The sequence below is a fragment of the Aythya ferina genome, assembly GCF_964211825.1.
Source record: "Aythya ferina genome assembly, chromosome: 3".
In the NCBI taxonomy this organism is placed as follows: Eukaryota; Metazoa; Chordata; class Aves; order Anseriformes; family Anatidae; genus Aythya; species Aythya ferina.
The window spans coordinates 115,930,301-116,002,389 of NC_140298.1; the positions used below are offsets into that span (position 1 = coordinate 115,930,301).

A 72,089-nucleotide genomic window follows, 5' to 3' on the forward strand; every position below is an offset into this window, starting at 1 on the left:
CATTTTCTCTGTGAGTAACAGTATTGGAAGTTTTACTGAAATCCAAGAAGATTACATCAGATGGTTTCCCTTGGTCACCTAGAACGATGACCTTGTCATAAAAGGAAATTAATAAATTAAGGAGGCCCTTTCCCTCGTAAACCTGTGTTGGCAGTGACCAATAACCATATTGTCCTTCAGTTGTTTTTCAATAACTCCCAGAATAATCTTCAAAATTTTAGGAGACACTGAAGTGAGACTGACAGGCCTGTAATTACCAGTGACTTCTTTCTTGGCCTTCTTGAAAACTGGAACAATATTTACCAGTTTCTAGTCAACTAGGACCTCTCCAGATTCCTAAGACCATTGAAAAATAATTGAGAGAGGTCCTCACACTGACATCAGTCAGATCTCTGAGTACCCTGGGATGAATCCCGTCAGGCCTCATAGTATTCTGTGAATCCAGCTGGAGCAGCAAATTCCAGCTGGAGCAGCAAATTCCACATAAGTTCAAGGCTGGCTGGGAGTCTGTTGTAGTCACAGTCCTCGAGCTGAGGGCACCTGGGTTCCTGGAGTCCATACATGGTGTTGAAGACACAGGCAAAGAAGGCATTTAACATCTCTGCTTTGCCTATGTCCCTGCCTGTGAGGTGACCATGTGAGATATGTTCATCTGATTCATGTCAGTATGAAACAATGCTAGGGCCGCATGGTATGATGAATGTGACCTTCTGTCTTACATACCCTTGTATAACCACAAGTGTAAGAAAAACAGAGTGGTTAATGTATATAATTCTTGGATCTTGCAAAGGAATGTTTTAGCAATTTGTGTCAATAGAGAGCTTGAAGGGAAATGTATTTGTAGGCTTTTCCTTGAAGTATCTGATATCTGGGGGGTTTCAGAATAACTGCTAACTATTATGACTATTGCATGGGACACTATGCAAGTTTCTGATATCTGGCCAGGAGATTAAGGAGACGGGGAGAGCTGAAGAACAACTAAAAGACAAAGCTTGCAGGGGACATTGCACAAGTCTCTGACATACGGCCAACTTGGACAAAGGAGAAGGACAAGAGGGAGGAAGACTATGAGCCTTCAGCACGAGAGACCCCCAGAGACCACCAGAGGGACCCCTGGAGACTGATACGCATGCTCCAGTAGGAGGGTTTGGATTCCAGAAACTAATTATAATAACCCTGTTTTTTTTTTTAGAAGTAGTAATTAATATGGATTAGCCTAGGAGCATAAAAATCAGCTGCTTGATGTAACTGGTGTGCGTCTTGGTGGAGCAGAGACTCCCGGCGCACCCAGCGCTGTTTGCTTACCTCTATTCCTTTAATAAATTGTAAAGTTCGATTATAGTCCTATTTTGAAGACTGAGCCATTTATTACAACCATCTTTATTAAATAATGAAACGATGTTTTCTCTGGTCTTCCTTTTGCAATTAACATATTCAAAAAAGCCCTTTTCGTTATCCCCCAAAGTACTGGCCAGCTTCAACTCTGAGCCTTGTCTGCATATATTTTCTCCCTACAACAATGAACAGCATCTCCGTAGTCCTCCAATGTCACCCGACCTCGCTTCCAGTGGCCATACAATTTCTTTTTCCTTCTAAGGTCCAGAAGAAGATCCATGCTTAGCCAATCTGATCTTCTGCCCCGCCTGCTTTACTTCTGTCATTTTAGTATTGCCTGTTCCTGTGCTCTTAAGAGGTAATACTTAAAAAAAGACCAGCATGATGGACCCCAATTTTTTCAAAAGCAGGTTTCCAGGGGACCTTGCTAACCAGTTCCCAGAGCACCCTAAAGTCTGCTCTCCCCAAATCCAGAGTTTAAGTTTTGGTGGAAGTTTTCATTCTATTACCAAGTACTTTAATCTCAACTACTTCATAGTCACTACAGCCAAGATGGCCACCAATCACCACTTCACTCATGAGACCCTGTATGTTCACAAACAACGGATCTAGGAGGGCAGGTTTCCTAGTCAGCTCCTTTAGTACCTGTACCAAAATACATCAGTGTATTTTAGGAAGCCCCAGACCTGTTTGCTTCAGCTCTGTGGTATTTTCAGTTAATCTCTGGCAAGCTGAATTCACCCATAAGGACAAGCGCAGCTGACCTAGAGGTATCTCTTAATTCCTTAAGGAATATTTCATATGTGTTGTCATTCTGGCTAGGTGGTCTACAGTAGATTCCTACAATGACATCTGATATAATTAATCGCATCTAACTTAAAAACATTAAGAAGATGAGTCTAAATCAGTGTTCTAGGCTCTTTTGACAAGTAATGGAGAAAGACTGGCACTTTCAACATAGAATTCTGGGCTGATATGAATTTCATTTAAATATTTCATTTTTTCCATACGTATCTTAAAATGTGCTTGGAAAACAACCTCCAACATGAATGTTTTCTCTGAAGATTTCTAAATCTAAAAACTAATCTTGCCAACAGTATCTTTTACTCTGGTTATACTATCTCAAGGAGTAGCATATTATTTTCTATATGGGTGGATTCTGATGATCAGATCTTTTATGTGACTAAGGTGCTTAGACTTTAAGTTTCTGTACTCCACAGGAGAAAAATGATAAAGACATGCAATATTTCCCCATTACTTCAGCTGTCGCTGAGGTTATGAAACAATGTTCTTTTGCAATACTTTCAGGTTTGTTCTTATAGGAATGCAGATTTCCAAGCTGGGTCTTGAGATAGCTACTTAGCCCAATATCTAATTAATGATGAAATATTTTCATTGGCATGTGGGGTGAAAACTGTGGGCTGATGTACATTCCAGAAAGGTGAACTTCTTATGAAATGTACATTTCTTAGGCAGAAACATACAGTTTGGCACATCTCTTTTTATCAGGAATTTGTCTTTCTTTTAAACACAACTGATCCCCCTTTTGTTTTTGTTGTTTTGTATATGGGTTATTTATCAAATAGTTATCTGACCACTTTCCTCAAAGAGTTGATGAAATTAGTTGAAATCAAAAAACAGTGATGTCCCAGCTTTGGCTGTTTGACATACTCAGACCATACAGACTTCCATGGAACAACAGAGAACCTTGGAAATCTATCCAAGTTGTATAAAGGGTAAAGGGTCATACTTTAAGCTTTAAAACTTTATGAATGTATTATAGTAATTTATACTTTTAATTTGAGAAAACCTTTGGAATTAGTCTCAACTCACACTTGATTGTAGCCTTTTTTTTTTTTTTTTTCAGAGGGAAACTTGAAAACTGACAGACCAAATGCTAACAAAAAATAAAAGTAAGCATAATGAATCCCGTTATCAATATCTACTGCAAATCAGGTCAAATTTTACCTGACATTACTGCAACATTTGGAAAAAAATTGTGCTCTGTTTACTCTTGAGGAAATCAATTTGTTCTTCAGGGTGCTCCAATTTTCAGTAACAATAACAGAATAGTGTAATTGTTTAGTCAGTGCCTTATGAGGATGTGTTTAGTACTTAGTTGTTAGAAAAAAAAAAAAAAAAAAAAGGTACTTCTTTTTTCATTGGCTAGCCCTACTGTTAAATGTGTCTCCAGCTAATGTTTAGTAACTACTTTGCTCTATCTTGTACCAATATTCAATCTTGACAATAATTAACCTGAAATAAATGCAGTCTTCTTTAATATCAGATCATATTTACTTTGACAGTTTTAATTTGCTTGTTAAACAAAAGTTAAACAGTTAAAATCATGACACAACTTACGTGAAGAGAAGAAATTATGTCACAATTTTCCATCTTTGGAAATGTCTGCAATTTCTCTGACTTGTAGTTTTCATTACCAGGAGAGGTTACAACACTCTGGGTTTGGCCAAGATGCAAACTGATCTCCCACAAAGATTTAGAGAAAGTCTGGAGTAGTAAGTACCATAAACCACATGGAGGTGTTTAATTTGACTCTGCAAATCAGAGGCTCCAAGAAGAGCTAGACTTGTTGTTGAGGGTTATCATACAAAGGTGCTGCTGAACATAGGCATACGCAGGGTCCAGCTTTCTTAAGAAAGCAAGCTTGGGTTATGTGGAGACCAATCACAGGCAAGAAGGATAGGAATATGGAGATAAGCAACATATAACTAGGATTTCAGTCTTGATAAGTGTATGAAAAGCATAAGGGTCTTCTTCATTTGCTAATTTCTCAAAAGGAGATGATATTTCTACTAGTTGGACTTGCCAGCTAGATCTGTTGAGCTTCACAATCACCATAAGTTGGTCAATAGCAGCAAAGTAAACCAGGCCTGAATGCCCCATTTCTTTATATTTTTATATTTTTCTTTATATATTTTTCTCCACTAATAAAAAGCCTATAACTTAAGAGATTTTAAAAATAAAACTTAGTATCATTGGTTCATCATCTTCATTCTTGCCCTGATCCAAAGCATGCAAGTTAGACTTAGAGCAGTTTTACTTAATGAAGTTGTGAATTAGCTGGAAAATAACATATTGTACTGTATGTAAAATGAGGAAAAGCATGCATAATGCTTCCTCTCATTTGTACATATTATATTTGTGATTGTCAAAAGCAGGATTAACTATCCCTCTTGGGTTGTGCATTCCAAAGTGCTTAATCTATTCTCCCCTTGAAACCACAGAGTAACGACATTCATACACAGGCATATGGAAGAAGAAAACCTACCCTTGTTTCTCATCTCTCATTAATTTCCTACTACTTTCCATTAGCACCCAAAATCATTGCACTTCTCATTACTGGAAAAATAATTCACCCATATAAAATGCTGCATAATGAAAGACAAGTAGGAGAAGGAAAAATATAAAAATAAAAAATGAGAGAGAGAGAGAGAGAGAGAGAGAGAGAGAGAGAAGCCTCCCTAAATTTCACTCTAAGTTTCAGAACACAAATGTAACAGTTAAATGTAGATTATTATTCTTCAGCTTCCTTGACGGTCAGAAATTCCTTCCATTAATCCCTGAAAATGCCTGAGACCTGATGAAAGATGTGAATGAAGAAGAAGTAAAGGACTAAAGCAGTGGTTGTCAGTGGATGTTTTTCAAGTTGAATATCTTCTCGTCTACTTTTCGGCACTTTACTAGGAATCAGAAGTTTCATATTCTACAGTCCCTATATGTCCAATAGAAAGGTAGAAAGAAGAGCTCCAATGGCCTCAAGAAGTGTTTTTCTTATTCTTTCTCTACAAGGATCTTTGAGTGACTGACAAAATAGTTATCTCAGCCTTAGAAGCAACAGTCACTAAACAAAAGAAATGTACAGGCTACAGCAAGAGTTTCAAGAACGAGAAAGTCTCAAGTCTATAATCATAATTTAAAAACCTTTATTTATTTATTTATTTATTCACTGAATGGACATATCTTAGCAAAAAAGAATGTAGTGAAACAAGTGGGAGTCTTTAATCCTAATTGATCTCCCCGCAAATGGTTCAAATCTAGGGTGGCCACTAACTTCGTGGAAGCTATCAATATGTTTGTGAGATATTTTTCCAGTTATTAAAATGCATGCTTCTTCTTTCGTATACATTTAGAGGTCTTACTCCCCTGAGATTTGCAATGTTTTTTGCCATCTGAATATGATATGCTGTCATAAACTAACTTTGCCATTACCAAATTTCCAGACTCCCTCTAACATGCAGTTAACAATTAACCTGTTAACATGCAATTAACAGTTAACCTGTTAACTTCTGAATGATATTGGTTTCTCTGTTCAGCCTGCAAATTCCATGAGGAAACTGCCTGAAAAGAGCTTTCTTGAAATCTATTGTGTGCTTTGCTGAATAATACCCCCTGTTCTATTTTACTTCTTCTACTTAACATCTAGACAGAAAGCAAGGGAGCCCTATAAATAGATAACGTCATCACACATTTTGGATCACTAAAGCTATTTAATAAGGCTCAGGTTTTCTCACCCAACTTTAGGCACTTAACTGAGAGGCTTAATTCAAGGCTATCATCACCTTATCTTTCCTCTGTAGACAGTGGAAAAAGATCAGTACCCCCAGGGGTGATTCTGGTCAGACTACAATATGATTCTCTTTCCTTCCGTAACTCTAGAGGACATCTATTGTGGTTTTAATCTCCATAGAGCTCAGACAGTTAAAATCAGGTGAGATGAATAGCAAGTGGATTAACAAGCAATAGATCTTGACTCCATTTTTGGTGAAACTAATTTAATAATGCTTAGAACCCTATATTTCATTAAAACGTTCCAAATACAAGGGAATTCAGATAAGTTAATCTATTTTTATCCTGACTCCATCCTCTTTATTCCTTCTCTCAGTACACTGTTACTATCACAGGGAATGTAACAGCATTGGCTCAGAAAAGTGTAGCTTAAACACATGGTTCTGGGCTTCATTCTTCTTAGATGCAATATTTGACATGATTAAGCTGTTGCCAAGTAAGCAGGTTTAGATCAATAGGTGTCTTACGGTCCTGTGATCCCACTTACCTTTAATGGCCTGAGAAGCTAGAATGAAACTCTAGTACAGTACTACAAAATATAAAAATGCACTTACTATCACTCTCTTAGAAAACAGATCCTCAGCACAAAATATTTATTTGACTTATTTCTTCATCGTTGCTTTCCACTTTTTTTTTTTAAGCACTGTAGCTTCTTTTTATGCAACTAAGAATGTTTTCAGACAAAATGTTTTAAAATAATATATATATATATAAACACGCATAAATGTTCCAAATCAGTTATGAGTGTTTCTGTGATATGGTGGCACAATGCTTTTGTGGAATGCAACACACCAATATTAGTTGCATTGTTGTGTGAAATGCAATGTTCACACTTTTGATTTTTCTGGTGATAATTCAAATTATCTCACTTTAACAGGGTCTTGATCTGTTAAAAACTACAGAAAAATGTGAATCAGATACTAGTTGTCCTGGTACAAAAGAATTTGATTTCATTTATGATATGGGAGATCAGAGTCTGGCTGAATCTTAGAATCACAATGGATTTTATCCTGTGTCATTGTCCAGAACAACTCAAACCATCTATGGGCAGATTTGTTTTGCTAAACTTGAGACTGTGAAAGTTTTTAAGTACACATATGTGTATAAAAACATACTTTTATTTTAGATCGGTATTCATATGTGACAATTTTTATTTATATTCTCTACACATTATGACTTTCCAGTTTATTAAACAAATAAAATAGTGTCTATGATAGTGTACTATAGCTATATTTTCTCACTTTGCAGACTAATTTGCATATCTATATATCAGCAGCAAGTTAACAGAACCAAAGACACAGAAATGGAGTGGACAAAAGACACCTTAAGAAGCTACAAACCAACAACCAGAAAAGCCTTTTAGCTGTAAGTCAGCAGACTTTTATGTCAAGCTTGGCTGATTAATTATTGCTTATAATTTGCATTAGGATTAATTAACTAATTAGAGAGGAATGTCTGAAGGCAAAGTTATGGCTCTGCTTGTCAAGCTGAGGACTTTAATTATTCTGATATTTTTAATTATAATCAGCTGCTGAATGAGTATTACATTGTCAGCTACTATAGCTGTAGCTGCAGCGGGTAGGGGAGCTGAAGGAATTGTGGGTATTTTACTAGCACTTCACCTAGAACCATGGAAAGGTAATGCCAACTATGCAAATATAATAGGAAAGCCTTCTGGCTTCAGTGCTCATTAAAAGCATGTACACAGCACTATGCAAACAGTAACAGTTCAGGGTTCCATATCATTTTAAGAGTAAGACAGCAATATTTCCTCAGGAACGTTCCTGAGCCTATAGTCCCTTCATACTTAAAACATTTTTTTTGTGAGCCTGAATTGTCTCATGGTCCCTAGGTGCACATAGATCTATGCATATTGCTTTAGGAAGCTAAATGTACAAGGGACAGTAGAGAAAGCACAGCCTAGAGCCAGGACAGGGAAAAAGGCATTTTCTTCCTACCTGTTTCTCCAGTATAAATTAGCCCAAGATGTCTGTGTTCCAATTAATGGAGGCTTTTCAGTGCTGCAAGGAGGGGAAGCCCTAACCATTGCAGAACAGGATCATTTCTGAGACACAACATATCTGATTTGTTTGCCAAGTCTTCTGTGATATCTTGGCTTAAGGGCTTGATCTCACGGCCCTGTCAGGAGTAAGTTTGTTCAGCAATTTAATGAGGCCACTCCTTTTCTAAGTCTTTTGATGATAACCATCACCGCAGTGTAAGGATGCTTCATTATCCTCAATAGATATAATCTCACAACCCCTGTGTCAATACTCACATTTTGAAAACGGAAAGTGGGGAATAGATTAACTAAGAGCTGGAGTGGACTTCAGTACAAATTCTCTGCTTGTTGCTTTGGTGAAACTTAAGCCTATGAATGTCAAAGGGTGGAATAAACATGTTTAGGTCCAAACTTTGACACTATTTTAGATATTTGGCCTGAGGTGGTTCAATATGTCTTAAATAACCACCTAAGATCTCTGTACCACTTCTTAAAAGAAAGATCTGGTCTGCCTAATGGTGATGCTTCCTTTTTATTGAACAGGCACTTTTACAGGGCAATCCAGCCTGAACCACTTCTGCCAAGAGTGTAAGGAGTCAGTACAAATTGTTGGGTGTTTTGGGATGCAACTTATCTAATCACCTTAAAGGAATTAAAATATTATTATTTTAATATTAATTTTAATATTTTTATATTTAACATTTTAATAATATTAATATTATTAATTTGGCTGTATATCGTAAGAAGGTAACTTGAAGGCTGACTGAAGCTGGTATTTAGGGTATTCTGCTTAAAAGGGACCACAGATCATACCAAAGTCTCCAAGAAACACATAGCTTTTACTTTAGACTTTATCAAGGACTGGTAAATCAATGTAGCTCTGAACTGTGTAGTGCTTCATATTTCTTTAGGCTAGGTCCTTACAGCTAGTCTTTTGTTTTAAATGGAATAGCACCACTTTCACACCATGTTCTAGATGACAGATCATATCCTGGCTATGCCCAATGTTTTAAGTAGCCATTGTTGTGCATAAGCCTAGATTACAAAGGCTATCTCTAAAGCAGATATTTCCAGATGTGTATGGGTAACTAAAGTAACCCAGAACTTTCAGTGCAGTAGGAAGGCATTTAAGCGTGTTTAAGATTAGTCAGTCCTGAAAAATAAGCTGTCACTGTCTACAGCTTAAGTGCTTTTGGAGTACAGCCTCATTTACGTAGAAGTGAAGATAACTGAGTTCCACACCAACTTTCTCTTTTCCAAGTGTTCTCAATGTGTTCTGTACAACATGCACAGAAATGTGCATGTTGTTCCCCAAGGGGTAATGAGGCCCACCTAAGCTCTAAATACAATGTGAAGTTGTAGATGTGCCTTCATAGACTACAGAGACAATTGCATCCCAAACCAAGGCAGTTTACTTAGATGAGGTGGATATAGGTGCATGTATAAACTGGATCAGGATTCACAAAATAGGCAGTTCTAGTGATCTGTTTAATTGTCCTAGTCAGTGGCAGTGGGATTTATCCGACTTTGACCAAGGACCTTCTTCTTAGAGGCAATGGAAAAATTTCCTTTTCATATTTCTAGTGTGATTCATATCATCCTACAAAAGATGCCTGAACAAGGCCAGTGGAATCACACCCAATGTCTATAACATGGAACAGATTAAAAAATACTTCCAAAGTATTAGTTATGATATTTTCTGAGCTGCACAAAAAATCTCTTACAAAACCTGCTATCTCTAATGAAGCTGTTAAAGAGAGCAGGTTCTTCTTCCTCTTACATGTATTTACTCTTTGAAGACAATCTGTAGATGAGACTTAGATAACCATCTCCTAGGAAGACTGAAGCTCAAGATCATAATTCCTCATCAATAGTCTAAACTCCGTTTATTTGTGAATTTTATTGTCAGGCATTGGAAACTACTTGAAGAGTGTAGTTTATCTAATGATTTAATTCCAAACTTTGTATTGCAGTAGAAAACAAAATATCATAGAAATCATGTAATAGATATCAAAATTTCATAAGTAGAATTGGATGCTGCACTACATAAGTCCTTCTGTGAGGTTACCCTGACAGGTCACCCAAGGTCACATTTAAGTTGGATATTTGTAAAGGAGTAAGGTCTTTAACCTAAGTCTCAGAATAAGGCACTCCTAAAGCCTCCTATATCACAGTTATTATTTTTGGACTATATTCCTCAAGTAAAAATTCTCAAGTTCCCAAGTGCTTGTAGGACATTTCCTTAGAAGTGAAACAGGAAATAAAAACTACTTCGGATGAACACTGCTCCCCAGATATATCCCCCCCCCCCCCCTCCAAATTTTGACTGTTTATTTTTATGTGACCCTGCATGTTAAGGAAGTGGTCACATGTGCCCGAATGCAGAAGCAAGAACACAAGAGGGAAACTATGAAAACCATGAACACTTCTCCAATATTTTTATAATGGGAGAAAATGTGAAACATTCCTACATATTTTCTAATTGAAAAAGAAAACACAATAACAACAACAACAACAACAATAAAAAAGAGATTAGTATGATTTTTTTTTTTCCATGCTCTTCTCTGAACATTGTGTAAAACTGTGCATGTGCAAGATCAAGATTCAACTCTGAAATGGAAAGATTTACATTTGAGAAATGAAAATATCACACTGGAAAGATATTTACCAAGGATATACCTCTAAAAAGCAGAATAAGTTATATTCCAAATGTATGCACTTGTTTAAAAAGTTAATGTTTTAAACTTTCTGCCTCCTAGCCAAGTATATTTAATCTAATTAGTGCTTTCCAGCCAAACATGGCCATAAGCAGGCCCAGAGTACATTGATGATTCAGAAGACATGGCTCACCTCAGGCCTTTTCTGCTCCTCAGTCTATCCTAAGATTTTGAATGTACCTTGCAAAATACTACTTAGTTTGATGACTTTGTCACTATTCCAATTTTATGTTCCTGCAAGGGAGCACAAAATATCCAGATATCTTCTCTTCACTTTTATATCAACTGTCTAACACCAGTGTGAGTGAACAGTGAATTAGGTGTGCTAGCACAGAGGCAATCCAAGACTTGCATTTTAATCATCCTCACTCAGCAGTGCTAAAGACACTGTCATGAACCTCAAAAGGCTATGTATATATCACTGTTTCTTGGGAACTAGATTCATGGAGTTCAAGTCTATACAAGGCTGTATCTCCTGGTTGCAGTGTGGAAATGTCCTGTGTAGAAGCACAGTATAGAAGAAAAATGTTGGTATGTGACTGAAGAAACTGTGACTGAAATAATAGAGTCTACCACAGATGGCTTTGCATGAGTTCGAGTTCTCATTTCTTTCTACACAACCTCACCCTACAAATGAACAAGATGGCAATATTCACTTTAACTAGCTCTTTCAAATCATAGTGACTCATCATATGAAAGCATATCACCTAATAGAGTATAAACTGTTCTCACTGGACCTAACCATAACAGTAGTAGCAATACAAAAATATTAAATTAAACAATTGCAAATGCCAGGTTCTGCACCTAAAAAAAAATAAAAACAACAGAACAGCCTATCAATCCAAAGAATATATATTAAGTCTTTTCAGTGTTTTCTGATGTGTACCAAGGAGAGGGAAGAAGATGAAAGGGGAAGAGTTAATGGTTTATAGTTTTACCTTTTCTTCTGCTAGGAAAAATCTTTTCATAAATGCACAAAAATACTTTACAAATTTAATAAAATATAGATGACCATATCAACTCTGTGATAATCAGGGACTTATTACCATCAGCTTTATGCCATTTTGGGTGAAGCTCAATCAATGTTGGGCTAGAGTTAGATATTAGAAAGAAATTCTTTACTCTGACAATGGTGAAGCACTGTCTGCCCAGAGATGCTGTGGATGCCCCATCCTTGGAAGTGTTCAAGGCCAGGTTAGATGGGTCCTTGAGCAACCTGGTCTGGTGGGAGGTGTCCCTGTCTATGGCAGGGGGGTTGGAATAGATGGTCTTTAAGGTCCCTTCCAACCCAAACCATTGTATGATTCTGTGATTTTATTATTATGTGATTCTATGATACCAAACATTTTTTGTTTTTCTTCCTATCTTGAAAGTACTCTATTTTGTCTTCTCCTATTTCTCTTTTGTTTTCAATAAGATATAAATATTTTTCAGTCCAGAAGCAGACAGTCACAGAACTTTGTATAATTATCAGTGATCTGTGTATCTACTTCATTTTAATTTTTCACGGCTATAGAACTCTCCTTTATTCTACCATTTTCTAGACTGTTTTTATAACCATTCTTTAGATTTGTTTGTGTCTTAGCTGAAACTGTTCTACACTTCCTTGATAGAAACTCTGATGTCTGAAACACCTAGCTAGGCATAGGACTGTAATGGATTTTGAATTTCTTAGGGAGTTTAAAAAGCTGCAAAGCATTCTTTAGTAAATTAAAAGGTTATATGGATATATTTGGATCAAATAAAGCATTTTACACCAACTTTTTTTTTGGGGGGGAGGGAGGGAAGGGTGGTGGGTCTTTTTATTTAAAAAGAAAAAAGGCACCTTTTCAGTTAAAAACTTTTTGGCATATTTTAAGAAAAATAATAATAAAAGAACCAGCTTCAATGTAAAAGCTACCTGAAACACAATTCACAACTTGAGAAGAAAGATTTCTATTGTCTACTGGGAAAAAAAAAATAAAATAAAATCTAGACATGGAATGTTTATGTATCCTCCAAGAATTGATAAAGACCTCCAAAATGATAAAGACCTCAGTAAACTCAAGTGGTCCTTGAGAAACCTCTGTTTGCAATTTGCAATTTATATAAGTTCTTATATAAATGAAAGAACTTCACCCTGACAGAGGAAAGAAACTACAGAATTATCCAGTGAATGCTCCTTGGTCTCCTTATCTGTTCCGATTGTTTGATGCCAAGAGGTGTATGTATATAGGCAGAAACGGATCCATTAATGTGTGGGTGAAAGTTAATGAATAGTCCAGAAGTTTAATGGTGAGACAGTGTGGTTATTGCAGGACTGGACAATGATTGGAGAAAAGCAAAAATAAGAAATCCAGAGGAATCCAGGGCTAAAAAAGACACAATTGGAAAGAGACTGATGTGGAAGTCAAGGGTATTGTTCCATAGGTGTCCTGAAGCCACCAAACAAACCTTCCCCAGGTCCTTACTCTTGAGTCACTAACATCAGCTAATCACCTTTGAGACACAATTATGCTTATTTTTCATTGCTAATGGGAGGATACTAATTGCAATATTCTCCTGACTCAGGTATGGTGCTGTCAAAAAAAATAATAATTAAAAAAATAATAAAATAAATAAGTAAAACAGAAAGACACGGGAAACCGACAGGTAATGCCATACTTGCAGTGATACTTTTCCATCACCTAACACTTTGACATTCTTACATCCCTAAAAAATAAAACCTACAAAATAAATCATTTCCTTTAGATATCTAGATAAATCCTTGCATCCAAAGTCACCAGGGGGTGTTTCTTAATGCCACATAAATAGATAGCCACAGGCTTGCCTGGATAATTATGCCTAAACTCTGCCCTAAAGGCAGCCATCCCTGGCATTGAAGAGCCACTGAAAGGAAAGAGCAAATTCTGTGTTTTGAATGCATATAAGTTGGAAATCTTTTCCTTAATGTTTGGAATTATCAGCTCTAAAAGGTAAAATGTGGATATAATTCAGTCTTATTCAAAGTCAAAAATAAGCTTCATTATTGTTATAGATACTGGCTGTACCAATGGACTTTTGGTATAAAAAAGAACCTATTCACATACCTTAGGCTGGACAATAAGTTAGATTTTGTGGTGTGCCAGCAAGGACCTTGGGATATTTTTCACCTTCTATTGTACTAAGAAAACATCAGGCAGACATTTGCTACACAAAAGATTTCCTGGGCAGGGGTATTGGGAGACCATCAGTCCCTCTTATCTGCAAAGTTGCATTCAATGTATTTTGATTTCTTTTAGAAAAGTGTAACTACAATCCAACTAAACAAGTGAGAATAAATTCTATGTGAATTTTGCCCTGCATTCTTAGAGAATAAATTTTTTCCCATAGGATGCCTGTGTAGGATACAGATTAGCATTAAAGACCTAAATTTATATTTTTCCTTCTTCAAGCATTTGATACAAAAGGAAACCCTTAAAAATTCTCATCTCTTATATTCTTTCCTAGATGAAAATTCCCCGCACTTTTGTCCATGTAAACACAGAATTAGTCTCCTGCAAGTTTAGGTGGTGGCAGTTCCTGAACACAGTCATATTTTGCAGATAACAGGATTAGCTTGGATGTGGGTAATAAGTTGGTGAATCTCCCCCTGGCCATTTCTCAACACTGTGAGAGCACTAATCCTTTATGCTTTGATGTCTTCTAGTTTTCCATCAGGTGCAGCTCGGCACTTTTGTCCTGGGGCAGTCAGCGCTCTTATAAGATCTCATAGTGTCCTCATTAGCTGCGCCTATTTACCCAGCCAGCCTGTTGAACCCAATTTATAGTTTATGTGATTAATTCCCAAAGTACAGTAAACCCTAGCTTTAAGGCTCTCTATTATATGACTGCATCTCATATAAGGGCAAACACTACTACTGCTCTTTTGTTATATGACTTCTCCATATATAAAACTGTAATAATTTTGCTCTCAACTACACATTAAACATCATTATATATACCTCCTTTCAGACGTACAGCCTATAAAAATGTTGCACATTGGTTCATAAAAAAAAATGCATGCACAAGAGTTCTTTTTGGTTCTTTTCTATTTTTATTCTTAAAATCTATGTCTTTAACATTTTGTATTACAATTATTGATATTGTTGAGTAAGTCTAACAAGGCACATAATTTAGACCTGTTTATCCATGGAATTGCAGGTTACAAAGGCTTAGCAGTCAAAGTAGCAGCCTATAACCACTGGCGCTTTTTTTTTTTTTTTAAACATGCAGGTTTTGTAGATAAAAGACTTATGTTGTGAATTTTTATGCAGTCATTTAAGTCAACTGATGACATCTGTCAGCTCTGCTGTATTTCCTCCTATTGGGATATGAACGATGAGAGTTGGATCTCTAGCAATTTGCATGCAAAAGAACATTGTATCTTTTTTTAAATGGATGATTATTTCCAGTTATCTCTCCTCAAGGGTTCACTGGCAGAGGCATCCTGCAGGTTTTTCTTTATTATTATTATTATTATTATCATTATTATTAATTATTATTATTATCATCATCATCATTATAATCATTGTTATTTATATTGTCCATCCTTCTAGTTTAAAAACAAACAAACAAACAAACAAAAACACAGCTCCTTGGAAGTCTCAGTTACACTGGGTGTGATTAGTTACACTGATCCCAATTACCAAAGCAAACCACAAAATCAGAGGAAAATCTCAGAGAATTTTGAGTAAGATGCTTAAGGTAGTGAGTAGAGAGGATCTCAGAAAAGCTTGGTTGAAAGAGGATCATTCAGTGTAACCACAGGTGACCAAAGCTGATCAGTTAAACAAAAAGACCAAACTTGCTATACAAAGACCACATTAGAATCAGCTGCAACACTTAAAAATAAAACAAAACAAAACAAAAAACTAGAAATCACAGAATGTCAAATTGTTAACCTTAAAGCACTTTAGAATACAGCTGTGGCCAATGAGTATCTCGTTTTGATTCGAAATGAGGTTTAGTCTGTTTTGTTTAGTAGCCTTAGTGCCATCTGACAAATGGTATGAGATACCAGCTAGCCACAAAATGCCCTACTTTACTGAAAACCTTAGGGAAAGTAGGCTCCAGATTTGTGGGCTTCCCTTAAGCTACTTAGTCAGTAAGTCTTGAACTTGACCTAGAATGATGAATCCCCTGAAAAGGCAACAGAATTATTTAAACTTTCTGATCTTTAGTCCCTTAGTATTTCCAGTGAGACATATCTACACTGATATCTGTCTACAAAAGTCTGGACTGGGACAACAAATATGCATAGAGTCACACATATTTATATGTATATACAACCTGATATCTAAAATGTAAGTATATATATTACTTTTATACATGTGCATATATATTTGCATAAAATTAAATGCAACAACAACAAAAAAAGTTTAATTTGTTTTATGTCTCATAAACCAAAGCAACAGAAAGGTTTCATGCAATATTCCTTCCCAATTGACCATGTCCACAAAAAAAGGCAAAGGGAATTCCCTTTCACTGAACATTTGGCCAAAGACATAGAGCTTTGGGCACAAAAAGTTTCTATAAGAATACTTGGTCATTGGCCTGGCATATTAGTAAGACAAACTTTTTTGACTTTTTCACTGAGCTACTGTACATAGTGATTTTCTCAGTATATATGCCTCCTTCTTTTTTTCCCGCTTCAGATTTCTTTTGGTGAAATTTAAGATTTGGGCAATTTTACTGAATGGTTATCTCAACAATGAATGTGTTGAATGTCCCAGCATCCCAGTCAGAGACAGAAGAACTAAGATTCCTAAGTATATCTAATGACTATGTAATAGGAAGCCAACAGGTCTTGGGCAGCTGTCTTGGATATGTCCATACACAATAGAACAATAGTGTGTGTTGAACATTTCAATTATTCTTCTTCACTGAGACTAATGTCCTAAAGTCATTGGACCCATTTATTTTATGTGTGCATTTATTTATCCACTGGAAAACCTGGAGAGGAACTGTTCTCAACAAATAAATAAATAAATAAACTTTTTAAATGTAGAAAAAATAATTTCATATATTTATGTATGTACACATAGATTGCATAAATATACTTACAGCATTTTATATATCTATATGTTTTTTACTATATAGGATAAGGCAACATACATTATTACAGAACAAACTCTTCTATTTAAATTTTGAAGAAGTAGGAAAGAAAAAAGAAAACAAACCTGGAATCAGATGTTAAAGTAAAATTATATGAGCTAGTTTTTATTGTCCTAATACCTTATGCTAAAAATTTTCTTTTTCCTTTGTTGTGTTGATTTTTTTTCTTTTTCTTTTTTTTTTTTTTTTATTGGACATAGGCAAGGAACTATAATACTTGAGCTGTTTCAATGTGTGGGAAGCTATTTTTGGAGATACAGAATAATTGCTATTCAGAAACTGTGAACACCAGCTGTTCTCAAGTTCAAAAGCTGACCTATCACAGCATTGCATAATAAGCATGTTTTCCTTCCTCCTCTAATGTTGAGTTTTGCATTGTCTACTCTAAAGGGTACACCATGTCTTTGAATATATTCAGCAAAATTAATAAGTCCAATAAAAGAAGAAGATAACCTTATCAGTATTTCCTTGTGTCGGATTGTAGACTGAGGAAATGAGCATTGTATGAACTTTTATAAAACTCTGTTTCTTCAAAAATATTGCTGAGTATATAATAGGAATGAAGAAAAGGGATTGCATATGTAATGGAAAAGTTCTGATTTGTATTCAAAATGCATGACAACAGATACTTTATAATATTTAGCAGTTCTTGTTATGAGTAGCACCTTGTCTCTCAATATCCTGTAAACAAATGGCCCACAAGCAAGCTTGCAATAACTTAATGATCCATAAATAAGAAAGATGCTGCAGCTTTTGAAAAAGTTTCAACTGAGATTTTCAAAAGTACAAGAAAAAAAATAAGGTTTTAAGCATGTGTTTAAGCTCTGTAAACAGCAATTTATGCCTATTATTGTTATTGTTTACTGTCAGCAAGTGTCCTGTTTGTTCTGGTGACATTTAAAAGTTCAGTTTGTGAAAATGATGTCAAAAAGTGCTCGGTGCTGGGGCCGGTCCTCTTTAATATCTTCATCGATGATCTGGACGAGGGCATCGAGTGCACCCTCAGTAAGTTTGCAGATGACACCAAGTTAGGTGCGTGTGTCGATCTGCTTGAGGGTAGGAATGCTCTGCAGGAGGATCTGGATAGGCTGCACCGATGGGCTGAGGTCAACTGCATGAAGTTCAACAAGGCCAAGTGCCGGGTCCTGCACCTGGGGTGCAATAACGCCAAGCAGAGCTACAGGCTGGGAGAGGAATGGTTGGAGAACTGCCAGGCAGAGAAGGACCTGGGAGTGATGGTGGATAGTCGGCTGAATATGAGCCAGCAGTGTGCTCAGGTGGCCAAGAAGGCCAACAGCATCCTGGCTTGTATCAGGAACAGTGTGACCAGCAGGTCTAGGGAGGTGATCGTCCCCCTGTACTCAGCTCTGGTGAGGCCACACCTCGAGTACTGTGTTCAGTTTTGGGCCCCTCGCTACAAGAAGGACATGCAGGTGCTTGAGCGGGTACAGAGAAGGGCAACGAAGCTGGTGAGGGGCCTGGAGAACAAGTCCTACGAGGAGCGGCTGAGGGAGCTGGGCTTGTCCAGCCTGGAGAAGAGGAGGCTCAGGGGCGACCTTATCGCTCTCTATAGGTACCTCAAGGGAGGCTGTAGCGAGGTGGGGGTTGGCCTGTTCTCCCACGTGCCTGGTGACAGGACGAGGGGGAATAGGCTTAAGTTGAGCCAGGGGAGTTTTAGGTTAGATGTTAGGAAGAACTTCTTCACTGAAAGGGTTGTGAGGCACTGGAACAGGCTGCCCAGGGAAGTGGTGGAGTCACCATCCCTGGAAGTCTTCAAAAGACGTTTAGATGTAGAGCTTAGGGAAATGGTTTAGTGGGGACTGTTAGCGTTAGGTCAGAGGTTGGACTCGATGATCTTGAGGTCTCTTCCAACCTAGACAATTCTGTGATTCTGTGTGAAATACTCTCATGGCAAAAATTTGTGGTATTTAGTCTTTGCACTGCAGGTGCTCCAAATAGAAAATGGAATTAAAGACTACAGGTACAATAATAGTGAAAGAAGAACAATTATCTGCATATTTATAAGGGTTTTCACACAATTCTCTCTTAGGGCTTCGTAAAAGATTTTAGATACCAATGCCACTACCAGAGTAAAATAGAAATAACAGTATTGTAATATAGACAGTTGGACTCGATGATCTTTGTAGGTCACTTCCAACTGACCTATTTTATTCTATTCTATTCTATTCTATTCTGTTCTGTTCTGTTCTGTTCTCTTCTGTTAAATTCCAGAACACACAACGAGTTGTTTTGGAACAAGGAATAAATAAATAATCCTCTTGTCTATCAGTCCCATGTTATTGCAGATTGCACTGCTAGATCTGAGAGAATAAACCTCCTGCTAAAAATTATTTATTTCTATTGGAAATCTTCTGAATAATTTACCCTTGGAAAATTCTGAATCCACATGGCTATTTCTATAAAAATTTTCAGTGCAGTTTTTATATACTGGTTATCTTTATGTATTTGCTTTGAAACCTGTGACTTTTTCCCTATTTATAACAGTTATAGTGGTGCATTTTAGTTCAGGGAGATGTACCAGTGTCAGGCAAGGGACCACTTTTGAATATTTTCTGACAGGTTCTGTATTCTTAAGGTATCATTCAATACTATCCCAACAGTATTCTGACCATTTTGTTGTGTCTGCAATATTATAGGAAATGAAGTCTCTCCAATGTTGATTCCTTTCATGAAATCCAAACATTTTTATTGTCACTAGTAGCTAGGGAAATAGTAAATAGTCTCTCCCTTTCTCCCTACCTATCCCTCCTCCTTTCCTAGCATATATGTCATCCATTTATTTATTTATTTATTTATTGTAATCTAGGTGAGTCTTAATGATGATATACTAAATCTTCACCACGGTCAGTCATTAGAGATCAAATGTACTCTTTGGTCCGTGATCATTCATTAGAAAAGTTTTTGGCTCATCTTAATTGGATTACCCATTTTAAAAAATTTCACAGGCCTCTGTTGCTTGATGTAGGACACTCTTCATTTATTTTTTTTCCTAATTTGTCTGTTTATGCCTAAATTCCTTTCCAGCCAATGAAAGGAGATGATGTAATGATCTCCATCTATGCCATCTTCCTTTTCCTCCACATTCCTTCTAATCAATATGTGGAAATTCATATTAAAATAAATAAATACATAATAAATAAAACATTATGTTTTTCTATGATCTTAGGTCCAGTTATTATTAGCTTAGTTTAATCAGGGAATTTCACAATGTTAAAACAGGGGGTATTCTCTACACTCAGTTTGCATGTCTGGGATTCTTTTACTATCAATGGAAAGCCAAAGGAACCTCCAAAATAAGACTTTGATGACTAAGTAGCTTTTGCATACCTACAGCCAAATAGAATTCTACTCCTCAAGAAAACTCTTTAGTGGGTCTTTCAATGGGGTTACTTATGAGATATGTACATACTCCATTAAAAAAATAATAATAATAGAAAAAGATAGAATTTGTGCAAGTGTAAAGAATATCAAATTGTTTCTCAAAGTAATTCATGGAAGTATTTCTTACATGTATGTTTAGCTGCATACTTCACCTCAAAAATTCATTGTGAGTATTCCAGGTTTTTTTCTTGTTGTCCCATTTGTCCAGCTTGTCAAAGTCCCTCTGAATGGCAGCACAACCATCTGGTATATCAACAACTCTTCCTAATTGTGTAACATTTGCAAACTCACACTGGTCACTGAAGATATTAGAGAGCACTGGCCCCACTGACCCCTTAGTCACTCCTAGGTTCCAGCTGGACTTCTTTCCCCCACAACCCTGATCTGAGGCTGTCAGATCAACCAGGTTTCAGTTCACTCGCTGTCCACTTACCTAGACCATGCCTGATCTGTTTGTGGTCAGGTAACAGCAGACTGTGTCAAAAGTTTTTCTGAGGTTAACATATATAATATCCACTGCTCTCCCCTTGCCACTGAGCTAGTCACTACATTGTAGAAGGCTAAGATTTAATGAGGAATGTTTTCCCTTTCATAATTTCATGTTAATTATTCCCAATCACTTTCTTGTCCTTCATATATTTGGAAGTGGTTTCTGGAATTATTTGCCCCATCACTTTTGAAATGATAGAAGAGAAGCTGGCCAATCTCTAATTCCCTGAATCTTCCTTCTGGCCTTTTGCCTGAAAAATAGGTGATAGTTGCTCTCTTCCTTTTCTTAGGGATGTCTCACAATGACCGTAGCCTTTCAAAGATGTTCGAGAATGACCTCACAATGACATTAGCTAGCTCCCCCTGTATTCATTTTACATCTTGTCAGATCTAATGGATTTGAGTACATCCAGTTCGCTTAAATGTTTCATAAGCTGCTTCCTCCACCGAGGAGTACCACTTCTTTCCTCCAGATTTTCCCTTCTGTCTCTGTGAGCTGTGGATACAGAAGGCAAATCTTACTGGTAAAGATCAAGGCAAAGAAGTCTTGGAGTAAGTTTCTCCTGTTATTTGTCACCAGGCCCCCTGCCTCATTCTGCAGCAGATCCACATTTTCCACTGTTTTTCTTTTGTTGCTGATGCACATGTAGAAGTCTTTTTGCTGGCCTTCATGTCCTGAACCAAAATCAACTTCCATGTAGGCTCCTAACCCCATCTGTGCAAGAGTGTCTCTATATTCCTCCTGTGTCTCTGTATCTATATATAAAAACTGATGACAACTATTATCTGTACCCTTCATTTTTACGTATTTTCATAAATTTGGGCTTTACCAGTTCTATTTATATGAAACATTGTTTTAATCATGATTTAGTAGATGCTTATGACTGACGTCATAAAGAGCCCTGGGCAAGAACTAGATATTTTGCTTTGCACAGTTGGTTCTTTTTGTTTCTTCCAAAAATGATTTCTCTGCTAAGTTAAACCATAAAAAATAATGTCATGAGGGCATTAACAAAAGTTATCACAGAAATATTTCCCTTTTATTTTTTTTTTTCATTCTTAAACTTAATACATATATATTTTTTTAATGATTGTTTTCTTTGTAGGATATGATATCAAATAAGACAGTGGAAATATTCCATTTTGACAGACTAGGAAAAAATAAAAAAAGCAATTGAAATTGCCTGTTTTAAAAAATGTGTTAATTTTTGATGTTAACAGTATTGTTTCTCTTTTCAATGTATACACATAATCAATTTCCAACCATTGCTAAGAATGACTTAATAAGAAAGTCCACATCTATAATACTTGTGTTCCAAACAGTAATTTTAGACTACAGTCAGCAGACTCTTTTTCATGTCCCTAATAAGCTCCTCTTTTTCATAAACATTTCAATCCCTTTGAAGAAGATTTATGACATAATATAAAAGCACATTGCAATCAATTATTTCTCTCTATATATGTCTGTAGATACATAGGTGTATAACCATCAGTATTTGAGCAATTCTCAGTATAAATATAGACATAGGTATATATGTAATCTTTCCCCATTAAAAAGAATTATTTCTGCAAACTACTAAAATATTTTCCTCTAACCTAATTCCTGAAATATTGTAAAGCATAATAGACAAGGTCTGTGCCTATAGGGAGAATTTCTTTTCATCCCAACTTTCCATGTCTTCCTAGGGCATGTCTTCTTCCACCTCAAAAACTTTCCTTGACTCTTCCAGTTTTCTCCTCCTCATTTGTGCTTAATTCATTTCTCATCTGCACTACAACCCTATGGCACTTATTCTGCCTTGCTCTCAGAGGTTTATAAGTCATAGTCTTTAAGTAACTATTTTTCTAAGCCATGACCATGCAACTGACATGTCCTGCTTTGGGGAGTATTTTTTCCTTGCATGTTTTATAACAACCCACAGTTTCAGTGATTTTGCCATTTTACAGGCTTTTGCCAAGCACTCTGTCTTTTCCGGTTCTGTTATCCTGTTTGTCAGACTAGTTCAAAGTAAAGAGAGGATTTGGGGGGCAATCCCAGATTCCAATTAGACAGGAAAGGCTGCTTCATTGTTCTTCTCAGTGTGAGTTTAATCTCATCTTTCATGACTGAATCAGAAACAAAAGTGTACCTTTTTACATTTGTGTATATTGAATTGTCCTATTGATTTCAGTTAAAGGGCACCATGAACTATTTTCCATATAAAGATATGCTGCAGTAAGCTAAAGATGAAATAAACAGTAAAACATACTGTGATATAGATAACATTAATATACGAAATTTGAAAGCCAATTGCTAAAACTTGTGCTCCTTTTCTATGTTTGGAAGTTATTCTTAAAGTTTTGCACTGAAGTTAAAATCAGGTTGACTAAAGAGTACAAGTTAAAAAGATGTAAAGCTGAAGAACCTTGTGTCCTTTTTGTTTTTATTTTTTATTTTTTATTTTATTTTTATTTTTTAGTGGTTCCTGACACGTAATATCACTGGAAAGACACACGTAATATTACAGGAAAGACACAATGCAGAATCTCAGAGAATGATATTTCTTATCCTCTGGGATCCCAGCTTAAGTGGCTGAACCATGCTCCTTAAATCCAGATCTCAGTTGAACATTGGTACAACGTCCAAAGACCACTGATTTTTTATTTCCTTTCTTGTGTTGTACCTACTACAACAGATCTTGTACTCCTATCAAGCATCAGCAATGGCAGCACAAGAATAAGGGGCATAGAGAAACAAAAATAAGGAAAATGAGAGTATCTGTCAATATATATGACTTATATACATGTATATATATATATAAATATATATCCCTATTTATTTATTTGTTTGTTTATTTATTTTCCAGAAGGGTCTTAGCTACAAAAACACTGAGGATCTCCTCAAAGTATACCTTTTTGTGTTGTTTCCTAGCCTTTCCAGTACACAGTTTGGAAGGTTTTGAGACCAAACAAGGGCGTGTGATAGGTCACATTATTCTTTGCACATATTTTATAAAATATGAATATCTTTTTTTTTTTTTTTTTTTGGCTATGCATCTGAAGAGACAATTCCTAGATAAAAACATTTTAGCAGACACCTGAAAGCAGAAGTAACATGCCATGAGTTTGTTGTTTTCCTGTGGATAGAGATACATAAGTAAACTAGTCCCAAAGTGTGAAATCTGGCATTGTCTTATGATTGTCTATACTGGGGAGGTGCTAGTCCAGTCTCTGAAATTGCTAACCAGACCAACACATTCCCATATAAAATACATACATAATTCAGTGGGATAGCGTATCCTAAGTGCCACCATTGAAAAGATGTTAGGATCCAATGAAACAAAAATAAGATGTTCAAACCCCCTCAAAATCATTTGCATTTCCTTAGTGTCAGTTCATGTAAGATCCCTTCTGTGTCTGGACCTTTGTGCCTGGATTTGCTGATCTAAACCATTACATTTAAAAGCCTAGTATTTAACAAAAGACAAAATAGCCACTCAAGCCTTTTCAGCCAAACCACTAGCTAGTGTGGGCAAGGCTTCTGTAACTAACTGCATGCACAGAATGAACTGATAGAAGCTGTGAGTTCTTTTGAATCTGCCATCAATATATCACCAACCAGTTACATTCAAGTTGGGGTGAGTTCAAAACTAATACTTCCACATTTGTAGCAAAATGTGAACTTTTGCACCTTGAGATTTAAATGCGTGACAGTGTTTAAATATATTAATCTTCGTAGTCCATAGACCAGGAAGACTGTAACACTACAGCAGCAGCTCAGGAGGCAGGAAAAGAGAAGGTAAGAGTTCAGTTGATGTCTTGATAAAGCTGTCTTTGACACTTGGCCCCCTAGAGACTATGACTTTCCATCATCAAATATGAGCAACGGGTGGTGAAGTAATCATCAGCCAATGTTTATGCAGTCTTTTGAAGTTGAGAAATGCTTCTCCATGCTTCTTTTTCTCTTTTTCCCTCAACTTCTGGCAGGCATGTCAATGGGACATTTTTGCCCAAAGCACTATTTTAGCCTTTTATTTTACAGAGATAAATTAGACATTTTGTTCCATTCTCTACAAAATAATAATTAAAAGAATGAAAAGGTCTGATTTGATTCCTAATATGCAGTGAAAGCTTAAGCTGACTAATAATTGCTAATACACCACTTAAAGCTTCCTCTGACTCACAGCCAACTGCACAGGGCAAGTCAAAACAGCCTTGGATAAATAATTAAAGCATTTAAAGATGTTAGGCTTATATTTTGATCTTAATCTTTAGCTGGTATAAATCTGCCCAGTTCAACAGAATGAGTAGTGCTGCAGAAACCAAAGACTGGATCTTATTTACATGACTTCCCCAGACTAAAAGTGAGTAGAATTTGTATTCATCGATACTTCTTAATTCAGGTATCTATTTCTCACTGACTGATAGTTTTGAAGCATCTTTTGAATGGCAATAAACATTTTATAATAAACATTTATAAACATATTATCCTCTCATTTCTCTACTTCCCTACAGAGGTGATTTCAGGTAGTTCTGAAATAGACACATTTTAAATTATGCATCCATCTCATATAACTTAGTCTGCTAGACTGACATAAACATCTAAGCTCATTACTGTGGGCTCCTTTCAGTTGCGACATTTCAGAAGGTATGAGATCTAGAAATGCTTGTTTCTGCCTTCTGACTGTGAAGGAGAAAATATATCTAATTCACATATTATCTACATTGTTATCTCTAATTTAAGGTAAGATGAATATTTTGCCATAAAATAAGCTTGTCAGTTAAATGTGCTTTGAATTACACAGGGTCTCTGCACTAAAAAGGTTTCACTTAAATGAAACTTCACAGCCTACCAGAAGAGAGGTAGCTGGTACAGAACAGTAAATTCCTCTCTTAAACTGAGTATGCAACAGGCATGTTGTAACTTTCACCTCCTTCTGTTTGTTTTCTTTCTTCCAAAGATATTCTTTCTCACAGTTCTATCACAGTTCTATCATATACTTTTCCCTACATTTTTCAGATAACTTCAATACCACTGAGGATTTCTTGAACCCTGGTATAGAGACAGTGGTCAGGTGAGCAGGATGTGGACCAGGCTAGGAACCATGTGTGGTGGTTTTACCGTGCTGGGCAGCTAAACCCCACAGCCGCTCTCTCACTCCCCCTCCTTTAGATGAGGAGGGGGAGAAGTAAAGCAAAGAACAACTCACGGGTTGAGATAAAGATAATTTAATTAAAGGGAAATAATTATTATAATTAAAGACTACCGTGAACTAAACAATTTAACTAAGGGGAAATAAAAGGGAAAGGGGAAAAAGGGAGGAAAACAAACAAACAAAATAAATGAAAGCTATATGGAAGTGCAGAGGAAAGAAATTACTCTCTACTTCCCACAAATGAGCGATGATTGACCACGTCCTTGAAGCAAGGCCTCAACGCACGCAGCCGGTGTTCGAGAGGAGGACCGACGTCTTCTCAACGAGAGCCCACCCCTCCCCTCTTCTTCCTGTTTCCACCTTTTATTGCTGAGTGTGACACCACATGGTATGGAATATCCCTTTGATTGGTTTAGGTCAGCTGCCCTAGTGATGTTTCTCTCCTCACTTTTTGCCCACCCCCTAGGAGGGTTAGAGAAAGGCCCAATGCTGTGCCACTGCTGCTCAGCAGTAGACACAACACTGGTGTGATAACACTGCTGTTCCAGCTACAAGTACAGAGCACGGCACTGAATGGGCTGCTGCCGGGAAAGTTAACATTCCAGCCAGACCCAGTACACCATGACAGTGTCATTCAATTATTTCATAATTGTTTCTTACATACAGAAAGAAAAGCAGTCTGGAGGTGGCCAGAAAATGGCCAAGGCTCCCTGCCTTACATGTTCTTCAAAACTTTGTTAGCTCATATTCTAACAGTCTGGGAGACAAGACACACTAATTAAAGAAAATGGTGCTTGCAGTAGCCTCCTTAGGGGTCACCACAATTTGGGTAGAAGCAGAAAGCTCAGATCTCCAGGGTTCTTCATCCCATCTTAATCCTTCCTGTGGTGCCTGAAAAACTCTAGTCTTTACAGTGGCAACAATCATTTTTCCTTTAGTCCTCTGTGTGTGTGAGCTACTTGTGCTCAGATAGCCTTAAGGAGAACATATCAGCTGCCAAATGGAACTGGTTTTGCTTTAGGGCTCCACATACTCCTATTGCTTCAGTTGTGGTCTAGAAGAAGAAGTAAGAGAAAAAATAAAATGAGATTACTGGAAAGCTGAGATGCCTTAAGATAGTGGATTCTGGGGTCAGATAGCTGTTTGTTTGTTTGTTTTTTTGTTTGTTTTTTGGTGGGGGCAATAAGCAATATAGATTCAGCATTTAATATATTTATTAAAAGACACAAAAATGAACCAGTTCAGGAAGGAAGCCAACTTAATTTGGTTAATAGAACCATAGGTATAATCAAGTTACAGTGAAACTTTTGAAATAGCTATGGAAATCACAATTCTAATCCATAAGAAGAATCAAAATAGCAAATCTGCTTTTTAATGCAAGCTCCCATAGACCTCAGTTCCACTGTCCTCACACAGAGGTTGCACCATTTATAAATGGTTATTGTCCCAGGTGAACAGATTCAGCAAAGCATACCTCATCTGGATCCAGACAGGTATGTTAGTCTAGCATGCAACTAAAATTATAAAAGATGGATCAAACTTAGAAATTGTACTTTTGTACAATTGCTACTCCTCTGGCACTACCTGAATTCACTTCTACAACAGATTAAGAAATATGAGAATATAATGGAAATATTATATCTACATAAATGGCGGCTGTTTAAATTTCCATTTATAGTCAGTGGAAACCTCATTCAGAGATCTTGCATACTGGAAGAGGGGTCATCAACCTGTTGATATGTTCCATTACTACCATTTTCATTCTAGCCACCCAGTGTAGAATAGCCACAGTGAAAGCTACGTAGAAAGAAAATATAGAAAAAAAAAGAAAAAAGAAAAAATAATAATAATAAAAAAAAAGGTGAAATAGAGCAGAGAAAAGACTGATAATAATAATAATTTTGGTATAATAATAATAATTTTGGAATGACATAATAATAATTTTCAAATACTCAGAAGTCACATATAAAGGAGAAAAAGAAAAGAGTTCCCAATATTTAATAAGTATGGGAGAAATAATTAGGAACATAAACAACAGTAGGGCTATCTTTCTAATGAAATGGATTATTCCAAAGTGGAGTAAATCACCTGGAAATGTTGTAATGTGTCCATGTCTGAAAACTTTGGTGAACAGGTAGAGGTCATAGATTTGACTTCCTCCTGAAGTGTCTTCCAGCTACACTTCTAACGATTTTATCACTGTATTTTTCTGTGCTAGGGGATTGGTAAATGATCCCTGTGGGTGGAAATGGACTTACCACCATCACATAGGCCTCCTGACACCGCCAACAGAATTTTAAATGAAGAGCTAGACAGTCTGTAGTTCTTTAATATGGCTTTGCTGCCAAGGGGCCCAACATGTTTCCCATAATGAGGCAAGGGTAGGAGGAGAGAAGAGGGAAATTCCTCCATTCTTTATATTTCCATATTATTTTGTAATTAATTTGGTGCTTTTACAGAAAATTAATTGGTTTTTGATAATGAAATAGAGAGGACTAGTCAGACACTAGCAAATTAATATATATATATATATATATATATATCACTGTTTAATAGGCCTCCACATCAGACTGATAATGCTGTCTCCCTCAGGTGTTTAAGAAAAAAATAGCCCAAGAGGAGACACTGTGAAAGTACTTGTTAATTTAAGGGTTAATCCGCGCTTCTTACCCACTCCCCAACTCCCTCACAACTAAAGCTAAGCAGATTAATTAAAACTTAAAAGGATTCTGATTTAGTTATGAGTAAGAAAGTGAAGTGCTGCAGCCTCACTCCTATAATTCACCATTGTAGAGTGACATTCGGACAGGCCTGAGCTATAATTAGCTTATGATGTAGTACGTTCCCTGCAATTCTTCACAAAGCCATGGCCTGTCTTTTTTTTTTTTTTTTCCTGTCTTGCTGCCTCTTTCCTCTCTTGTCTCCTAAGATGAAGGTATTTAAAAGTGGTAAACATTAATTTGTAGGAAGATGACAGGTGTGGGTCATACAGGAGGCTGATGAATCAGCTCTATAAGCTCAACAGGTATCTGCTTCACTTCATCTGTCATCCCTTGGTGAAACAGAAAGCCGTTCTATAATATTTCTACTTAATATTTCATTTTTTCCCAATATATTATCTGTGGAAAATCAAGGAGGAAAAAAAAAAAAAAAAAAAAAGAAGAGATCCACAGTCAAGAGTATCTCCCTGCTCTGTTCAGTGTACTATGAACATTCATAGAGCAAGTTAAATATTTTCTACATGTAGAGACTGTTTCCACAATTTTTTACTGTAGAAAATCATTTACAAATTTCTGTAGTCATAACTTTCAGCCATTAACCCCACAAAAAAATAAATAAATAAATAAATAATCATTTATGGAGAGCTGGTATAAAACCTATAAAATTAGTCAAATGTCCTTAAAGATACGAGAAAGAAAATATTCACTTCTATAAGGTTATGTGTTAGCTCTTTTCAGAGGTGTTTTGCAATCTGAAACTAATCCTGCCCTTTGGACTTTGGTCGAAAGCTCTGGTAGTAGCTTTCAAACAGGAGACACAACTGAATGTTGTGCACTTGGATGTGCACAAGTCGATGGGGCCGGATGGGATCCACCCAAGGGTACTGAGAGAACTGGCAGAGGAGCTGGCCAAGCCACTGTCCATCATTTATCAGCAGTCCTGGCTATCGGGGGAGGTCTCAGTTGACTGGCGGCTAGCAAATGTGACGCCCATCTACAAGAAGGGCCGGAGGGCAGACCCGGGAAACTACAGGCCTGTCAGTTTGACCTCAGTGCCAGGGAAGCTCATGGAGCAGATCCTCCTGAGAGTCATCATGCAGCATTTGCAGGGCAAGCAGGCGATCAGGCCCAGTCAGCATGGGTTTATGAAAGGCAGATCCTGCTTGACGAACCTGATCTCCTTCTATGACAAAGTGACGCGCTGGGTGGATGAGGGAAAGGCTGTGGATGTGGTCTACCTTGACTTCAGCAAGGCTTTTGACACCATCTCCCACAGCATTCTCCTCAAGAAACTGGCTGCTCTTGGCTTGGACTGGCGCACGCTTCGTTGGGTTAGAAACTGGCTGGATAGCCGGGCCCAAAGAGTCGTGGTGAATGGAGCCAAGTCCAGTTGGAGGCCAGTCACTAGTGGCATCCCCCAGGGCTTGGTGCTGGGGCCGGTCCTCTTTAATATCTTCATCGATGATCTGGACGAGGGCATCGAGTGCACCCTCAGTAAGTTCGCAGATGACACCAAGTTAGGTGCGTGTGTCGATCTGCTTGAGGGTAGGAAAGCTCTGCAGGAGGATCTGGATAGGCTGCACCGATGGGCTGAGGTCAACTGCATGAAGTTCAACAAGGCCAAGTGCCGGGTCCTGCACCTGGGGTGCAATAACCCCAAGCAGAGCTACAGGCTGGGAGAGGAATGGTTGGAGAACTGCCAGGCAGAGAAGGACCTGGGAGTGATGGTGGATAGTCGGCTGAATATGAGCCAGCAGTGTGCTCAGGTGGCCAAGAAGGCCAACAGCATCCTGGCTTGTATCAGGAACAGTGTGACCAGCAGGTCTAGGGAGGTGATCGTCCCCCCTGTACTCAGCTCTGGTGAGGCCGCACCTCGAGTACTGTGTTCAATTTTGGGCCCCTCGCTACAAGAAGGACATGGAGGTACTTGAGCGGGTGCAGAGAAGGGCAACGAAACTGGTGAGGGGCCTGGAGAACAAGTCCTACGAGGAGCGGCTGAGGGAGCTGGGCTTGTTCAGCCTGGAGAAGAGGAGGCTCAGGGGCGACCTTATTGCTCTCTATAGGTACCTCAAAGGAGGCTGTAGCGAGGTGGGGGTTGGCCTGTTCTCCCACGTGCCTGGTGACAGGACGAGGGGGAATAGGCTTAAGTTGAGCCAGGGGAGTTTTAGGTTAGATGTTAGGAAGAACTTCTTCACTGAAAGGGTTGTGAGGCATTGGAACAGGCTGCCCAGGGAAGTGGTGGAGTCACCATCCCTGGAAGTCTTCAAAAGACGTTTAGATGTAGAGCTTAGGGATATGGTTTAGTGGGGACTGCTAGGTCAGAGGTTGGACTCGATGATCTTGAGGTCTCTTCTAACCTAGAAATTCTGTGATTCTGTGATTCTGTGAATGCACCTTATAATGATATCCGTAATACTTACTGGACAGATTGGTCCCTTCTGTGGGATAGGACATACTGGATTTTATTTTGAGAAGTTAGAAGTTTTTTAAGCAATGTTGAGAATAACCACCTAAAAAGATAAAAAGAAAAAAAGAATAAAAAGAAAAAAAGTAGTTTTTCACATCTTATACCTTAGTAGCTAAAACACTCACTGAGGCTTTGAAAAATATTGACTTCTTCCTTCCTTTTGTCAGAGAGATGCATGCTCAGACCTTCCTTCTTTCAGGAAGTCTGCCTTAAGTATCAATCTGAAAGTACTTCTGAGAAGTAGAGGTAAATATAGTATCTATGTTTTGAAGCTTATCTTCATATAGAAAATAAATCCACATGCAGTAAGCCAAAAAGGGGGCAACAAATGAGCATAAGTTTAAAATATGCTGTAATATGGTAGAAACACTAAATTGAACTGCAGACCTTGTTCCAAGTACTTAATTATTTCACCTGTTGCATTTTTTTCCCCTTTCTGCTCAATGAAATTAATTCAAAAGGAGGTTTGTAGTATGTTTTTCTGTACATATTTGGTATGCAATGACAGGCCAGAAAACCACAATTTGGTGGGGTAGAATATGAGTCTGAATCACCTCTGGCAAAGGAAACAAGCCCGATCTCTCACATCTGGGCAAGCAGCCTGACTACTTAGCTGTTGCTTAAGAAGGGGAGAAGGGATCAATTTTCATCTTGACACTTTTAAAAAATCTGGAAGGCACTGCACCAAATGTGGTGCTCAGCCCAATAGCCTTGTACTGGTTACTTGATTTTTTTCACAGCATGCCTCCTGGACTGAGTATTTCAACAGGCAAGCAGAAGAACAATTACTTTCCAAGCACTATCCTGAGGTGTTTTGGAGAAATTCTTCAGAAATTCACAGGTAGAAAACAAGCATGGAGATTAGGTCTCTCTAGAGTTATTTCAAGATTCAGTGTATTCAGCAACAGAGGAGTTCATGTTGCTGTTGGGTTTTAACACTTCTGTGCTCTTTAGGAAGGTCAGACAAGGGAGACGAGGAGGGTGCATCACCCTCTATGTCAGAGCAACTGGAGTGCATGGAGCTCTTCCTGGGGATGGGTGAGGAGCTGGCAGAGAGCTGATGGGTCAGGATTAAAAGGAGGGGGTGCAGGGGACAGAGACAGGAGGACAGGGACAGTGGAGTTCTGCTACAGGCCACCGGATCAGGAAGACCAAGAAAATGAAACTATAGACAGCTAGAAGCAGCCTCATGTTCATAAGCCCTGATCTTCATGGGGGTTTTCAACCACCCTGATATCTATTGGAGGGACAGCGCAGCATGGCATAGGCACTCTAGGAGGTTTATGGAATGCACTGATGATAACTTCCTTCTCTAAGTGATAGAGTTTAATAGAGCATATGCCAGTTGTTCTAACATTGCACGTAGTCTTAAATATTGGTAGACCAAATAGGTTGGATTTGCAGCAGCTGAAATGTACTTAAACAGGCAGACTGGTGTAGGGGTCAGCTCACTTGCCTAAATTTAAGTATCTAAAGCTTTAGAAACAAAGACAACTTCATGAAGCTGACAGATAATGACATATGAGATATGATGATCTGTGCAATCAGATTTTGTGACAAGAGAAACCATGTATCCTTGGGTGACTGAAATACATCAAACACCTATATGTAGGCAATGCTATTAAATACACAGAAAGAATAATAAATAAATAAATCAGGCCAGCTGGACTCCTGATGCCTTCCCGACTATCAAGGAGAATTAAGCATCTGTCTGTAAATCTCTCAAAGTACTCAGTTCAGTTTACAGCGCCATTTGATATGCACTAACTTCAAACTGCGGCACCAGAGGTGCTAAGGTCTCCCAAAAGTCCTGAGTAAGATGTAGCTGCCCCCTGCAGATGTCTGGGATACTTTTAGCATCTCAAATTGCAGTTGGTGTCTCCATGAGGCACCTGAATGCAGTCTGGAGTGTTTGTTGGTGACCAAAAGACCTTCATAAATCAACCCAGGCTGCATAATTCAAGTAAGAAGTGATTCAGGTAAGGGCTGAGTTAGAGAATTCCCTCCCTGACATTTTAAGGTGGTTTCAGATTTCAGTTCATGTCATGACTTTGATATTCAATGGTAAATTTAAAACAAAACAAAACAACAGGAAAAAACATTCCAGCATGAAAATATAAATATATATTTAGAATGAGTCAAAAGACAATAAAAATAGGAGTATACCTATGGCTTCTTGAAACATTATGAACTATCCCTATTTCCTAACAGTAAACCAGTAGATTTTTTTTTTTTTTTAATTGAATAATCCAGTACAGAGGAAAAAAAAACAACTGGCCTCTTAATAAAGCCTCATGGCAATGAAGGTGGCTCACTGAGATATCCTGGGTGGTGTAGGCATTGCACAGAGCTAACACAGGCATTATGAAACCTGGGCACTTTGTCCATGGATTGTGTATAGATGTGGTATCTGTGCTTTTCTATCATAGGTCTGAGCCCACTGCCAGAATTCCCATCTATCCCTGAGATCTGTATGTAAACAGATATTTCAAAGCTTGTGCCTGGGATCACGTGAAGATTGCCTGTATGAGTTCAAAAATATATATTCTGATGTGTATTTATTACTGCATGTGTACAGGTCTACTTAATAAGTGTTTTTTTGTTTTTTGTTTTTTTTTTTTTGCTTATTTGCTGTATGCTGGTTCCTATGTTAGCTGGTGGTGGGATCCTTACAAATTCATTTTTTAGCATTTTTAGCATTCATTTTTAGCACCTACTACTCATCACTGCTTATGAGGCCAATTACTGATTTTTCTTTTAAAAATATCTTTGGAAGGCTATTTGGAACTTTGCACAGTTTTATTTTTTTATTTTATTCCTCAAACTTTCTTCCTATAATTAAGATAACAATTCTCTTATTATTTCTGTCTTTCTTGCTTTACTCACACAATTACATCACTGGCATATTTCTGTCAGAAAAATGTCAGTGAATATAATTCAAATCTCTAAATAATAATGAAAAAAAGTCACAAAATCCTGTGAGTATCTTCAGATTTTATGCTATAACTTCTGCCAATAGCAAGGGAACCATTCTCACATTTAAAGTTAAATCTGTACATAATATTTGGGAAAATATGTCTAGCTTAGTTCTATTATAGTCTTTTCTTTTCTTTCTTTCTTTTTTTTTTTTTTTTTTTTTTTAAGTAAAAAATAAAATAAAGTGATCACTTTATGAGGCACTTTTGTTTTCTTGAGTTGATTTCCAGGGCTGTGAACATTTTCAGGGAATGGCCCAGATTTCAATACAGTGCCTTTTTGTGATATTATAGATGTCACTCAGTTTTGATTGATTTATATACTTTTGAAAATTTTATTTGCCCACTGTGGCTTGTGTTTCTACCTCTATGCCAGAAAGAAAGATGTTCCTGAAAGTTCATTCTTTATCTTTGTGCTTATCTAGTTGGAAAATGTATTAAACTATTGAGATTATATCATGCTGGGCACCTGTGCATGACTAGGGGAAAAAAATTTAAATCAGACTGTGAGATCAGAAGTACTCTCATGAGCTATGAATATTTCTCTGTGTAAACCCATCACTAACCAGCAACAACATCAGTATATAACTGCTTATAACTGTTATAACTTACAACTTATAACCTTTTGAAGACCTCAAATAAAAACAGTGATAATTTTGGGGATAATTTAATTTAATTTTATTTTATTTTAAATCAAGAATTTATTCTAGGTCCCTGATATATCACAAATTAAAAAAATATATATTTTTGTTTTGTTTTGTTTTGTTTTAGAAGCAGAGTAGTAATAGATGCACAACACAAGAAATATATCAGAATGAAATGGATAAGTAACACTTTTTTTTCTTTCTTTCTTTCTTTTTTTTTTTTTTTCTTCTAGATGATGGAGCTGAAAGAGTTTCCAACAAGACCACTGGCAGGAAAGATCTTCCCAACTGATCACAGGCTTCTGACATATTCCTCGTCCTGTGCCCAAGAATAGCATCCCTTAGGCTATTACAGAAAAGATGAACCTGTGAAAATGTAAGATGTTTACAATTTTAAATGTATATATATATATATATATTTATATATATATATATATATATTTCCTTTAACTAATGGGCTAATTTTGGGGACTAATATATTTTGGTTAATACTCAACTAGTTTGTAAAAAAAGATGTATTCAGTAAGACCACAGACTTTCTAAACAGCTTTTTGGTCTCCAGAAATGGCCAGTTACAACTGCCTGTTGAAAAAGCATAAAAAGAAAAACACACAATGATTTTTTATTTTAGCTTTCCAGCTTCCTACAATCTATGGATACACAATTTCCCAACCTGGGAAATTTCTTTGTCCATCACACTCTTTGGTAGGTTTTTCTTCCATGTTTTTATCTAATTTCTTTTTGAACATTTACAATATCTTGTGGTAGTGAGTTTCATAGCTTAATTATGTGCTGCATGAAAAGTACTTTCTTTTAATCATTTTGAACCCACCTTTAGACAACTTTATTTGATAACTCTAAGAATTTGTGTTATAAGAAATATCAAATAATTGGTCTTTCTTCACCTCCTCCAGGTTGTCATGATTTCATAGTTTTGTCATAGCCTGAAAAGATTACTTTCCTTACTGAAGAGTCTTATTTCAGTTTATGTCCCTTAACATGGAAATTATTTCATACCTTTAAGCACTTTTCTGTTTTTTTTCCTTTATTTTATCAATTTTTCTGCATTTATGCTGTGTATCTTACACAACAATTCATATCAGAATTAAACATACTTTTTTTCATTCTAATACAGGAGCATTTTATACACAGTTTGGACTCCAAAAGTGAGAGTCTGTGGAGAGTTTGGTTCTTTACGTTCAATAAATATTAAGTGTTTTTAATTTATCATGGAAAAAAATCTATTCTGATAGATAAATTCTGGGTTCCATAAAATAAATAAATAAATACATAAAAATAATAATAATAAAAAAAGGAAAATAAAAATTAAAAAAAAAAAAAGAGAACTATTTATTTAATATTTGTTTTGATTATTCCATCTGATGTTCTCCAATCTGGTAGAGAGAAAACAATATGTTCTCTTAATGACTATGTTTTTAATGTCTGATGAATTTTCTTCTGTGAGAGAAGGACACAGCTCTTTCAAACTCAGCAGCTGAATAGATCTATACACCCTGCGGCAGAATGTTGCCAGGATAATGACACAGCTAATGTAATTAATTAACCCTTTTGAAGTCTTAATGTTTCAAAATTTCAGGTAATGGCATTTAGGTAGCAATTTTATTTTATTTTATTTTATTTGGACTTATGTAAAATTGAAATTTGATGCGTTAGCAAAAAACTAACAACAAAAAAAAAACAGAACAAAACAAAAAAACAACATCGACAACAAAAAGAAACAAATAAGCAGTCAGATAGGCCTGATCACAATAAATGAAAGAAAAGGAGATAAATTCAGTAAACAGAATCAGTAAGCTATATATTTTTTAAAATTGCATTTACCATGACTCACGCAAAATTAAAAAAAAAAATGTTTTGCTTTTTAAATTAACATATATATATATATGCTTTAGTTGTAAAATTTGAAGAATGGGTTTGAAGCCTAGATATGGACTGCAAATCACAATGTGACCTTGGCTGTAGTGCTTAATTGCCATGTGGCTCATTCTATGATTTTTAAAAAAGGATACAATATAATTTCCTTATTCCTGATTTTTTTTTTCTGTCTCATTTATTCATACTGCAAATAGGACAGGATTTGGCCCTTTTTATGGTAAGAACAACACTTAGTATAGTGAGGTTCTGAATTTGATAATAACGTTAAGATACTAAGTCCTGTCGATGAGATGAAACAGTATTGATAAACATGTCTAGGCAATGGAAGTAATTTCAAGTTGCATTTTAATTTTATTCAGGATAAATGAGCGAAATCATGCTTTGATCTACATTGGTAAAAATTGCAGTAATTCTCTTGAACTCTCTGGAATTCTCATTTACACTGAGGTAACTAAACCCCATATTAATTGTTTTTATATTTTTAGAAGAAGTGAAATTAGAGCATGTCTGTTGCTATAAGATTACATTCGGTGTCTTTTTTAATCCATAGAAAAACTGTTTAAGCATTACCAAAGAGGCTGCCATTCTCTGTCAAGCAATCAAGTGACTTCAGAGTTGCTGTATAAATGAAAACTTTGGTCTGATACTAGCCATTTTTTAGAAAACTGTGTCTTCTCATCTGCTCAGTAGTATTTGATCACTAAGAAATCTGATCACTGAGAAATCTCTATGAAGCCACTTACTATACTAAAATCTTTTCTATCTCTCTAATAATGACTTCTATAAATGTAAAAGCTGGACTAGCAATGTAACTGGAGAAAGATCAATATGTATTTTAGCTCTCTTTTCATTATACAATTTTAAAAATCCCAGAAAGGTGAAAATAATGGTTTATTCCACAGAGTAAAGTAATGTTCTAAAAATAAATATATAAATAAATGGTTAGAACGTTATACATATATAATTTAAATATATATATAATTTATTTTGATAGTGCTGAAGTCCATGATTTTAGCTCCCCCCCCAAAAAAAAGGAACCTAAACAAGACATTTTACAATAGATATCAGTCAAATTATAAGCTTTAAATTACTCAGAATATTTTGCTAAAAAGACCTCAGCAATAGGTAAAATGAGGATGTAGGAGAAAAACAGTCATGATGCTAAATCTGCTTTTCTGTTTCTGCATTGGACCAAGAAATAATACTAGGCAAAGGAAAGGATGAAATTTCTTGAGTTGAAATCTTTCATCTTAAGTGCCATTCAGCCACCTTAATAGAGGCATCTAGTGCCATTTTAATACCATGGGATATCCTGCTTGGCCTCTTGTTGCTATTCCAGAGAGATGAAAGTTCTCATAGATCTGTGGATATTTTAGATACCCTTGCTTGTTCAAATGGCACCTATATTAGGCAACTAAATTGTTCTGCTTATGCATATTGGGTAATTCCCTTAGCAAGCATCAATAGAAGACATTTTACACCCTCCTACATGGATTAGGTCCAAGACCATGCTGGAGGGATGCCAACTTACACTTTTATTATCTTGCATTACCACTGCAGTTCAGTGATTAGCAATGGGTATGTAAATGTAAGTAAGGAAGGTCCTTCCATTTGCTATCATTTTAATTTCAGGAATTATCATTTTCAGGAAGTATCACAAGGCTACAGGTGAGCACAGGAACCATTCAGGACAGCGATGACAAGCCACAGTCCTTGGAAAGTTTAGGAGCTATCACAACAAAGAACTGTTTTCTCTAGAACTGATGTTGAGGCAAGCTGAGTAACATTAAAACATCATAGGGCTCGTGTAACAACAGCAAGAACTGCCACCTAAACTCCTAACCCCTCCACACCTTCATTCCAAACACGTTTCCACCTTCATGCTGGATGACAAATTTGATGCAGCTGGGTTCTCTCCCTGTTAAACCCTTGCACTGCAAGCACTATTAAAAGATTTCTGAGTTGACAGAAACAATTCCCTTACTCTGAGGGAGTTTAGGAGTTTGCACACTACATCTGTTTCCTTGCACTTTTTTTTTTTTTCATCCTCCATGACTTTAGACCAATTTCTATCTCTTGTCTAGGAAAATTTTATCCACTATTAAGGATATTCATGATAAACTGGAAATACTTTATTATTATTATTATTATTTATTTTGCATTATATTTTTATTGTACATGTTTATTTTCCATCACAGTTAAATGTTATCCGAATAACGTATATCTCTGCAAACATCAACTGAAATCTTTATTGGCCCTTGCAAAGAGTAACTCAGAACAGTGTAGAAAGTGTTGTATATTAAAAGGTAGTTCGAAGAATCATACCCCATATGAGCACTAGTGTAGCTGATTTTAAGCTATTCTAAGGGAAAATCTGACATAGGAGCCAGGTACACTGGTTTTACACCAGCTGAGAGATTCTCTCTGCCAAGGCAGCACAAAGATCTGGTCCTTTGGCTGATGCTCTGAGCATCTTGGAAAGAATCCTATTTCCATGTCCCATTTTTTATTTTTTATTTTTATTTTCTGGAAATAAGCATTCCAGTGTGTGTGTTCAGTTGTATGTGCATGTTTTACTAGCCCAGAACACTGTCAATAATCCCTTTTCGATCTGATGGCAATATCAGAGTATTAGCAGAGGCTTTTTAATTGTGAGCTTTTAAACAGCCATATTAAAAAAAAAAAAAAAAAAAAAAAAGCAAAAAAAAAAAAAGCAATATAATCCTGCCCAAATGTTATTTCAATGACAATAAAAAACGATGAATAGACTAAAGACCTTAGTAAATAAAACCCTGTTATTTTACTTCAGGGATCATGATTGTTGGCCAGACTCGGGATTTTCACTGAAAATGAGATTGGTGGTTTTATTTTAGCCTGAGTAGATAATTCACATTGAAAACTAGTTCAATAATTATTCTCATTAGTCAACTAGGACAGAACAAGATGCAACGGATTTAAACTGATATAGGGAAATTTAGGTTAAATTTTAGCAGATAAAAAGAGAGAGAGGAAGTGATGGTAAAGAAAATTTAAAAATGCAACAATTCAGGAAACAAAATAAGTAGCATTGAGACGTGATATGAAATGATGAAGGCTGAGAAAAGATTAATCTTACCAAGGAGAAATCTTATCATAACACATTGCTTAAGTCCAGTAAGGAAACAGGAACATATGTCCTTAATTTATTTACACTTCTTTATTATTTCTACCAAGTTTTTTTTTTTTTTTCTCAAGGAGAGGGTCTTAATTTGATATGTAGTTATTTCCACACACAACAGTTATCAGGGTGCATCCACAAATCCGAAAGGAGACAAAAAGAGGTTTTGAAGGGAGACGATTATTCAACATCAACATATTTAAAGACAATTATTCAGAGGGTTGTAGCAAATGGAGCTACATCTGGCTGGTGGCCCACCACTAGCAGTGTTCTGAAGGCTCAATTCTAGGACCACTGCTGTTCAACATTTTTATCAGTGATCTGGGTGCAGGACTGGAGTACATCCTCAGCAAGTTTACTGGTGACACTAAACTGGGAGGTGCAGTTGAGTCCCTGGAAGGACGAGAGTCCTTGCAGAGTTAGAAGGAATCATCCGGGGATGTTGATCAACAGCAGGCTCAACATGAGCCAGCAGTGTGCCCTGGCAGCCAAGAAGCCAAACCACATTTTCAGATGCATTGAATACAGAAGAGCAAGTGAGTAAAACGAGGTGATTCTTCTGCTGTATTTAGCTTGTGTGTGGCCTCACCTTGAATATTGTGTGCAGTTCCGGGCTGGAACTGATAAAAGGATGTTAAGGTCCTTGAAAGCATCCAGAGGAGTGTGATAAAGCTGGTAAAAGGGCTGTAAGGTGTGTCTGATGAGAAGAGTCTGAGGACACATGGGTTGTCCAGTCTGGTGAAGAGGAGGCTGAGAGGCAGCCTCAGTGTTCTCTGCAGGCTCCTGAGGAGGGAAATGGAGAGGGGGGTGCTGGCCTCTCCTCTCCTCTCCTCTCCTCTCCTCTCCTCTCCTCTCCTCTCCTCTCCTCTCCTCTCCTCTCCTCTCCTCTCCTCTCCTCTCCTCTCCTCTCCTCTCCTCTCCTCTCCTCTCCTCTCCTCTCCTCTCCTCTCCTCTCCTCTCCTCTCCTCTCCTCTCCTCTCCTCTCCTCTCCTCTCCTCTCCTCTCCTCTCCTCTCCTCTCCTCTCCTCTCCTCTCCTCTCCTCTCCTCTCCTCTCCTCTCCTCTCCTCTTTTACCCTTTCTTTATTTTCTCTTCTCTTTTACTTCTTTCCTCTTCTATTTTCTTCTCTTCACACTGAGAGTAGTGTGTCAAAATCCCTTTTCCAGGATTTCTAGGCATATCTTTATTGTACCATGGTTTATTATCCAGCCTTATGGATTTTTATGGATTTTACTTTGGAATTTCCAAGTTTTATTATATTTATATTTATATTTATATTTATATTTATATTTGTATTTGTATTTGTATTTGTATTTATATTTATATTTATATTTACATTTACATTTACATTTACATTTATATTTATATTTATATTTATTTATTTAAAGAGAAGCAATGCTACCTAGAACTGACCAATAACATTTTATGATTGGACGCAAGGTTTGGTAGCTGAAACAGTACCATTCTGATGCAGTTATGCTGCTCTTCAGTAATATACGTTCTCTGCTAGAATAAACCACTGGAATTTCTGAACAGTAATCCATTGAGTCTTCAACCAGAATTCAGGTGCTTTTTGCCCTAAAGACCTTAAAATCTGAGGATAATGCAAGAGAAATACATAGGTGTTGTACAAAGAAGCAGTAGTGCTCAGAAACATTGGAAAATATTCTGTATATTTTGAGCATCTAGCACACATAGCTTTAAGAAACCACCAACTAGCAACACATAAAATCGCTGGATTCTGTAACACTGATTTATTTTGCTGCAACCCCAACATATTCAGTAGCACTGTACATGATACATAGGAATAATCAACAGGCTTTATTTCAGTTTAGCCACTAAAAAAACTAATAACTTAGCCTTAGACATCTAGCTTCTTGCAAGCACATTTGGAGAAGCATTTCATCTTCAATGTCTTAATCACCACTTAGAGGTAGATTTAATCATTCTCTAGGGAATCATGTTTCTCCTCATTCTCTAAAGAAGGAGCCTATACCACCAGCTCAGACAACACAACTTGGTAGCTAAGGTAGATCTGAGTCAAAACAAGTAAAATGGACGAGTGCCTACAGAAAATATTATTAAATCAGAACTTATTTTCTGAGATTCTCAATGCTCTCAAACAAAACAAGGAAGATAGAAAATGAGTTTGGAAATCTGCCCATGGTGTTATACTTGTAAAATTATTATAATAAATTGAAATTGCTGCAATGACAGGAATGCTCTCAAGGCCGTTATCTGCACCATGTAATCAAGCAATTAAGCCCCTGACCCATCTTACTGAACTGTAGTTTTCTAAAAGTGAGAGGTTTTGACTAAGTTATCTGTCAAGACATACCCCAGTGTTCAGCCAGGAGAAACTAGATCCTAGGGAGGATGGCTTGTTCCATCATATAATTGGTGTTTCTTTTAGCTGAAATAGACTTCTGTCCTGGAATACCTATCTCCTTCCAAGTGCATAGCAGGAACCTAGAAAACTGGCTTAAACTAAATGCCTAGTTTTGGAATTGGAAAAGTTAGGTAAAATGACCTTCACCCAGCATAAAAATTCAAAATGAATTTTGATAAGGATCTAAAGTAGCTGTTACTGTATTTAATCAACTAGCAGTGATTGATGACTGCTCTTGGACTTATATGAATGTGTCATAGAATCATAGAATCATAGAATATCCTGAGTTGGAAGGGACCCTTAAGGATCATCAAGTCCAACTCTTGACACCGCACAGGTCTACCCAAAAGTTCAGACCATGTGCCTAAGTTCACAGTCTAATCTCTTCTTAAATTCAGACAGGCTCAGTGCAGTGACCACTTCCCTGGGGAGCCTGTTCCAGTGTGCAACCACCCTCTCTGTGAAGAACCCCCTCCTGACGTCCAGCCTAAATTTCCCCTGCCTCAGCTTAACCCCGTTCCCGCGGGTCCTGTCACTAGTGTTAATGGAGAAAAGGTCTCCTGCCTCTCGACACCCCCTTACGAGGAAGTTGTAGACTGTGATGAGGTCTCCCCTCAGCCTCCTCTTCTCCAGGCTGAATAGGCCCAGTGACCTCAGCCGTTCCTCGTACGTCTTCCCCTCAAGGCCTTTCACCATCTTCGTAGCCCTCCTCTGGACACTTTCCAACAGTTTCATGTCCTTTTTATACTGTGGTGCCCAGAACTGCACACAGTACTCGAGGTGAGGCCGCACCAGCGCAGAGTAGAGCGGGACAATCACCTCCCATAGGAACAATGTTTTATTTACATCTGAGAACGTGACCTTTCTGAATCACAACTATAATTCCGAGGGAAATGGAATAAGGAGAAAACTCTGAATAACATGAGTGAAGCACCTATAGATCTGTGTCAGGAGTCTGGAAATCATGGTATGAAAGAACGTGTCTGGTTAATGTGATGACAGCAAAAGGGCATAAAAGTAGTGTGAAAAGGTTATAATTAGACTTTAGACTTCTCCTAGTAACTAAATCAAGAATTAATGCTGAATTATGGGGTCTAATAATGAAATCAACTTCCATTTTTTGTGATCCCGTAAACTGTCCAAGAGTAAAAGAATGGTACAGGAATTCATCAAAGGATACAGCCAGTACATTTTAAATGCTGGATGGCTGAGATTTGGATATACCCAAAACCTATTGGGAATAAATGTAGCATAATTCACACAGGAGCTGCATTTTTGTCAGCTCCATAATCCATCTCTTCCCTAGGAGATTTTTTTTTTCTGTTAAAATGAAGCAATGTAGACTTTTTTTAAATATTTTTTTTTTTCCTATTTTAATCCAGCTTTATTGAACTGTTCTTCATAGTTTGTTAGGTCTCTTTATTCTAGAAATAAATTACAAAAATCTTTGAAGATTAGACATTTTCTGACAGGTCCCCATAAACTTCTAAATTTCATTGTAAGAAACATAGTGTTAAAATGGCTCAATTAAATGTAACAGAATCTTTCTATTGACTTCTGTGCTGTTTGCATTAGTCTTCCATAACTACTAGTGCTCTTGGCACATTTGAAATACTGTTATTATATATCACAAGAGGAAAAAATTGTGTTCAGAAATGTGGAAGGCCTTTGGAGCAGAGCTATAGCAGCTTAAATTCGGAAACAGTCCACTGCTGTTAATTAACCCATACCTATGTATAACTGACAAAAGCAAGAGCATGACACACTGTTTTGTTCATTCTATTAAAAGTCTGCATGCATAGTCTTATGAATATTTCATTAATTTCCCTTTTTAGTAGTAGAATTGATAATGTTTATATATGAAGGAGTATAATTTTTTTGGAGAGAAATTGATTCATTATAACACAACATTGAAATTTTTATGGCAACTTCTCAAGTACATTTCTTGCAATACCCTAGAAAAATAAATAAATAAATAAATAAATACATACATACATACATATATATATAAATTGAAATAGATCTCAAAGCTAGTTTCTTGGGTAGAAAGCTGAGGGTACATCTGTGTGAATAAATGAAATGCTGCTGGAAATGTGGCTGTTCATACTGATGTACATCTAGAGCAACCTTCAGCTTGGTTTTGATCCAGACCAACTAGTGTTGTCCCAAACATTTTTCATTGCATATTTGGCATCCTAGTGTGGGCCAAGGACAACTCCTTTCAGGAGGTTTGGATGCATTCACACAATTTTGGAAGCTGAGGCAGTTTAGTAGTATGCACACAACCAACCCATTGCCCTCAGGACCAGAAAACAGGTCCTGGAAGTATTCATCCCACTAATAACTGGTCACCTGAAATATCTGGTCTTCAAAAAGTTGGTCATAACTCTTCAATTTAAGAGATATTCAAAACCTTGACTGTAGCCATCCTTACTCTTTTGAACCTCTGTTTCAGTCCCATACTGGAAGAGAACTGTAAAACTAGAGGAGAAGATGTAATATTTATCTAAGACCAGGGATGTCCCAAGATACATTTGTGCTCTCTTGCACAATGCTAAAGAATTTAAAAATCACAGCAGCAAGTTTTCCTCCTTTTTGTACTATTTTTAAACAGAATCCTGCCATAAAAGTAACCTTCCAAGATGTGTATTCCTCTTCTCTCTGTTAGGTTTTGATTCATCTGTGACAAAGATGTTGCTTGGACTTCAGTATTTCCCTCTTCTTGCATTGTAATTATGCTCTGATAGTGACTCTGAGAGGTAAGTTGGACTAGTTTGTGATTCAACTTAGGAGCACTCTCAAATACCTTCCGACATCAAGCAAGAGCAGAATATCAAATGAGGAAAAAGCATCATTAACATCCACTTTGAACTGAAGAACAAATTTGATAATGTCTACGCTAATTTGGCATCTCTCTTTACTCTGAACAGTGTTTTTAACACAAGGCAATCATTCCTGTGGCTTGTTTGTTCCTAGAAATCGCATAACAAATTTAAATCGATATAGTGCAGTGCATCTTAAGGGACTCCTTTATACCCACACAACAACTTACAGTTTATTTTAATGCAACTATGATTTTGAAACTTTTAAGTGAAGTGAAAATCCTTATTGATATATATATATAAGAAAAGTCCGGGTCAAAACTGAAACATGCAGTTAACTTCCTCCTAATCCAACAAAATCACTCGATATTAACTGCAGTAGAAGAAAAGTATATCTTTATTTTTCAATAAATATAAAATTCTGTTCAAATTCTTGTCCACAAGAATGGTAAAGTAACATTTTCCTAAGCATTTTCCTAACTAGTCTTTGGGAATGAGTGAAAAGCATATATGCTCATAAAACAAGAGAATTTTCAATGTGTCCTGTACTGTGTATCTTTCCCAGCATTTCAGTATTCTAAGTCCACAAGCTGAGATACAGATTTCAGCTACAGTATTTCCCCGCACACTTCCCCCCACCAATTCTGATTTTTTTTTTTTTTTTAAACATTTGGAAACCTCCTACATCTCTGAAAATGTTAATAGGCTAATTATCACTGAGTTAATTTGCAATTCATATTCCCTCCTGCCCCCACATTAAAAAAAATAAAATAAAAAATTCTCCTCCCCCATTTTATTTTTCAGCAAGTCAAAAAAAAAAAAAAAAAAAAAAAAAGGCGAGTGAACTTAGCCACAAAATAAGTCAAGGGAAAAATGAAGTACTAATTAAGAAAGCTGGGGTTTTATGCAAATGACTTCTTCACCGAAGACAGTCTAATGAATGTGCCCTGAGTCGATCCGTGTGCGTTTTCGCCAAGCTGACAGCTGGCTCAGAGGAAGGTCAGACAGAATCAAGCGTGCACAGAGCATAATCCTTCAGATTGGCAGCTCTGCCCCCTGGTCACTGTTTGATTATCTCCCAAATTGCTGTATTTCACAGAGATAATGATTTTTTATGGTCACAGATTTGAAGACAACTGCTGTATCCTGAGGGTTGTCGTTCTGCAAGGAGACACTGCTGCTTCCTTCAGAGGAGAAGAAGGGGGGAAAAAAGTTGTGCTCTCTTTTCTTTTTTTTTCCCCCCTCTCCTCCCCACTCTCCTTTCCTCATGTCTCTTTTATTTATTAATATATTTTTTATTTTTCTTGCAGTCAAGAAGAGCCCCCATTCCTACCAATTAGGATGCTTGTCCCATGCCAGTGTCTCCACATGCTGCTGCAGACATTCCTGTGCTAAGCCTGGCCACATCTTGTGAAGATAACACAATTCTCCAGTGAAGTATGAAAGAGCAAACATGCAGGAGGGGAGGAGGATGGGGAGAAATTGGGGGGACTCTGAAGGAATTCTCTGCACGTGGTTACTGTTCATTGCTGCTTGTTGACTTGCTGTCTTGATTGCCAGATATGGTGGGCCTCAGGGCTTGCACAAAAACATCGTGGGCCAGGGAAGGAGACAAGTGCCAGAGGCAGCAGTGGAGGGGACGGGTTTTCTAAACAAGCCAGGTGCAGATACACAGACATTGCTGCATTTCACACTGTTCACATCCCTCACATTGGCACCTGTGGATGGATGTCCTGTTGAAGCTTAACTCCCACGGGGGTGGATGCTTCTAAAAATATGGGCACTCCAGAAAAGCAGGGCATTTAGTGGTTCAGATAGGACTGAGTAGGGTAACATAAACTGTTTGTACACTAAAAAAATAAATAAATTAAAAAAAAAATGTTTTTCCTTTTTGTTAGTAAGTAAGCTTTGTGAAAGAGGATATTTGCCAACTTAGACAAGGATAGAATTTCTGACAAAAAAATGCAAATATTTCTATGACTCAAACCATTTCAAAATAACCAGGAGCCTGGTGGCCTGATGACTAACGGGGTGTACTGGGGAACCCAAGCCGATGATATTGATTTATCAATCTAATTTTAAGTCTTTAATTGATGTGTTCATTTATGAATTTAGCCATTTGAATTTCATTATGCATCAGTAGAGAGAGGACATTTCACAAGTGCTGCTAGATAGTGACTTCCGGAGCAACACCACTCAGGTGAAATGAGGTGCTTCTTTCCACTGAGCAGAAGAAGCAGTGCTTCAGACAAGAAAGAATATATCAGAGGCAAAATCTCCATTCTGTTGCATCACAGTTGTGTTTTGAAGCTCTTTTCCTAACACTAGTGTGACGGCCTTGAACAACAGACTGTTCTTGTTGTTGTTGTTTTTTTTTTTTTTTCTTTGTAAAACTACAGGATAGAAGGAATCTTTTTTTATTATTATTACTATTTGTAAAAATAAATAAATAAATAAATATTCTTATGTTGGGTCCATTTCTGGTATACAAAAACAGGAAGGGGTGTCAAATCTTGACACTGGATCAGGGCAAGAAGAAGTTAATTATGTCCATACCCCTTCTATCCCCATATGCTTTGTCTGAGAACATGAGCAAATTGGAGAGCAATAAACAAGTTTCAGAAGACCGTTCTTGAATAACAAAGAAGTTCCTTGATCCTTTTACCCAGATAGGAATAATTTTCAGGGACCTGCAAGGAATAGATTCTTTCTGGAAGAGCTACAAATTGTGATAGGAATGTCCTAAGGTGAAGTAGATAAAGTTGCATACTGTTTGTACACTTGCTAAGTGGAAAGATTGTCTGGGTATCTCTGAAGTGAAAAAAGTAGACCTGCAGATCAACTGACTGGTGGGAAGGTCCTTGTTTGTTGCCTGTATATCTAGTGTAGGGGAAGAATTTCTTTTCCTAGGGGAAAGAACAAAACAAGATATGGACTGAGTCAGCTCCAACATGAATACTTTTTGCTTTGGAGTTTTCTCTGTTTCATAACTGGTTTAACAATACTGAGCTCTCATTGAGTCCCCACAAGGAACTTCTTTTTTCTTGTGACCGTGTCTGATCAGATACCTACATGAATATCCAAAGTGTCCTAAACCACGTGCACTGATGTGTTTCTGTAGGAATTTAGCATGCTGCTTTGGGAGTTCAGTTCAATTTCTGTGACACTGTCTGAATGATGGGCCTTAAGTCACCGTGAAGACTGTCCAAGGGAAAAATGAGAAAAAGTGCTTTAGTAATGACTAGAACAGCACCAAATATAGTGAGGAAATCTGGAGTAGAAACTTAGCACCACTCAGGAAACTGTCTTTATCTCAGTCCTCATATCCAGATCCCTAACTGAATTGTGAACTATTACTGGAGAAACATGGCATCTAGCTAAAATCACCGAAGGGAAATCACTTTTGCTTCTACAAGCAGATGAAAAAAAAAAACAAACAAACAAACAAAAAAAACACAAACAAACAAACAAACAAACAAAAAAACAAACACACAGTGAACTATTCATGATGCAGAATTCCTTTTCTGTACATACTGATGGAAACTAGAGCACAGATTGACTTGATCTTTTTAGCCTCTGCCTATGCTTGCTTGAATAGTTTTCTTCCTTTATTATCCTCAATATGTTTAAAGGCTTGCAGGGAAATAATGCAAGAGCCCTCCTGTGGCTGATTTTAACACCTACCATTCATATTATAGCTGTAAGAGACTAATAGCCAAGTGGCCAGAAGTATCTGCTTTTAATAATGTACAATATCCTCAGAGTTACGGATGGAAAAAGCTGATTATGCTAAACTATCTCCAAGCCTATATAGAGTTACTTCCTACAGTCAATTCACACTTATTTTCCTAGGCACCATGCTAGCATTTTTAAAATTCTGACCCTCTGTTGTTCACAATATTATTATAAGCGAATAGATAACTCTCTAAACAAGTTTATCTGGAAATTCACCCACAATTTCACATGGGAAAAGGGGATCTAACTAAACCCTCTCCTAGTACCTCACATGTTTGTTTTCAGTCTGTAATGCCTGCAATCTTCCAATGTTTGTAGACTGTTGCTTCCCCTCCGGGCTGAATTGAGTATTTTTAATCCCTCCTTTTAAACTGATCCCTCACTACTCCCCACTCTTCTCCAAATGCATTTGTTCTCTCTCTTTTCTCTCTCTCTCTCTTTTTTTTTTTTTTTTCTTTTTTCTTTCTTTCTTTCTTATGGGTCATAAAAAAAGTATCCAGATGGATGAGGTACTCCCACTAAGATGCGTCAGATCTTACTTTTGAAGATTTGCTCCTCTGCCTCTGTAATGACATTTGCTTTGGGAGCCTCAGATCACACGGACCTCATGGTCACATTTTCTTGACCCAATATTCATGACTAGCTTTTAGGTTTTACAATCAAGTATGTATATATATATATATATATATATATATATATATATATATCTTCATTATTAATCTTTAGTTGTAAGGGGATCTTCTTTGTTTGGTGCAGAATGTGGTGTCCTTAAATCATTCTATGTATTAAGTGAAGCATGACTTCCCAAGCAAGATAAGATCGGTAATGTTCAAAAAGGGCTGAGGGGCCTTAAATAAGTAGCACAGGACCTATGGATTGCATAAAGCTCTCTCAACCCTCCAGCCTCCATGCTGACCAGTAACTCATTCAACTAGCCCAGCTTTTGGAAGCAGACTCCAGCTGGAGAACCTGTAGTGTGATTACTAAACTTCACTGAAAACCAGAAGATACAAAATAAGTTTCAGGATCAGAAGGCACAAAAGTAGTATGAAACCTTAAAGTCTAAAAGAGGATGTATTTATTTTTTCATCTGAATCAATCACAATAATTCTGTCCGGCTGCTTACCTGACAAAAACTGGAAAAGAAATCAGACTGTGATAGGATCTGAGAAGAATATAAATAAAATCCCTTAGGCTACTGGAATAGTTAGCATTAGCCTTTTAGAAAAAAAAATAAGTAAATAAAAATCAGTATTTGCTAACTAATAAAGTTTATGAACAGTGTGAGCCCTGAAAATCTGTGGTGGAAGAGATTAAGATTCAAGTTAGTGCTCTCTTTCATGCAGACTAGGGATTTTTACTGAATTTTTTTCACATCACAGACGAATGCCCCAAGCATCAAGCCAAAAGATCTTTCAAAATAGTTGATCAGCAATTCTTCTCCTGATGCAAGAAATCGCTACTGCTGCTTCTGTAAGAACAGGTGCATACATTACCTGCCAAAATTAATTCTGACAAAATAAAATGTATCTATACACTGTGATTTAGTGAGGAAACTCTTGATTTCCTCTCGTGATCTGTCTTTTTGTATGGATGGAAAATCCATAGTCTGCAGATGGAAAATCTGCAGTTTACAGGAAAACTGAATTCTGTTGTCTATCCCATTCCAGGTATAAGTCACAATTCTGAATGAGAAAAAAAAATATATAAAATAAAAAGAATTGTGCATATTTTCAGTGAAAACAATTCCAGACAATGACTTACTTTTGGGAAAATATAGAAGAAATGCAAAGAATTCCTTCATCTGAATGAATCTGTAAGCAATATCAGACAATATTCAAAATAATTATTTGACAACAGCACCACCAGATCAGATAAGCTCTTCAGAGAAGGAGGGAATAATGCTTCAGGACATGGTGAATAGATTATAAGTGCAAAAGAACTTCTCACTGGAACAAAACTGGTACAAAGCCAAAGTGATAGCGGAAACACTACTCTTTCAAAATGTTATTTTTTTTTCAAGAAGGTGAAACTAAGAAAGAGTTAACAGAAAGTTAACAGCTGACTATAGCATGCCAGGAAAGAAACTTCCTTGGAAGTGGAGAAAGCTGTAACTTGGTTTCAACTCCTTAATTTCTTCTTCACATAATTCTGAATGGAAACCAAATAAGCCTTTACTGGAACAAGAATCAAGTGTCGTTAAACCAGAGTAGCCCTTTTTTTTGGTAGGTCAGGACATATTCACCCTCTTGTAAATCTTTCAGTCTTCTGCATAGTGACTCAGCTTGAACAAGAGGATTGAGCATGCCCCGCTTCATTTTTCACCTATTACATTGCCAAACTGATAGGCCTGGGCAGCCATCAGCAGAGAACTCAGGCAATCTTTCTTTATATACACAACTGTGCAAAACTGACCACAGGTGTTTAGTACTTGCAGTGTCCAAGACACTCTCCATCTGCAACTGGGAGTGTGTGCAACACAGGACTCCCAGAGACAGGATACTAGAGTAGATGAGTATCTGAGGCAGGATTCACTTCTTCACACTAGATATTTGTACTGTTTGAGGTGCTCTAGTGTTTCCAATATAGCTTTCGTTTGCTGTTGTAGAAGAAAAAGCATCCCACAAAGGTACATAAAGAGCAGGGCTGCACAGGGGAGCATACAAAGAGATCAGGGGTGGTGTGGTGCCTTACTAGAACATCTCAACTGCTTGTGGCTGTTGGTCCCAGTTCATCAGCAAGCCAGACCCACATTTAGACAAGCTGTAGCCCCTGATGCAGCCTACCAACTAGGTTTAGGTGGCTATGAGCTCAGCCAGTGGGAGTACCATCCCAGTGCAGTCAATACATAAAATCAAGTACATCTCATTTAGGGGCTCTACATTGTTCTTCAGAGATAGCATACCCTTCCTTTAACTGAGTACAAATTTGTAGGATGCCTGAACTGTATGTGTAAATATCTAAAGTAGGAAGTCTGACTACAAAACAGCATTTCTTCTCAATGAAACTGGCATGACCATGTCTATCACTAGCTTCCCACCTGTAAAGACTTTGCGAGCTAAGATGTATTTATTTAATATGTTCTGTATTAGAAAAACTGTATGTCATAATTGTATATTGATTTTTTTTTTTTTAGCATCCTTTCTGGTAACAAAATAAATGAGTTTCTAATTTTGTCTGTATTCAGAAGATGTTCATGTTGGTGCCCATTATTTGTATGCAGACTGTGGAAAGAAAGCATAAACTTCTTTGGAAAAGCTGTAAAGTAAAGGATCAAAATGCAACTCGGGGGAAGGGAGACAAGGGAGCACAGGGTGATCTATCCCACCCAATTAAGAATATCCTGTGAATTAGGCAGACATCAGTTGCCCAGCTTCACCCATCCTCTGCAGACATGCCTCTGGATAAAAGAAAGAACCACAATGGTAGTTAAAACAATTATCATCCAGTGGAGCTTGATTCTAAACTACTCTGCTAGGAAGTGGCAAGGAGCATTCAGACCCTAACGCAGCAAGCAATCGCTTTTTCCTCCCCTTGGGTAGAGAAGCTCCTGGCTTTTTAAGCAATTTTGTACCTCTGAACTAGTCCTTGCAGGGCTTTGGAGTAACATGCCAGTGGCACTGCATCCCATTATCATCACTGCATGTCACTGGAGGCAACAACAGGAAAGAGATGCACAAAGGTCTGGGAATAAGAGGAGACATTAATAACTGTATATTGCTCTGTGCTGACAAAAGCGGGAGAGGGTAGTGAGAGGGCTGCTAGAGCAAGGGTGGAAGGAGGGACAGGGACAAAGAACAAAAAATAATTAGAACAAAATAATTAAAACACTAATGCAAGATTTGCAATTACCTTGGTTAGAAAAGTAGTAACAGTTAAATAGAAAGTATAATTACATGTTCTGTTCCCTGCCATATTTTTTTTTTAAATCTTTCTCATATCATTTAGGGCCAAATTTATAATGAATATCCATGTGTCTCAAAGACAGGGATGCTGAATATAAAGAAGTTCATAAGAAAGCTAGGAACATGTCCAACTTTTAAGAGGAACTAAAAATACTCACCACAAAAAAGTACAAATACTATGTCTTTACTGGCATATTGAATGCTGCTACCATTCCTTGGCCTCAATGTCAGCTGACACAGCATCCAACTTCATAAACCATTTTAGCTTCTGAAACAGGTTAACTGTGTCCAAACTGTCCACTAGGAATGAACTTCAGCTTGTGTTAACTTCTGTGTTATGAGCAGAAACTAAGAGAATAGTAGTTGGCCTCTGCCAAAACTGTGCCAGGGACCATGCTAACACTTGAAAAGTTTGTCCTGGAACTGATGAAGTTAGTAAAAATGAAACCCAGTTCTTAAACATCTGTATAAGTTTTGGACTTTTTTTTTATACTTCATTGTCCCATCTGCAAATATTCTAGCGTTAGGGTATGCAGAGTAAGGATGATGATATTATATAAAGGGAGGTTATACATATTCCGACCTCTTCATGTGTTTGATTGACTTGGTTTGGAACTATCCTGATAGGTTTTTTATATTTTAGCATATCATATCTGAGTGTGCTTTAAATCTTTGTGTAAATGGTCAAATAGAGCCATTTGGAGAAAAGTAGCTAGAAAGCAGCTCAGCAGAAAGGGATCTGGGGATGCTGATCAACAGCAGGCTCAACATGAGCCAGCAGTGTGCCCTGGCAGCCAAGAAGCCAAACCACATTTTCAGATGCATTGAATACAGAAGAGCAAGTGAGTAAAACGAGGTGATTCTTCTGCTGTATTTAGCTTGTGTGTGGCCTCACCTTGAATATTGTGTGCAGTTCCGGGCTGGAACTTATAAAAGGATGTTAAGGTCCTTGAAAGCATCCAGAGGAGTGTGATAAAGCTGGTAAAAGGGCTGTAAGGTGTGTCTGATGAGAAGAGTCTGAGGACACATGGGTTGTCCAGTCTGGTGAAGAGGAGGCTGAGAGGCAGCCTCAGTGTTCTCTGCAGGCTCCTGAGGAGGGAAATGGAGAGGGGGGTGCCGGCCTCTGCTCCCTGATCACCAATGGCAGGCTATGGGGGAACAGCACAAAGCTTTGCCCGGGGAGGTTCGGACTAGATATAAGGAAAAAATTACTTACCATGGGGGTGGTCAAGGACTGGAACAGGCTTCCTAGCATGTCAGTGTTCAAGAGAAATTTTGACAATACCTTCAATAATTACATTTTTATTTTGTTACAGGAGGCTGTTTTGATGCAAGTGCTCATCACTGAAATGGCTGTGAGCCTTGAACTCATTTCTAGGTGTGAAATTCACCATTTTTTTTTTCTACTGCATAGGTATGATCTGCTCTCCTTTCCACGGATGTGTTTTTGTAGAGTGAAACGGCCCTTGCAAAGGTCTTGCAAAACAATGGCTTTTCTGTCTTCTCTATTCTAATTTCAGTATTTCTTATGAAAGGTAGGCTTTAGATGGGACTTAGATCCTCAGATCTAAAATTTAGAGCTCTTCTTTTCACATATGGACTTCATTTGAACTGGGGAAAATTGTAAGAATTAGTATGTTAGCTGTTTTCCCTGTGACAGACTTTGTCCAGCAGAGATCAGAATCACTGGTAAAACTTCCTATAGACTAGAGCAAGCAGTCAGCTCTGGCCACAGCAAACACACTAAAAAGTGTAGGCGAAATGGAGAAAAGATAAAAACTTTTTTTTTTTTTTTTTTTTTTTTTTTTTTCCCATCACAGGCAACTTAAAGCACTGTCCAGGTCATAGTACACATAAGTGTACTATGTACACCAGCACTATGTACCCAGCAACCCAGAAGTCTCCAATGACCTAAGCACCAGTTAAAGCCTCTATCAACTTTCTCACTGCCTCCAGTGTGTATGTGTAACCTGACAGCAAGCTGAGCTAAATGTATAGATATCTAATCTCTGGTACATACCATATACCATACCTAAACAAACACAGAGGGAAAGATCTCAAGATTTTTTTTTCTATTGTTAACATCGTTTTCTTTTTTCTTTTTTTTTTTTTTCCTTATGAATATTTGTAATAAATAAATGCTTGATAAGGGTACACTTGTAACACAGCAGGGAACAGGGCGGGGTGGGGGAAGGGTTATGTCCTCATTTCTTGGCAGAAATGATATTAATAAATTAAAATTAAAACAAAACAAAACAAAACAACAACAACAACAACAACTATTCGGATTTAGCTCTCTTTGGAATAAAAAAAAAAAAACAAACATTACAATGCACCCAAAGGCTTTGTATAGCTGGAAGCTTTATTGATTCATACACCACCCACATAATCTACCAAAATGCAGTACTATTTTTATTTCTTTAAGTCTTCTTCACAGAGAAGTCTAACCCTCCAAGCTCATTTATTTGAGGGAAAAGAATTAAATAAATCTTTTGAACACTACGAAGTCTGCTCTGGAGCAAGCTTTTGGCTGTGGCTAAAAAGAATTGAATTCTCTTATCTTGCAGAATACCATGAGAACACCATGCCCAGCCCACAGAGAAGACATGACTTTTGTCTGTCCTAGCTAACAGAAATATAGAGGTTGCTTGACAGGGTTTTTAAAGGGGAAAGTTTTGTATCAGGACACTAAATTTCAGCATGGTCCCTGGGAACCATGACACTAAAATTCCCAAATGGTGACTGCCATATGTGAAATACAGTCTGATCTTTTGGTCCAGTTGAAGAATTGCCATGATGTCTGTTTGGAGTGGGAACAATAAAAAGGACCATTCCTGCTGATACATTATTTAGAGCAGCATGTAGCCTTGTGGGGGGATCTTTCACTGTGTCTACGCTGTGAGGCAAATAATGGTAAAAGCAGGATTAGGTATGTGAAGTTGCATAACTGGTGTTCTTTCTATCCAAATTTGTGATTGTCTAGTGATAGCTAAATTCAAAGAGTCCACCCTGATCTTGGGATGAACTGGTACGTGTGAGTTTGAGTTTGCACCTATACTTTTTTTTTTTTTTTTTTTTTAATATATATATATATAAATGATTTTGTCCCAGTGAGACTGCTGACTGGAAGTGCTCTCTATTCCATGGTATCTCCTGAGCCAAGTTTTGGAATTGTTTTGCAGTTTATCTGTTGCATGGGAAAGAAATATGCAATGCCAATAAATAAATAAATAAATAAAAGTATACAAGATGACATACAAGAACTAGAATTTTTATAAGGTAGTACAGACATAGTTGGAGGAATTTAGCTCACCTGATTTCAAATAGACAGAAAGTTCCTCTAAGCTAAGTTCTCTTAAAGTTCCTGTCCTAAGTTCCTCTAAACTCAAGATGCTGTTTGTAGTTGACTAAGATGAATAGACAATTATAATATGTAATTTATGGAATTTTAAACAAAAATTATCGGATAAATTGGTCCAGGGGTGTTCATTTCTCCCCATTGTCTTTGACAGAAGCCCAGTGTGGCTAGCTTACATACAGATATCTACACTGTATACATGTGCAATTAAATAAACCCAGTTGGTCCTACATTGCAAGCTTTCTTGTTCTGTTTGGGACTTTTTTCTTGCCATTTCTAGATCCTTCCACCTAAAAAGAGGGAATATGAGAAATGTGAAGTGCAAAAATGACTCTGCTGAAAACACAATTCTTTCTCCCTTCCCACCCATGGGAATAAAGACCTTCTTGGTGACACTCGGGTCAAGGGGTCTGGTTCATTTTCCTGCTGTTGAGGAGTTAAAGCCAAAGCAGAAAAGAAGCTGAGATTGCCCAAATCCCAGCCATGTGTATTAAGCTGAAGATCATCCTTCAGACTGGCTAAATTAGTTCATCAATAAGATGCTTGAAGGGCAAGATTTCATACTTGCAGACCGTTGCCAGCAAAATATAAAAGCGAACGAGGCATTTATGGAATTGTATATTTCTTGGATGGCAGCTTAAAAATTAGACTTAATTGAAGGGCTAAAAAGAAAGCAGTTTCATTGTTAGGGTTTAAAAAAGAATTAAAGAAATATTCAACTTGGGTGTAGGGCATAATTACAAAAACATTAAAGCAAATAATTGGTAGCACTGTAATTTTTTCCTCCCCAGGTAACTACCATATGTATTACACAGTGAATCATTGACTCTGTCCCTCCTATCATTAATTACTGTGATGCATAAATAATTGGAAAATTATATGTTCCAAAAATGATTTAGTAATACATTTTATGCATCTAATAAGCACAGGCTTTTAATCATCACTAGACACGTTATGATAAATTTTACTCTCTGTCTCAACTATTCTGTTATCTTTCACTTATACGGCTGCCATCTCCTTGCATACAAATACCACTAAGCCACTTCACATCACGTACTTCCTAATGGATGCTTAGTATTGAGCTTTATTCTGCTAGATGTCTTTGGTGTTGATGTTTTGGCTTGAAATTCATTTAAGGGTGTTCTTAGCCTCACAGAAACACATCAAACTATTTTTCCTAAAACCGGAAACTATTGTTTAATTTAAATGGAAATGCTTTAATCTGTTTTTTGCATCCATTTGAAACTGTATGTACCTTTTGTTTTGCACAGTGGGGACATTTCAAAGCTGTTGTTGTATATGAAATGAAGTATCTGAAAATCTACTCTTTTTAATTAGAAACAATAAACCATATTTTAACGCACACTGATCATTATGGTATCTGTTATTTTCTTTCTCCAGGTTTAACACATTTTGTTTGACACTCCATCATCAAGTTATATGACTCAACACCTTAAGGAATGACTCAACCTGGAAAAGCACAAGAACTACTGATATGTCAAGGCGTTATTTTAAGCTCAACCCAAGCAACACAACCTGTCAAAACTACTAAAATTAAATTTGCCACTCCACGGCTAATCATCCATGTTTAGATTTAGTACTGTTTACAGTTGAAATGCTTACAGAACTTGCTGCTTTCTCACACAGGACAGTAATTTAGGTTTGTGACTGCCTAAGTAAAGGTAATAATGAAATGGTTAGGTTCAGTAAACTGTCTTCAAATAAGTATATAAGTTACAGTAATTTTTCCAATTGTATTTCAGATATATGTTTGCATTCCAAATGACTACATAAATTAATAAAAAATGGTTAGTTGTTTCTAAAGCAAAGAATATACAGTAGGATCTGTTTTTGCTGAGACTATTACTATTGTTTTGAATCTTTTAACTTTCCTTTTTCACACAAATAATAACAACAAAAATCTTGACCATTTCTTCATATCTAGATAGACAATTTAAATATGCCTCAAGCTACAAAGATTTATAGATGTAATAACATTTATAATACTTTGACCCTAGATTACAGTATAGTTCAGGCTAACAGCACAACGATTAGCCAAACAGAAGACATGGTCTTATTAAATCACCAAATATGAAAATTCTTACAAGTTTAAATCTACTCTCTTAGGAGACAACCTTTCAAACAAACTGCTGTTTCCCAGAGACCAAGTAGTCTTGCACAGTTATAATCAGACTTGATGACTACTGTAAGTATGAGATGGGATTCACTCTATTCCAGCACATAATACTGTTTGTCATGCTTACTCCATGCATTAAGAAGATGGCTGACATTTTGGGATATTCTGCAAGCCAAGGTCTAGCTGAGAGAAAGTAGTTGGCTTTTCTCTAAATGATCCTCCAGATGTTAAATCTGAAGCCAAGACCCATTCTGAAATCCTACTGAACCTGTCCTTGCTCTGAAGAGGCAATACTGCACCTGGAAAATCAGCCTCACCCCTTTGGAAAAAGTCACATACTTCAAGCAGCCCTCTCTTATTTTGCCAAACTGATTCCTCTGCCCCCAGACGAGGTGCTTAGGGAGGCTGAATGTTCAAAAATCCAGGGGGGATTCCAGAAAAGACTTTGTGTAAAATAACTTGTCCTGACCTTATGGAAGCAATTCATAGATGGAAATCTGGATTGCTTCTGGGAGAAAAGGCTCAGACATTGAACTCAACACGACAAATCACTGCCAAGTGTTTCTGTGCCTGCAGAAAATGCATGCCAGAAAAAAAAAAAAAAAAAAAAAAAAAAAAAAAGGAGTGCAAGCAATGCAGGAAATGCAGGAAGTTAGGGGACTCCTTCACAGTGAAGTTTATTAACACTTTAAATAATCTCTGGCAAAAACATAACACCAGAAGTTTTGATTTAACCATGGGAACACTCACCCTACTGAATTATCCTCATTGAAAGTGTTATGAAATTAGGTCTGCAGAGGTATGGAGTACAGAGGGTAGAAATGTGAGAAATGTGAATCCTTTCTCTACTTGCCCCCCACACCAATCTGCTTTGGTTCTCACATTTTGGCTCCCCCAAAGCAGCTTGTCTTCCATGTCAAAAAGGTGCAGTTGACTGCAACAATACCCACTCTGACACATTTCCTCACAGGGGTGTGGTAGGATGCAGGTAGAACTGGTGGCTGACTGTCCTAAGGAAAGAGCGTGTACTGTGCAACTTGGTTCAGTTTTTATAATTCTTCTGAAGATAGTGATTTTCATCTGTGGAAACCACTGTTATGAAAAGCAGCTTATAAATGGCACTATTTTGTAGTTCCTAAATTTGCAGAATGCTGATTTTAACTGTCTTCCTACTAGTTTTGGTTGGTTTTAAATAACAATTTTTTTTTTTCTTTTTTTTTTTTTTTCCTTGCAATATACACAGCTGCTGCACTTCTACTACCTGGAATAGCTACCAAATTAATTTCTGAAAAGAAGTCAGAGTTTTTAGCTTATATCTGCAATTATAGCCCTGCCGGGTCCTATTCTATGACCTGAAGGTCATGTGACACAAGCTGGCCACCTCAGTGTTATTAAACTCTAAGTCTCCTAAATAATTTGGTTGCATCCAAACATTGTACATGGCTGTGCTAAATTTCAAAGCCCATTCAGGAGCTGTTCTGGAAGTGAAAAGTATTGCAGCGAGCCTTTTAACAGTTCAGAAGCATGGATGGTAGAATTCAGGAGCCTATGCACGTGCCCTGCCCCTGTTTAATTTACTAGTATAGACTGTCGTGTAGTGGAAACTCAATATGAGTGAACACCATGAGGCAACACCATATCTGTGATATTTCTGATGTAGTTCCTGGTCTGGAAAGGCTAATATGCTCACTGTATGCTGCCTACGACCTTAGGGAAGTAGTGAGGAAGAAGAAAAAGAGTCTCTGATACAGGTGTTCTGCTTGAAGAGACTTGAAGAGCCCAGACTTATCAAAAAGAAAATGAAGACATAGCAGCACTACATTTTCAAGGAGAAAGTACCCTGAACTAACAGGCTATTTAATCAGGCATAGCAAAAACCAGTGGCTGAAAGGTGAAAGCAGAGAAATTCGAATGAAGAATTAGGCATACATTTTTAACTGGGTGGGCAAAGTGTAACTGGAATAGATTGCCAGGGCAAGGGATGGAGTTTACAATATTCAGTGTCTTCATATCAGATGCAGATAACTTTCTGAAGAAATTTTCATCAAGACACCTGTCACCAAACTGAAAACAAAATTAAATTAAAAGTAAATTAAACCCTCTGAGAATATTAACACAATGAGTGGATTAGACAACCTAATACATCTTTGTGGCATGAGGATCTTTGAACTCTTCCCTCTTATTCCAGTGGAGTAAAGTACAAAAGTGGTCCCTCAACAACCCTGGTGAGATAGACAGGATAAAGCCAGGAAAGGCAGGAAAATTCAGGGAAAAGGAATAGAGTGATAATTTAGGATCACAACAGAGCAGGCTTTATCTGAAAGATCACAGTCTTCCTTTCTTTCCCACGACTGCTCACTTTTACTCTCCTTGGCAAAATACTTGGAGGAGCAGATATTTGCCATCTCTCTTAGTAAACAAAACAGCTCCAGGAAATATTCACAAGCATTGAAACTTGATAATCTATACCATTATACTGTAAAAATAAAATGAGTTTGGTTCAAAGTGGCTAGTGCTCAACCAAACCATTTTTAAACTGGGAAAATTAAGGACCAATGCCAATAGGTACTTCAGATGCAACCTCCTTGTTTGAAAATCTAAGGAAGTTACATGTAGATTCCCGCAGAGAGGTCTAAACTTTTGGGCAGAACTGTGTGGTACCAGGAGTTGGACTTGATGATCATTATCGGTCCCTTCCAACTCGGGATATTCTATGATTCTATGAAGTTCAGGACTATGGGCATGGGCCGTTCTGTGCCAGCCAGCCTGGCTGCCAGAGAATTAGTCTAGGCAGGTTTAATTTACTATAAGAGACACACTTCTTGTTTCCTGAAGCCATGGTAATTAACCAGAAAGATATAAAACAGTTTGAGTTAACTTACACTACACCACATTGTTCTTAGGAAAAGATAGAGGATTGAAAATAAAGCAATTTTCCTCTTGCTTAATATTTTCCTCTTGCTTAATATTTTCCATAGAATTCTGGAGATATGTGCTATACTGCAGTTTCTATGTGAAAGTCATGTGAACAATTTTGCAAGTGTTCATCATCTCTGATGATGGACCATGCAGCTATTGGAGAGCATCCATTGATGTAGGGATTTCCCACATTTTCCACGTGGAAAAAAAAAAAAAAAAAAAAAAAAAAAAAAAAAAGACAACTTTTTCCCAAGGTGATACGGTAGCAAGCTCAGGAAAAAAAAGCCAGATTCATTTCTTCCAAGGCAGGAGCTCTCTAACTTCGAGCTATCCTTAAGTGTGCTCATCCGTGTGAGAAGAGGAGGTGATCCAAAGGGACTATTCGTGTGAGGTAGGGCCATATTACTGAACTCTCCCTTTGAGAGACTTCCTGCTTCTTTCCCTCCCTTCCCCAAATCAAATCCATTTACTACTTTCAGGCAGAGATAGAGTCTCCGGTGTCACATTAGACAGTGTTTTCATTGACCAGCAGCCAATATATAAAGCCAGTATATATTGCTTCAATGAGTCTGTCTGAATGACCTCAAGGAATGGATTTCAGGTCATATCATGGACTGGCACTATCTGAACAAGACAGATCAAGATGAGGTTTTTGGTGTGTCAGATGTGGTTTTAATTTAGATTGAGACATGACAAGTTGTCAAAGAAATGCCATCAAACATTAGTGTTTCTTTTCTTTAAAATAAAAGATTATGTATTCCTCTCATAAGGCTTGTATAAAACAGGAAACAACCCCAAAAAAACTTTACTTTGGACTTTTGTTGGAAAGACAATGAAAAAGTGTTCTTAACAGTATACAGAATAAGGCTGGTTTACTAACAATAAAGCACAAGAATGAACATTTTATTTTACTGTATTCCTAAGGAGAGCATAAGAGATTGACAGGGTATTTATCTGATTACAGATACAAATATTTAAGCCATGACCTTCCAAATTATTGTCTAATAGATCAGTTTGTTGTGTAATAGATCTCGTTGTTTGTGTAAAGGTTGTGACTTTTTGTGACAAATGGTTGTCTCCATTTGTGACTTTTATAGAAAGAATTCCACATTGGCTAATCTTGTTCACTTCCCAAAGTAGGATTTGAATGTAAACTCACCACGGGCCTCAGATGTATAGCTACTCCGTCATTCCTCTCAGCTGTGAAGTTGAGAACTGTTTTTCTGAACTACTCTCTGCAGCTACCTTACAAAATCAAGTTTCTTCTTATTGCAGTGCACAATTCTGCTACTTTAAAACATCACCATTACAAGTTGACTTCTCCAGATGACCATGAGAGAAGAAATGCTCATCTCACAAAGAGATCACTTTCTGTGCTATTTCAGAGAGCTGATTATTCCTGCTAGCTGAGAAAGCTGGTTCTTTAGTTCACATTCTGAAGAACAATGCTTTTACCTGTGGAGTTCACTGAGTTGATTCTCAGAGGCTGGCAAACTCAAACAAATTAAAATAAAAAAAAGGAAGGATAGGGTCTGAAAGACTGTTATGGTCATCCAAACTGGCTCTATGACAATACTGGGCAAGGCATCTGCTGTCCTTCATTGAGCAGGAATTCAACCTTTGACTGCAATCTCAAGCGTCCAACCACAAGGCTTGTGTCCACATCTCTTCCAGGATGCCATGTCAACTGCAGTTGTTCTATGATTATTTTCCTCTTCACGTGATGCATGTGAGATGCATTTGCTCTCTCCACAAATTTCTTGCATCCCTAAAGAGGATTTCTGAGGAAACCTCACCCTTCAGACAATGAAACCTCACCTCTCAACAATGTCCTACATAACGGATCTTCTGCTTTAATTAACAAACTGGTATATACATTTATTTTCCCAACGCTTTTAATCTGGACATAAATTGATTGACCTTTTTTTTTTTTTTTTTAAACCCGGGCCTGCATCATCATGTTCCATAGCAAGTTGTTTCTGTACTAATTAATATATAAAAGGTTCCTGAAACAACTAAAATCTTTGTGAAAGCAACATCTTGTTCAAAACAGAATCTTGAGTGGGGAAATGCTAGCCAGAAAAATTGTGGATGCAGGAAGAGAGAGGCCATGGATTGAAAACTGTGTTGCGAGTTCCTGATGCATTACAGTTATTGTTGGGTTGAGGTGTTTGCCCCTTGCTGCTAGGTGTTGCATTACATTGAATTTCATCATGTTTATTGTAATCTTCCAAAGTTGTTAGTTATGAGAAATGAGCAAACATACTCAGTATCATCCATCAGGCCAGCATCAGTCTCTTTAACGTTCAGTCAGGTGGGTGAATCTGGTTTCACTCCTGAGCATGAAGAGTTCCTCACCTCACTGACCTCTTCCCTTTCCTCCTGTATCCCATTGCTCATGCACCTTTGGGCATCAACAAAAAGGCAAGCCTGCTATGTTATCAGCTCAGCTGTGACAGGGTAAAATCTGAAGGCTTCCCTTAATCACTCTAGGTGCAGGTTTACTGAAAAATTTATCTCTGACTACAGGCCAGGGCTGCAGACTCCCAAGTGGGAGAAACCTTCCGCTAATTTGAATTTGTTGGAGTGGAGCTGTCTGCTTGCTTTTATAGCTGGGGAGGACAAAGTAATGAATTTTTATTTTTATTTTATTGTAAGCAGGCAAATATATTAAACAACAACAAGAAAAGGGCAAAACAAAACAAAACAAAACAGATTCCTAATACAGTGTCTGGGAATGAAGTTTTCTTTGTTGTTACATTAGCTGGAATTGTCCAGCATTAATTCAGAACTAATATTTTGAAACATCAGGTTTGTCAAACTGTGACATATTTTTGGCAGTCAGGCTTCTCAGATTTTCTTTCTCTTTCTTCCTCTTTCCTGATCTCTTATTCTCTTTCTCCTCCCCTTTCTTTATCTTTCCTTTTCACTTCTTCTTCCTTTTGTTCTTTTTCTGTTTCTCTCTCACACCGTTTTTTCTTGTTTCTTTTGTTTTCTTTTTTCTTTTTTCTTTTTTCTTTTTTTTCTCTTTTTTCTTTTTCCTTTTTTTTCTCTTTTTTCTTTTTCCTTTTTTTTCTTCTTTTCTTTTCTTTTCTTTTCTTTTCTTTTCTTTTCTTTTCTTTTCTTTTCTTTTCTTTTCTTTCCTTTTCTTTTCTTTCCTTTCCTTTCCTTTCCTTTCCTTTCCTTTCCTTTCCTTTCCTTTCCTTTCCTTTCCTTTCCTTTCCTTTCCTTTCCTTTCCTTTCCTTTCCTTTCCTTTCCTTTCCTTTCCTTTCCTTTCCTTTCCTTTCCTTTCCTTTCCTTTCCTTTCCTTCTCTCCTTTTTCTTTTCTCTTTTCTCTTTTTCCAGATTAAAAGACAACACCGACAAAATGGGAACCTGATGTTATGACCTTTCATGATGGTCGAATTTAGAAGGAATGCAAAAAAAAAAAAAAAAAAAAAAAAAATGCAGTTCCATCTCTGGAATAGCTGGAATGTAGAGCGTGTGAGTCATGCATATGTACACGTGTGTACATGTATGTGCATTTGTATGTGTACGTACAAGCATGGTGAATAGTTGCTATAAGTCAAGCTCCACATTGTTTCTGTGTCAGTGGAGATTGGGAATGTGTCAAGAGGATCCACTACAAAGTATCAGAGTGATACAGCTAATCAAAATATTTCAAAATGATAGGGATGTACTGAATAATAATAATAATAAAAAAGACTATGATAGTTTCATAAAAAATCTGGAAAAGCATTTCAAAAAACAAGTGAAAGTTTTCAACAATTTCAATCAGTTTAGGGGATGGGAGGACAATTTTATTTATTTATTTATTTATTTTCCCCAGTTCTACGGAACACCTTTTGTCTGAACTGCTGCTGACTGCTTTGAAAATCCAGCAACCCATACAGGAGCTCAGATAGAGCCTGGCATGTTCTTGACTGTAGAGTTTTTCCAGCATTTTCATGGGAAAATCCAGTTTGGTGAATCTCGTGTTAATATGGCTTTATAAGCCATCAAACTGCCCTTGATTCAAGAAGAGGGAAAACAGCACACATACTTGCTGGATCCAACACATGTGTCAGGATCAACCTTGGGGCTGACTTTGAGATACATCTTCTGTTGCTGAATGGGCAACAGAACTTCTTGAGGGCAGAAGTTGTAGGCTGAGCTATCTTGCAGGTAATACTCAGTGGCTTGGTTCCTGGAGCAAATTCAGCAAATGTCTCTACATCCATGAAACACAGCACTGATGCAAAGATACACAAGACAAAAAAAAAAAAAAAAAAAAAAAAAAAAAAAAAAAAAGCAAAAAAAATCTAAAAAGTTTTTTTTTTTAATGAGTAAATTTTATTTTTTTTTTCTGAATATTGATTACTAAGCTACTTAAGGATATCCTTAACCTTAATTGTATATGAACTTTCACTGATTTCAGTATGTCACACAAACTGAGCATTATATAGAAAAACACCTGCAGATTTCCATTGAAATGAGACTGCTTCTAGCAAAGACAAATCTCAAAGAGGTAATTTTGTACTAGCAGAAGAAAAAGTAAGCTGAAGAACTTAAAACCATGCATTGCTCTCAGATGCTATTTCTTTTAGCTATCTTAAGAAGCAAGATTCTGTTGAAACAGTTCCAAAAAAAAAAAAAAAATTAAAAAAAATAAAACAAATAAATAAATTATTTTTCTTCATTTGTTTCTTCATTCTTAGACAGAAGGTAGAAAATTCTCTTTTGTTTTGTGATGAAAATATTTGTGTAAATAATTGATACAATTTTCTTTGATACAGCAACTTCCTGCTCTTACTGTTCAAACTCTTCCAGCACAGGAATGTCAAAAGGATTTATTAGATAGCATTTGTAAAGAGCTTTGCAATTATTACACTTCTAGTTGAGAAACTATGCTTTCCTTTCTCTGTTGTTTTCCATTCTGGTTCCTTCTATTATTTTTTTCCTTTTTTTTTTTTTTTCTTTAATCATCATTCCCTATTTATTATTATCATTATTATTACCTGTGCCTGTCTGTCTATCTATTTATTTTATCCTTTATGATCTAGCTGCTAGGACGGACTCTTTTTTTTTATTATTATTATTTTTTTTGAATGATCACCAAAATATATTTGTTTCTGCAAACAGGTCATGTATTAACATTTTATTAAAGTATGTTTTGTCACATCACAATGACAATTGTATTCTAGATGGCTAAAGATGTCTTAAAAACACAAGTGCACATTGAACATATTTCTTGTTTGAAAGAGCATCAAAAGATCACAGATCATATTAAGAAATGTGGCATACAGATTATTTTACCTCCAGTGTTTGTGATTAGAGTTCTAATGCTATACTGCTTTTAAGTGTGACAATTTAATTTCTACATTGCAATGACTTTAGTCAATGATGAAGGAAGGAAAAAAAAAACAATAACAAAAACAAAAACAAAAACAAAAACAAGATAAGAAACAAAGAATGAAATACTCAAATACTCTGATTATTTAAAAAGAGAGAAGATAAAATAATCAGACCTGTATCAAGAAAGAAAAAAAGCACACAAGCAAGCACTGTACTATACTAGAAGTGCAAGCTTTTCATTATTATTATTTTTTAAATAACAAATAAAATAGAAAAACATTTTTTCTCCATCATAAAAACTGACTTTGATCCCCAGTACAGCCATTGAGTGGAAAATTGAACCACACTATAATTGCTTTCCCTGTGACCGATAAAGTGGTGTAACAAATTTTGTGTTTGAATGATAAAATCAGCAATTGGCCCCTAGCAATTCCTTCTACCATTCCTCCAAGGACACCAGCGTCCCATCAGGCTCCAGGGCGAGAGCAAAGGCTGAAGAACTGTAAATCTACTCCAAGTTGTTGTTGTTGGATATTCGCTTTCTCTGTTGCTTTTTTTTTTTTTTTTTTTTTTTCTTTTTAAAAAATAGAAAGCTATGTGAAAAGGGTTTATATGTTCATTTGCTTGATTTTTAAATGACTGGGGTAAGTAGTTCTATATAGATCAGAAACAAACAAACAAACAAACAAAAACACCAACAACAAAACACCACTTACAAAAAAAAAACACAAACCTAAACTAACAAATAAAAGGAAAGAATTAAGTTGAAGCTTATTGTAGCTATATAAATGAAAACTATCCCAAATAAAATATATTCTACTCCAGAGTAAAATCTTGTTAGAAGGAGAATATTGTTTTCTTCATAAGCACAGATAAGTTCCAGAGCTTGTAGATGCAGAAAACAGCTAAAAAGAATTTCCTTCCAGGAAGGGAGGAGGGCTGTGTTCCAAGCTAATTTCAATGAGTTTTTAAGGTAAGAAGCAAATCTTTATCTCATAACCATTAAAGAAGCAATTAAAGGAGTTTGAAACAAATGGAAATTTTACATGCTAAGAAACAATCTTATTTATCTCTATTTATTTGTAAGTCTAATTAAAGAAAAGAGACTGTGAACTGAGTGTTATTTGAATTTACACCTTGAAGCTCATTATAGATTTAGGAACCTCATGTTAGTCCCCTGTTTGAATAGTTATTTCTTTTTGTTTCTTTTTCCTACACAGCAGTTAGTTTTTAGTCCAAATCTCCGAAGGTGCTTTTAGCTTCTTTCCAAGAAATCACTCCCATGAGCTCTACCTGAGGTAATACTGAGTAGTAGCCAACTGCCTTTTTGGATCTGGGTTTCTTGGTCTAATGGATTTTGAGTTTGCGAGACACAATCATCATTACTCTATAATCATTTACCCTATTGCAGGTATAAGATTATATGTGAAAGAATAAAATATTTCTTATGTCCTCTATCTACTTTTTTAGAGTTTTATCTCTACGGCTATTTTGTAACTCCTACTTTACTCATCTCTAATGAAAGTTCCAGGTTGGTATCTTCAGGTGAACCAAAGGCATAGAGGTGAGTGCACAGCTGGTGAGAACTGTCATTACTTGTTGTTTTCTTGGTGACAATGGAGATGCAATATCCCTTTCCCCATTTGTCTCAGTTTGGGTGATACACTACATTTAGCATTCCCTACCATTAGGATAAAATAATGATCAGGAAGCCACCTTGAGATTTAATGCATGATATCTTCACTTTGAAATAAATAAATTCATGCAAGCAAATGACTAATGTTGTGTCCTGCTGGCTTTATTACCCTCACTGTCATTTCACTGTTACAGTTTACAACGCAACACTACAAATAGTTTCACCAGCAGAAGTGGTAAGCAGGAGAGTAGACAGCAATGTGAGGAAGGTGGAGACAAGCAACCAGATTCAGGACCACAGACTCGTTTGGTGTAGAAAGCAAGAAACTGTGCAAGAAAATGTAAACCAAGCTGTACCCTTAGTCCAGCCATATATATGGGCTGAGATAAAATTGAAATTTAAACTCTGGGACTATAACTATAATGGCAAATTAAATAGTTCCAGGCCACAGACACAGAGACTAAGTGTTACATTTGTTCTGGTGAAGTCCAGTTAACACTGCCCTGAGTAATAGCGTGACAGTCTGGAATTTGGCACAAGACAGATTATTTCCAATAGCGAATTTGGATGCAGCCACAGTTTTGAAGGCTTAGAGACTTTAATAGTATGGGCATTGACCATCCTATATACTACCTTGCTCTGGGGCTAAGTGGGACTAATGCAATTTAATTAATTAACATCAGACTCATTGTTCTCTACATTTATTAATACAAAACTAATTGTGGCTCCACATCACTTGTATAGGCAGTGTTTGAGAGGGTTCCTCCTTTCTGACTACAGCAAAACTATTCTTTCACTTCTTATGGCCTCTGGACAGTGGCTCCCACTCAGCTGTACTGGTCTAGGACTTTATTTGGCCCACCATCAAGCTGGGACTGTGCAACAGCCAACTTAAATCGAGTACACAAGGGGAAAATAAGTTTTAAAGGTAAACATTATCTAAAAGCAACTCATTTAACAGATCCAGGGTTAGATATTAATGCTGCAAGTGTGGAGTTGACACGATTAAAGGGGTTTTAATCTTTAGGGAAAGAAGATCTATGAGGCTCTATCAATGGGATCTGGGAGTGGAAATGTCTTAAACTGGCTCTGGCAGGGTGGGATTTGCAATGTAGAGCTATCAGTGCAGGCATGTGTGGTCAAGTCACTGCAACTTCTAAACCCTCTCTTCGGACACACATGGCTACAGGGATGTGGTGAACCAGTATGTTGTTTCTTGATGACTCTTTACCCTCTTCAGTGCTCAATTAAGGCTTACTAGGCAGTGTTAGCAGGTACATATGGGCTCATTTTGCATGCCTTTTCCCATGCTTATTGTTCCCAAATATAAGACAGAATGTTTACCTAGCACATACATGCAGGCTGCTTCTGAAACATTGGGTTATCTGACAAGGAAGGGGTTGTAAAATTGTAGGATCCTTTAAAGCATATAGCTTTCTAGGGTGGCATTCCCTCATCACAGAAGAGCATTAAAGTCTCCACTACAACCTCAATTACAGTGGTCCATTGTGTGCTGCAGCAAATTGAGGTATCATGGAGCAAGAGGGATTTTGTGGCACCAGACACAAATAAACAGTTCACAGAGCTGAGATTTTCAGCAAACCACGTGCAACTGTGAAGCAGGAGTTTGATGCCTGCAGTGTCCTAAAAGTTTGCTTAGACACTTTCAAACCTGATCTGTGATTTCAGATAGTGAGTGATTTTAGTTAAATCAGCACTTTATTATCCCATTATAACTAGTGGCACCCTAATGTTTTGTTATATCATTAATAAAACCAGCTACCAGTATACATCGGTATGCTGGAAACCAGTGAAAGTACACTAAAGCTGGCTAGAGGTGTTGCCTTACAGAATTGCTTGCTCCTCTGAACACATCTGAGATTAAGATGTGCAAGGATATCTGAAATCAGTCCAAACTGTGGATTTTCACATAGAACCATGGTTCATAGAGAACTATACCCCATATGCAAGGATATCTTATGAACTTTGAAAATCACCAGTTAAATGTCATGGCCCAGAAAAGTCTGTGTTGAACCATGGAGTCCCCTGCTACTTCATTTCAAGGTGAGAAAGAGAGAGTCCACCTCTAAAGGTGACAGTGGCATTGACCCACTCACCTGTTTTGGACAAGATCAGTGCAATGTTTGAGCACTCATCTGCCCATTCCCACAAGCCTCATTCAATTCCAGGCTGGTTTGGGCAACCCTGATGTAAACTATTGCAAGCACAATTAGATGAAACCAGAAAACACTGCAGGTGTTAACTTTGCAGAGCAGGCTTGTACAAAAAACACATTGGAGGATTTTATGTATTGATTAAGTGGAGTAATATTAATATATCTTTTGCCTCCAGTCAGTTTCCCTTTCTTCAGAACATCCCCAGTTGGGAACCAAGATATTTTCCCTTATTCTAGCTGAATACTAATGCCATAAACTTTGTTGTGACTGTTTGACCTGTGCCTCTTCTTTCTACTGTATTTTATTGTATACTATTTATTTTATTTTATCTGGTTCTCCAGAGATAATCATTTCACTTTTTTTTATATTGTCCCTCTCACATGTCCTCCAAACCCACCACTGACGCAGCGACTGATGGTAGGCAGCTCTGCCTTCCTTGACCTCATCAACATCAGAAAGCATTTTCAAATCTCAGTCATCTCTGACAGCCTTTGAGCAGAGAAATGAGACAGTCTCCCTGACACAAAGGCTTCTGGCCCGGGGTAAAAAAACTCCTTTTGAAACAACAACAACAAAAAAAGACCCTTTCGAACACTCCACAGACCACACGGCTTTTCATTCATCTTGCTCTGCAGCCCCTGTATACCATATTAGTTTTCAGAGACTAGCATCTTTTTTGTTTATTGTAGGCCAACCACCACACCTAAGGTAGTTTGCTGTTCTGCTCCGCAGTTTTGTGAGAAGGAAAGTCAATGGTTTACATACAGCAATTGTAATGCTGTATTATCTGTGTAGATAATTGTCCCTAATCTTGGTTTCAAAGGTTGCTTCTGCCTACAGAGAATGATAAAAGCATATCCTGAAGAAATGTAGGAGACATTCTGGAGTATAGCATGAATATGGTTCAATGGAGAAACTGAGGCACCTCACTGGGAAGTTTGTGTGAACTGCCCAAATATTATCTTTTCTGCCTTGTATTTCTGTTTTGCAAGATCACTAACCTCTGGTAAAAGTATTAGCTCTCCAGAACTTTAGGACAACACCTACAATCAGTTAGGCTAATGTCCTACTTTTCCAGTTCCCATTTACTCTAATGGAGAGCTGCTTGGCTGGATGCAAAACTAATCACTTAGCATTCCAAAATATACCCCTATGAATTTCTTTGTTAGTGATGCTTGGCTTCATAGAGATGGAAATTATGGGCACACCAGTAGGGAGGGGAAAGCCAGTGAATGTATTAAATCCTGCAATACTGGCTGAGATGGGACAGCTCAGTTGCTGTTTCCCACAGCCCCCCACCTCCAGCAATAAAGTGTAACTATTGTTCCAGGCTTTTTATCAAAACAGACACGTTTGCTGCTGTTCTGAATCTTGCCACGTTGAAGGGACAGATGCTTTTGCTCTTAATGTGAAAGAATTCCCTTCTATTCTTCCTGACAGTGGCTCACCAAAGATTCATGCTGGAAAGGGTTGTTTCTCAGCCCTTCTGCCTCCCCTGCACAAATCCACCCTGGCTTTGCATTTGAAGAGTTTGGGCAATCATCAGCTCTCCAAAGCAGCCCAAATTGCAGGGGGGACCTGAATATCTCACAGTAAGAGCACAGCCCCTTGATATTCATGCAGTTGTAGCAATTGTTTATGACAAGAATACCTAGGGAAAATACCGTGATCCTGATTCCGTATGTTTGCATCCTTTTGGACTCAGATCTGTTCTGAAAAGACCAACAACAGCATTTGACTCCATTCTTAATCCAGTCAGACTGCTGGGGAGCAAACCCAGGGGATTCAAGTACAGTGAGAGCACTGTATGGCATGCCTCTCAGCCAAGCTGGTGCAGCACATGCAAGCTAGCTGCAAGGCCTGACTTTAATCCCCAACTGTGACTTGGTATTTCTTTCTCATTAAAAACTGCAGGGTTATCAAAGTTGTGTGAACGGTTGCAGATAAATGTCCAAAAAGACCCTTCCTCCTAAAGAATGTGCATGTCTTTATTGAAAAAGGAGGACTCCTTGCTGAGAGAGGAAATAGAAAGTCCCA

General features: G+C 37.2%; 1 long non-coding RNA gene across 1 annotated transcript; it reads left to right on the plus strand.

Moving 5' to 3' along the window:
- The first annotated feature begins 25,897 nt into the window (after nucleotides 1-25,897).
- LOC311434074 lies at nucleotides 25,898-46,876 on the plus strand. The gene is made up of 4 exons (XR_014691246.1): nucleotides 25,898-26,169; nucleotides 34,821-34,963; nucleotides 44,697-44,787; nucleotides 46,161-46,876. It is a non-coding gene; the product is annotated as an uncharacterized lncRNA (long non-coding RNA).
- Nucleotides 46,877-72,089: the final 25,213 nt, after the last annotated feature.